The 61,004-nt window shown below is 39.4% G+C and overlaps 2 protein-coding genes across 2 annotated transcripts; one reads left to right on the forward strand and one right to left on the reverse strand.

The window, feature by feature from the left end:
- Positions 1–6,872: 6,872 nt before the first annotated feature.
- On the reverse strand, positions 6,873–22,109 carry lsm7 (LSM7 homolog, U6 small nuclear RNA and mRNA degradation associated). Its single transcript, XM_060940498.1, has 4 exons — positions 22,069–22,109; positions 12,297–12,387; positions 11,941–12,012; positions 6,873–7,296 (listed from the first exon to the last, which is right to left on the reverse strand). Exons 1-4 carry the CDS (start codon positions 22,072–22,074, stop codon positions 7,154–7,156), a joined length of 312 nt encoding a protein of 103 aa, XP_060796481.1. The 5' UTR covers positions 22,075–22,109; the 3' UTR covers positions 6,873–7,153.
- Positions 22,110–23,823: 1,714 nt separating this feature from the next.
- On the forward strand, positions 23,824–58,853 carry sass6 (SAS-6 centriolar assembly protein). Its single transcript, XM_060941203.1, has 17 exons — positions 23,824–24,014; positions 29,414–29,474; positions 29,699–29,778; positions 29,931–30,035; positions 30,144–30,315; positions 31,862–31,939; positions 32,027–32,146; positions 38,685–38,876; positions 42,815–43,009; positions 43,423–43,512; positions 46,178–46,357; positions 47,479–47,560; positions 49,054–49,175; positions 50,362–50,505; positions 51,743–51,837; positions 57,849–57,943; positions 58,035–58,853. Exons 1-17 carry the CDS (start codon positions 23,950–23,952, stop codon positions 58,103–58,105), a joined length of 1,947 nt encoding a protein of 648 aa, XP_060797186.1. The 5' UTR covers positions 23,824–23,949; the 3' UTR covers positions 58,106–58,853.
- The last annotated feature ends 2,151 nt before the right edge of the window (positions 58,854–61,004 follow it).

Below are 61,004 nucleotides of genomic sequence, written 5' to 3' on the forward strand. Positions count from 1 at the left end.
CAGTCGTTCCCTCACCAGCTTCTTTTTTAAAATCTCTTTTTAAGTTAATAAGACAAAAAAAGCACAGATCATAATATTACCAAGAAACCACAAAGCGTAAACTCCTCTGTCTTGAAGATGTCAGAAAACTTGTTACAGCTTTATCTCTGACTGTATTGACACTGGAGGCTCCTTCCATTCCATCCATCCATTATCTGTAACCACTTATCCTGTGCAGGGTCGCGGGCAAGCTGGAGCCTATCCCAGCTGACTACGGGCGAGAGGCGGGGTACACCCTGGACAAGTCGCCAGGTCATCACAGGGCTGACACATAGACACAGACAACCATTCACACTCACATTCACACCTACGGTCAATTTAGAGTCACCAGTTAACCTAACCTGCATGTCTTTGGACTGTGGGGGAAACCGGAGCACCCGGAGGAAACCCACGCGGACAAGGGGAGAACATGCAAACTCCGCACAGAAAGGCCCCCATCGGGCTCAAACTCAGAACCTTCTTGCTGTGGGGCAACAGTGCTAACCACTACACCATCGTGCCGCCCCGGCTCCTTCCATAAATGTTAAACAAATTTCTCCTTACAGAAAACAGCACCATATCAAATGATTATATACCATTTTAAATCCATTTGTTTCACATCTGCTGTGCAAGTCCCTGTGAATGAGCTCTTACTATAGAAAAGATACCATATTAGAATGAGCACATTAATGTAATTAATCACACCTTCTGACTAATCAGAATTCAACAGCAGTACAATTGTATCTGACTCAAAAATACAAACCCAAATTTCTTCATAAAAAATTTATAACGAACCATCGTTATTATTCACAGTGAACAACAATATTTAGATGTTCAAGTTTTCATCTTCATCATTTCCAACTTTACACTACAATTCCACCTTCAGTCTTGTAGGGGGTGAAATGATATTAAATTGTGCCAAGAAAAAAAGTGATTCGGTTGTTCGAGATGGCTGCTCTTAAAAAACAATCCAGCGTTTAGCTACACTGAAGTTTAGCTCATATTTATAGATTACAGGAAGTTTCACTGTGTCCTAAATCACATCAGTAAGCCTGTGGGTCATCACTGAAATACTGGATGCAGGTCTGAGATGGAGGATATGTATTAACCAGTTGCATCCTCCAGCAAAAGCCATGGTTCGCAGAGAGCTTACAAAGTATCACAGGGATCTCATTGTTAAAAGGTATACAGTGGTGCTTGAAAGCTTGTGAACCCTTTAGAATTTTCTATATTTCTACATAAATATGATCTAAAACATCATCAGATTTTCACACAAGTCTTAAAAGTAGATAAAGAGAACCCAGTTAAACAAATGAGACAAAAATATTATACTTGGTCATTTATTTATTGAGGAAAATGATCCAATATTACATATCTGTGAGTGGCAAAAGTATGTGAACCTTTGCTTTCAGTATCTGGTGTGCCCCCCTTGTGCAGCAATAACTGCAACTAAACATTTCTGGTAACTGTTGATCAGTCCTGCACACTGGCTTGGAGGAATTTTAGCCCATTCCTCCGTACAGAACAACTTCAACTCTGGGATGTTGGTGGGTTTCCACACATGAACTGCTCGCTTCAGGTCCTTCCACAACATTTCAATTGGATTAAGGTCAGGACTTTGACTTGGCCATTCCAAAACATTCACTTTATTCTTCTTTAACCATTCTTTGGTAGAACGACTTGTGTGCTTAGGGTCGTTGTCTTGCTGCATGACCCACCTTCTTTTGAGATTCAGTTCATGGACAGATGTCCTGATATTTTCCTTTAGAATTCGCTGGTATAATTCAGAATTCATTGTTCCATCAATGATGGCAAGCCGTCCTGGCCCAGATGCAGCAAAACAGGCCCAAACCATGATATTACCACCACTATGTTTCACAGATGGGATAAGGTTCTCATGCTGGAATGCAGTGTTTTCCTTTCTCCAAACATAACGCTTCTCATTTAAACCAGAAAGTTCTAGTTTGGTCTCATCCATCCACAAAACATTTTTCTAATAGCCTTCTGGCTTGTCCACGTGATCTTTAGGAAACTGCAGACAAGCAGCAATGTTCTTTTTGGAGAGCAGTGGCTTTCTCCTTGCAACCCTGCCACGCACACCATTGTTGTTCAGTGTTCTCCTGATGGTGGACTCATGAACATTAACACTAGCCAATGTGAGAGAGGCCTTCAGTTGCTTAGAAGTTACCCTGGGGTCCTTTGTGACCTCACCGACTATTACATGCCTTGCTCTTGGAGTGATCTTTGTTGGTCGACCACTCCCGGGGAGGGTAACAATGATCTTGAATTTCCTCCATTTGTACACAATCTGTCTGACTGTGGATTGGTGGAGTTCAAACTCTTTAGAGATGGTTTTGTAACCTTTTCCAGCCTGATGAGCATCAACAACGCTTATTCTGAGGTCCTCAGAAATCTCCTTTGTTTGTGCCATGATACACTTCCACAAACGTGTTGTGAAGATCAGACTTTGATAGATCCCTGTTCTTTAAATAAAACAGGGTGCCCACTCACACCTGATTGTCATCCCATTGATTGAAAACACCTGACTCTAATTTCACCTTCAAATTAACTGCTAATCCTTGAGGTTCACATACTTTTGCCACTCACAGATATGTAATATTGGATCATTTTCCTCAATAAATAAATGACCAAGTATAATATTTTTGTCTCATTTGTTTAACTGGGTTCTCTTTATCTACTTTTAGGACTTGTGTGAAAATCCGATGTTGTTTTAGATCATATTTATACAGAAATATCGAAAATTCTAAAGGGTTCACAAACTTTCAAGCACCACTGTACATCAAAATCAACAAAAGAATGGCTTCACCAGAAGAAAATTAAAGTTTTGGAATGGCCCAGCCAGAGCCCAGACCTAAATCCAATTGAAAATCTGTGGGGTGACCTGAAGAGGGCTGTGCACAAGAGATGCCCTCGCAATCTGACAGATTTGGAGCGCTTTTGCAAGGAAGAGTGGGCAAATATTGCCAAGTCTAGATGTGGCAGGCTGATAGACTCTGACCCAAAAAGACTGAATGCTGTAATTAAATCAAAAGGTGCTTCAACAAAGTATTAGTTTAAGGGTGTGCACACTTATGCAACCAGCCTACTGTACATTTTTTATGTTTCTCCCTGAAAAGCTTTGTTTGTTTTTCGATTGAATTGTACAGGTTATCGGTCACATTAAAGGTGGGAAAAGTTTTTAAATTATTTGTTGTCTCATTTTTTTCAACATCAGAAAAACCTATCATTTTAATGGGGTGTGTACACTTTTTATATCCTCTGTACATTCATAACCTGTTATAATGACTTCATAAGGCATTTTATACATTATTATAAATATTTCTGAAAAGAAATTACAGTTCACAGCAGTATTTATAATGCACAATTAGTCTTAGATGATATGGATAATAAACTTTCCATTTGGAAAGGAAAAATCAAGACAGGTCTTGTAATGTTCTGTACAAAGTTGCTTGATTTCTTAGTTATTGGTGTTATAATGAACACTGCTCGTATTGTGTTTACATTCCATACTACACAGTAATGATATCATGCTATGTGTTCATAATTCATGATAACTACAGCCTTCGAAGAAAGCATGACCAATTTTTTTTTTGCTACTTTGTTTGATTATAAACCAGCACTTTTGCAAAAAAAAAAGTATTTTCATTTATTTGCTGATAGATGCTCAAGGTTAACTGTACCAAGAGCTTTTGTTATCCGGTCTCTACATCAATCTTTGTTTGAATTTGTGTGCATCATCAAAAATAATATCAAACACCACATATTTGAAATTGTAGCATTTTTATTGACTTAACTTGAGGCATTAAAAACAGGGGAAAAATGTGTTTAGAGTCTTAGTTTAATATTGTTATTCCTCTTAAAGCATTATTTATTAAGCTCAGTGTAACTAAATGTAAATGTATTGTTAGAAAAGAGAGGAATGTGTTTAAATTCAGTTGTTTATAGCTTGGGACATGTGCATTGTTGTCCTAAGAATATCCGTATCATCAGATGAGCGGGCCATTTTGGAGAATTAAGGACACTGCAAAAATGGCACCTTAGCACGTGAAAATCTCTTGAATAGTCAAATACATATAGTATTTTTTTTTTTAATTATAAGACTACAATTAACCAAATAAAGATTAAAACTATTAAACCCATTTCTTGACTATTCAAGTTTGATTCTAATTTAAGCATTTATTCCTGGAAATTAGTTTCAAATTCTAGAATATAAGAAATTATCTTATATTTGGATTTTTGTAATAGTAATAATCTGGTAAAAGGAAATACCAGATAAATTCAACAATTCAAAATGTTTTGCTTTACTGTCATATTTTGCAGTGTAGAAACACCGTAGGATAAGTGTAGAAATGTTTCTATATTAAAATCATATAATCACTGAGATGTAACATGACAAACGTAAAGGATCTTTCTTTTTTAATTTTAGGTTACATCAAAAGTGAAGATATGGAAATACTTCCAACAGAGGTGAAATTGATTTTAAAAAAAAATTTAGAGACCTTCAGAGAAATCATCATTACTCACCATTGGCTCGCGCTTGAGAGTGAAGTCGATAACTCTTACTAAAAAAGTGGTGAAACTCTCAAACAGCTCCTTTAGGTTCAGCCCCTCTTTTGGGTGTGTAACTGAGTAAAACAATCAAGACTATCAGATATCCGGCATCCTCCTCCCTGCAGTCTGAGCTCCTACAGTCACCTGTTCAGCTCATCTGAAGCTCAACTAAAGCAACAGGAGCATCTTACAGCTTTAAACAAGACACACCGACTAATATTAGTCCCGTCTTTGTGAAGACCTTAACATTACAACATTAATTCTATGCCTAGCCCTGAATCTAAACTTAAGCTTAACTTTGGTAACCAGAAAGAAATATTCCAGCTCTTTTTAGTTTTGCAAATAAAAACTATTTTTAAAAATGTATTTTGTATGCACTGGGGTTGTAACTATCAAGATCTCAATCTCTTTATCCTGGAACAGGATCATGTTTTTGGGATGTGGTAGGAAACCAGAGGACCCAGAGAAAACCCATACAGTCAAACATGCAAAACTCCATACAAACAGTAACCTGAGCTCAGGTTCGAACCTGGAGCTGTGAAGCAGCAACACAACTGCTTTAAATCTCCATAGTCAGATTGATGCTGCAATCCTCCTTCTTCTTTCAGCTGCTCCCATATGTTCAGGGTTGCCATAGTGGATCTGTTTTGCATATTTGATTTGGCATAGGTTTTACACCAGATGCCCTTTCTGACGCAACCCTCCCTGGTCTATCCACGGTCCTGTGCAAACCCAGTGCTTGAGTATTTTACCTAAGCTGCATGTCTTTGAACTGTGGGGGAAACTGGAGCACCCGGAGGAAACCCACACAGACACGAGGAGAACATGCCCCCATTAGCTGTGAGATTCGAACCCAGAACCTTCTTGTCGTGAGGCGACAGTGCTAACCACTACACCACCATGCCGCGCTTAGATTTATGCTGCAATCCATTGCACGCCAAACTTGAAAAAACCCCGACCCTCAGCATGGAAGAGTCGATGGAAGGGTCATTCAACTCACAATTGAGTCGGGAACTTCTGTAACATCCACCGTACACAAGTTGCCTGACAAATGCACCTGATGGTACAACAATATGGTGGTGCACCATTAACACCAAACAGAATTCCATCCATCCATTATCTGTAGCCGCTTATCCTGTCCTACCGGGTTGCAGGGAAGCTGGAGCCTATCCCAGCTGACTATGGGCGAAAGGTGGGGTACACCCTGGACAAGTCACTCACCAGCCCCTGGGCTCGAACCCAGACCTTCTTGCTGTGAGGCGACAGTGCTAACCACTACACCACCGTGACGCCCAAATAGAATTCCGTTTTACTTATTTTCTGCTTGACAAAACTTGATTTTAGATCTGTAGCTTTTGGTTTGTAAAACATCTTAACTTTAACTTAGCGTTGTAGTTCCATTCATTTCAATGGAATGCAATAAGACCAAAAATTAACAAGTTAATTGTCCCGTCTTTCTTGATAAGACATTGATCAAACATTATCATCACTAATCACACAGGAAGAAATTGATTTAAATCTTATGTTTATCAAATTCAGTGACTAGACATACAAGTCTAGTCTTGCTCTGGACATCTTTTTCTGAGTCAAAGTCCTGGAATGTGTTTCGATCAGAATTTGGGAAATGGACTTGGAATATTCCGCTTACAATAATCTCCAGTATTAATCCTCAAGTGATCCAAAACTTACTTTCTAAGGGGCCATTAAATACAAACACTGACCCTTATCTGTTCATTTCAAAATACTACCTTGGCATTACGAGGATGTTTACTCCTTTCTGGTCGTCACATATAGAAAATTCATGTACATATACTGTATACACACAAGGGTGGAGTGGATTTACACAAGTGCTCAGAAAGTTCATTAATACCTCAGCTATTTTAATGCCTCTGTTTTTTTTTAAAGCTTTTAAGAGCTTAGCACTCATGCAGGCTACGTCTCTAAACATCAAAATGACAAGCATCCTTTTTTTTTTAATTTAAATCATTAAGTGCTGCCTTAATGAACTTCAGTAACATCAACATGTTGAATTTTATTCACCAAATATCTGGAACACACCTCCTCTTAATTCGACACACCCTGTCTATCCCTTATGGAAAAATCACCTCCATTTCACTTGTGAGATGTGTGTAATATGTGAAAACGTGTGAAAGGATATGAAGGTGCCAAGATTAAACCATGTTATATCCTTGCAAAACCCCTTATAGTAGTTTTATTTCATCTGGGGGGGGAAAAAAAAAAAAAAAAGTGTGACCAAAATGAGAAAAGATTAACTCCAGAAATCTTATCAACGTCCAATTTAATTATAATATTAAAATAATGAGTAAAAATAAAGTTAGCACTATATGCAGTCATACGTAAAGAGATTGCATGCCTTGATACAGTTTAATTCAAACCCATATTTAGAAAAACAAACTAAAAGATCTCCTGAGTGAAGTTACGACCAGGAACAAAACTCACTATGTTACACCTGATGACTTCTGACATCCACAAATTTGGACGCAACACAAACATTTGCTCAACTGAATCTTCTTGTAGAAGACGGACACAGTCCCTGTGTGTGTTAGCCATCCTGCTGCTGTATGAAGGGGTTGGGAATGGCCTCCATGCCGTCTTGAGGACAGATGAGGACGACAGCCGTCCCTCGACACACGACGAGGCCGAGCTGCCTAGTATCCTCCGTCAGCTTATACTGATCATCTGGGTCTGCACAGGGAGGAAACACACACACACACACACAAAATGATGCCAACAGATTTATTCTGTTGTTTTGTTCCCCCCCCCAATATTTTTAAAACAAACACTCACTGAAGAGGAAAATCCTTTCTAAATTATTCTATGAGTGCAGCTCAAAGTACATTTCCATAATGAGTGATATTATCTACATCAGTGATATCCGATATATACAGTATATATTAGTGCTGTCAAAAATGTCGCGTTATTAACGCGTTAACTTGACTCAATTTTAACAGCGATAATTTTTTTTATCGCGAGATTAACGCTCTGTGACATGATGTAGGTTTTTCATAAGCTTTTGAAACTGCCAGGAACTTGGAACAGAGACTTTGCTTAGAAAACCGATAGCAGCTAGACTGTAATGCCACGCCCCACACAGCCAGAGTCCTCTGCCCCCCCCAAAGAACCAGCGCGGGCAGGGCGCGCTAGTAGAGATGGGATTTATGGCTCTTTGATGGGATCCGCATCTTTGTGATCCGTTCTTTGAAAAGAGCCGTTCAAAAGACTGGCTAATTTGGCTCTTTTTAAATATTTATTCAGTTTTAAGAAGACAGCGTCTAAAGAAGCCAGATCCCTCTGAACTGTAAACTCAATGCTATCCCAGAAATCCTTCCTGTAATATGCAAATTTGGCCGCCTCCGATTGGACAGCACGAAGCATCAACAGGCAGAAAGTGTAAAAGTACAAAATGTGTTAAGTGAGCTGAAACAGTAAAGATCAGATTCAATGCAATATTTATCAACGAACAACTTAAACTTAATATAATAGTGTACTTTATATTATAATCAAGCATGTCAAGCCTACCGTCACTGTGTAACCTGTCTCTCTGATTAGAGTTGTAGACTAACTCAAACAGTAGATCATTTCACTCATGGTTCTCTTGCTAGCCCGGCGCCGGTGCTCGGCTTAGGTTTCACTTTGCAGTGGCTGTGTCAAGACGTGTTATGCTTTGCAATAAAAAAAAAAAAAAAAAAAAAAAAAACATTGGTACAAAGCAAGCCCATTCACTTTATGCTGATAAGAGAATTACAATGGTTTTTTATGTGACAAAAATGTGCGATTAATCGCGAGTTAACTATGACTGTTGTGACATTAATCGCGATTAAATATTTTAATCGCTTGACAGCACTAATATATATATATATATATCATCAATCTGCCCTACAACTGCTACAAAGGCATTTGTAGCTAGTGAGTTTTCTACGGTGGCCTGTAAGCACTAGGGCGGCAAGGTGGTGTAAGTGGTTAGCACGGTCGCCTCACAGCGAGAAGGTTCTGGGTTCGCGGCTGGCGTGGGCCTTTCTGTGTGGAGTTTGCATGTTCTCAAACAACAAAGTTGTTCTTTCTTTCAATCAAATGTTTGTTGCCAGAGTGTATGACAGTGAGTGATGTCTTTTGTCCTGTCTATAAGGTGTTGTCGTCTCTGGCATTGTTTGTGGTTGCTCACGTGTGTGTGTGTGTGTTCACTGCTTCAGACGGGTTAAATGCAGAGAGGAATTTCACAAGTGTGTGATGAATAAAGTTGTGCTTTCTTTCTTTCTTAGGGTTGCCAATCATCCTGTTAAATATGGAATTATCCCATAATTGGAAACTAAAAGACGCATTCCGTATTGACATGTTTTGTTCTGTATTTTTGAGATGCACATCTATGGGAAATAAATATTACAGGTTAGACTATTAAGACAGGGTGATATGCATCTCCTTCAGCCTACACACATAGAAAGCACTTTTCGTTGGTTGTTAAAGTGGGCCATCATTGCTACGATACACCTGACGACAGCACAAAATTTACACGGAGAAGGTTTTCTCCTCAAAGAAAAATAAATGGACAGACGTGCGGGAAAAAAAGTGCTTTGTTGCACTAACGAAGAGTGAGCTGATGGTCACTGAGTTTCCAGAGTGCAGCTCTGGAGGATAAATGGCTACTTACTGCTGCAAAAGTACAAGTGGAACAAATAAGCTTCGACCAAATTCAGAGCTCTCTGTGCTTCTTATGTCTACTAGTTCATAGTTCAGCGTTTATTAAATACATACTTTTGAATAATTAACTTTTCTTTTGTTTTGACGATTTCATCTGAAATCGAAAAGATGTTTGAAACTGAGATTCTTCAAAGAATGACTGAAATTCTTTCATGGTACCAGGTCTGTTTTATTCTGAACAATGATCTGTAAACTCTCGATTGTGTTCATTATGTCTTATATTAGATATGGTTAGTTTTTTCTTTTTTATCAGACATCTAGTTTTAGGTTTGTTTACCTGACATGTTTCGACGTACGTAACTGTCGTCTTCCTCAGAGTGTCCGGTGACTCTCTGAGGAAGACGACAGTTACGTACGTCGAAACATGTCAGGTAAACAAACCTAAAACTAGATGTCTGATAAAAAAGAAAAAAACTAACCAATGATCTGTAAAATGACTGTTTTGCACTGTTAAAAGGAAATGCTTGAATGAGTACTGTACGTGCCAATGTGAGGATGAACTACATCAAAATATTGTTTACACTACTGAAAAAATTGGTACATTTTATACAGATATTGTTTTTCTTAAAAATACTATTATGCTTTGTTCTAAAAAAGACCAAACAAAAAAACAACAAATCAGAAAACACGTTAAACACTTGTTTTGCACAGCACAATAAAATTCTTGAATTATAACCTGTTACACGTGTATTCCTACATCTGTTTGGCGTATCACTGCAGTGACGTGGCCGCTCTGACAGCTCCAGCCATCAAAGTTTCTAGGGAAGAATTACAGTAGTGGTTTCCTGTTGCCTTCTACTGGATTATTATAAAGGTTTACTCCTCTTGTACATTCACACCCATGGGCAATTTAGAGCAGCCAGTTAACCTAACTGGGCGGTGTGGTAGTGCAGGGGTTCACACGATTACCTCACAGCAAGAAGGTTCCGGGTTCGAACCTCACGGCTGATGGGGGCCTTTCTATATGGAGTCTGCATGTTCTCCCCGTGTCTGTGTGGGTTGCCTCCCGGTGCTCCGGTTTTTCCAAAGAAGGCTAACTGGCTACTCTAAATGCTTAAAGTGCATATTCTGGACCAATTTCGTGTTTTTTTATATGAAAGTATGTCCCTTTACACACTCATCCAGAAGGATAATTTTGCACAAGGCCATCTGTCTACAGCAGAAAAAATAAAATAAAATGTGTCTGGAAAAATCCCAAGGGAGTCTGGAGCCAGATTCATGACGTCACCTGCGGAAACGCCAGCAGGCTGCGAGAGCTTCGCAGGGTTTCAGTGCACAGCCTGTGTAGACCAAGCGCTCCCATTTCTCTCTCATTGTCCGGTCTTTTGGAAAACGATGAGTACTAATCCCATCAAGATTGGTGTTGCTACACCCTCCTACGATACATCTGTTAACCATTTTAATAATTACGTGATAACGTTGAAGACATTTGCAGAAAACCACCAGGTCATTTTCTCATAAACAAACCAGCGCTGACGTAGGATTCAGAAGGAGGCGTCCCACATGTGACGTCACGAAAATCAATGTTTGCCGGGAAATCCAAATGCCAAGTTTTTTCAGAGGCGGCCCAATTCGCCTCAAATGGCTTGATTTCAACTGAATTTTTCTGGTATTGCGCAAGGTAAAAAAAATTGCACAAAATGCAGAATGTGACAGATATTTGACCAAAGTTTAATATAAAATAGGAGAATTACATTGATCTTGCTCCTGAATTTACCCGTGATATGCACTTTAAATGCCAAAGACACACCAACGATGAAATGTTAAAATGTCATCATTACGGCCCTTGCTGGCTATGGGATGAAGAAGAGTTAACCTAATTGCATGCCTTTGAGGAAACCCATACGGACACAGGGAGAACGTGCAAACTCTGTATAGAAAGGCGTCCATTGGCCACGAGGTTTGAACCTGGAACCTTTTTGCTGTGAGGCGACAGTGCGAACCACGACACCATCAAAAATACTAAACTGGGGTGGCTTTCCCAAAGGCCTCTTAGCGCCAAGGGCATCTTAACTAGGAGAAAAGAGTGCTCATTGTGCTGCTCACGCTCCCATTTAACGATGATCTTTGTGCTGTGATGCTTTTAGGAAACTCAGGCCTGTTCAAATTCAGGTTTGTGTGTTTATTTGTCTTAACACATGGGCCTATAGATACACGTCGCGTAAATGGTTGAAACCGTTGCAGTTTCCTTGTTGTGACAGTGTGTGGTATGGACAGGACATCTCACAATCAACTGTACGTGGGCATTTTTATGTTTCATCTTTAGATAAGTCGACTACAAATTTAAGGTTAAGATGCAAGACCTGTTGTTTTGAACAATATGAGTATTATACAATAAGCAAATATTTATTATAGGTTGGAGCTCCTCAGTCCAACACAACTCCCCGGCACACTGTTTTCTTTAAGCTAACTAAATAACAGACTGAAAAGGTGCCATTTTCCCCCTTGTCTCAGCAATGAGCATGTGATGTTCAATAAGGACAACGCTTCCTGTTTAAAGTAAATGTGATGCGTTTCTGAATTTGCTTGTGTATTTAGGGTTTGTTAATACGCTGTGCACTTACAGGTCACTGTAGTTTCTTTAAGCTAATACAGTAATGCTATCTGAGAGCCTGGATGCTTTTAAGTACTTACCACGCATGTACTCGATTGTACCGTCTAACACCAGGTTGAGTAAAGGATCAAACCCTTTCAGGACACCACTCGCTGTGCAGCAAAAGAGGATTTGAATTAAAAAGTTTGTAATAAAACAATAGGAAACTGAGTAAGCAACACTTGTTGCACAGTTTTGGTCCTTTTAAAACAATTAGGTTTTAGAAAATAAATAGTTTTGTACGTCAGCCAATACACACTCTTGTACATATGTAAAAGAAATGAATGCTGATAAATAATACATAAAAAAAATATACACTTTTGACTGGTTCGTCACATAAGAAACCATGATCCAGAAAAGAAAAAAGTGGATATAACAGCTAACATTAGTCATGTACCTTCACGTCCACCTTGGAATTTTACTCTGATGGTTTTGTCGATGTACTTTGACAAGTCAAAGATACTCTCCTTCTTCTTCTTCTCTTTATCCTGTAACAGCACCGGAGCAGAAGTTTCATCAGGTGCTCAACTCAACAAAAGGTTACTGTAATCTTAGGGTCGTATTGATACAATAGTGGTACCTCAGTGTCATTTATTTTCTCATACTTTTATATTTATTAAAAAAAAAAAAAAGCACTGACACTGCCATATAATACTATGTGATACAACATGACATAACCATCACACTACTGACCAGACAACATGTAATGACTGATCTGGACACGTTTCATTATTAATATGACTGCAATCGAAGCAGAGTACAAACTGTACTCTGCGAAAATATAAATTCAATTCAAATGGCTTCATGTTGCACATGGACACAGAAAATGAAGTCGCTGTTGCATCAGCAGCACAAAGCCTGGCACAACTATCACTGATGGGCTGCATGAATCTACAGTCTGGGGAGGAAGAAGAAAAGAAAGGGGAGAAAAAAAAAATATCAGCCCTAACCTTGTTTCTCACTCCTTCACACCATGCTGTGCGTTTATTAGGATTACTAGGGGTCACGATGAGGTTCCACAAAGACATTTAACAACAAAATCACGTGATGTGGAGCCAAAACTATAACTACAGTATATCAGGGCTCGAAATTCGTGGTGATCCGGTCGTCCGAGGCGACTTAATTTGTCATTTGGCGGGTAATTCCTGTCACTAGGCAGCCCGGCTAGCTAGTTGAAAATAAAAAAAATATATGAAGCGAAGATTCAGACTAGGGCTGTGCGATATATCGAATATACTCGATATATCTCCGAAAATTCTGTGTGAGATACATATAATTATTATATCATAACTATCGAGTATTTTATGGTCATCTGCCGACTTGTGTTTGTTTCGTGTTTGTTGCGTTTGTTTAAAACCTTTTCCGGTGGTTTTCTCCCTGTCCCTCAGGCAGTAACGTAAGAGGCTGCCTAAGGGTAAAAAAAAAAAAAAAAAAGTCACGCACTCGCCAACCAATCCCGGGCGACATCTCGGTGCTGAAAGGAACTTGCGGGAAGATTTCCTAGTTCCGGTTTACAGCACTGACTCAGTTCGTGTAATCGCTGGTGTTGCATAGGCTACCGTGTAAGCTCTGTCAATTTCGGCGACAAATTAAAAATGGAAGCGGACGAATTGATTCCTAAAAGAACTAGTAAGGGGTCAGTCATCTGGTATTTTTTTTGGATATCGCAAGGAGGACATAGAACAGCAAATGCCAATTTGTAAACTGCTTCCTGTACTTATCAAAATGATCTTAACTCCCTGTGTGTTTGCACATGCGCATTGTTACTTCCGGAAATAAAGGTAACGGAGAAACGCGCTGTTGTTTCGGTTAAATCTGACGTAATCTGGTGGTAAAACACTACAACTGGCAACGAGGATGGACGTCAAAGCTTTGCCAACGTTCGACTGTGCAGATACGGACAATACGAGGGAAAGTCAAAAAGTTCTAAGACAGATGTTATCATTTCAAAAGGAATTCAAAAGAATTCAAAAAAAGGAATACAGAGAAGGAATTCTCTGATGGAAGCATCGCTTGCAGAAGTGTTTAGACTTAAATGGAGGATATGTAGAGAAATAGCTGTTATTTTCATTAAGATTTTTTTCATTTGTCTTAGAACTTTTTGACTTACCCTCGTATTTCTGCTCGATGGAAGCGATGGCTCTGTGCATTTGACTTATATGTAAAAGGGAAAAGGTGTGACCGATGTCGAACAAAAGGCGACATTGTTGCTTCACACAGCTGGAATGGAAACACAGGATATATTCTTTACGCTACCAGAGATAGAGGGAGACAAAGACATGTATGAGAAAGCGAAGAAAGCTCTGTCAGAGTATTCTACGCCGAAGTCAAACGTTCCGTACGAGAGACGCAGCTTTAGGAGCATGGCACAGATGCAATCGGAAATTGTTGATCAATTTGTGACACGGCTGAAAGCGAAAGCCGAGACATGTGACTTTGGAGATACAGACAAGAACGAGGAACAAATAAGGGATCAAGTAACAGAGAAGTGTTTATCTCATCGGCTTAGGAGGAAGTTGTTAGAAAGAGGTGGTGATTTAACGCTAAAACACCTGACAGACATTGCCAGGATTCACGAGAATAGTGAGAGACAAGCAAGCAGTATTGAAGGACTTAGCACCAGTGTAAACAAGATAACCGTGAGTAAAAGGCCTTCTCAATCAAAGCACCGGAAAGACAGTTACTCGTCATCCGTGGTAGAAAGTTTTAGCTGTGGTCGCACAGGTCACATGGTGAAAGATCCTAAATGCCCAGCTAAAGACAAAAAGTGAAGGTGCTGTCACATGATGGGACGCTTTGAAAAGCAGCGTAAAACCAAATTGAGTTGAATCAAGCGTTCAAAGGAAGGCAAAAGATCATCTGTAAGACAGGTACATGAACAGCCATTAGGGGCCACAGGTGGTGGTGATGAATATGCGTTCAGTGTCGGGTACCCAAGCGACAACAGGAAAGTTCCTGTCAATGTAAGTGGTGTGGAAATATCCATGCTGATTGACTCGGGTGCTACCTGCAACACTGTGGACTGCGATACATAGGAATACCTGAAAGACAGAAAGATTGCATGTACTTCAAGCAAGTCTACGAAGAACATTTTTGCATATGGGAGTGACCAACCCTTAAATGCGGCTGGCAGTTTCTACACAGTGGTCCAAAATACTAGCCTGAACAATGTACACTACTGTTCAAAAGTTTGGGGTCACTTTGAAATTTCCTTATTTTTGAAAGAAAAGCACTGTTCTTTTCAATGACAATCACTTTAAACTAATCAGAAATACACTCTATGGAGCACTTGCATGTGACGTCACAGCCGATCCAGATTGTGACAGACGCCATCTTGTCAGTCAAACGCCATATTTCCGCCTTCTACTTCTGATTTTACTTCTACCTTTTCTTCTGGAAAACCCTACTATATACAATTCTACTACAACGGCTGTGGCTACAAGCTCTCCCTACCTGTGCACGTTTATGTTTTTTGTGTGTATTTTTGCGTGTTGTTCGTCTGTACCGGACTTCAATATCCACTACAACTGTATGGACTTACTGGGCATTGGTTTCCAGCAGAAAATGACGGTTTGTAGCGATTTCCATCGCATGCACGACATTCCGGACGAGATAGCGAGACCAGCGGGGTCTCCGTGGATTGTTATCGGAAACAAAGCGAAGGAGGTGGCGCCGGGAGCGGAAGCAAAAGCGAGGCTGCAGAGCCGGCCTGTTGACTAAGCTCAGAAAATAGCCACTCAAATCTCCACTGCTAAGCCTCTACCTCTCCAACGCCAGATCCATGGTAAACAAGACGGACGATTTGGAATTACAACTGGAATTACCTTATTCTATTCTATAATCGGCTGGTCAGTGCTATACTCAATACTTAAGTGACTTACCCGTCCAATGAGTTATTATTTTCTTGTTTACAAGATGCCACATCTGAGTCGCTGACAAATCCTGAATTTCTGTAAAGATAACTGTCCAGAGATTTATAAGCACGCAGTGCTTCACCACTGAACAGCGAGGGAAAGTTGATGAGGTAATTATACACGTCTGGGTATTCCACCTCTGGCAGTTCAAAATCCACCGACACGGTCGTGAAAACTCCGTCCGGTAAGCCATAAGGGTCACTAACCTGTAGATCGTTTATTTTAGACATATATCTAGTTATCTGTTCATTAGAAAAATGAGCCGTGTAGTCCGTCGGTTGAAATTGATCCATTCTGTACACGAGTGCAGCAGTATTCAGCGGTGTTTTTTACCGACAAGATGGCGGCTGTGTACTTTCCGGTCACGTGACTGCAAGATCTCTATACATTGCTAATGTGGTAAATGACTATTCTAGCTGCAAATGTCTGGTTTTTGGTGCAATATCTCCATAGGTGTATAGAGGCCCATTTCCAGCAACTCTCACTCCAGTGTTCTAATGGTACAATGTGTTTGCTCGTTGCCTCAGAAGGCTAATGGATGATTAGAAAACCCTTGTACAATCATGTTAGCACAGCTGAAAACAGTTGAGCTCTTTAGAGAAGCTATAAAACTGACCTTCCTTTGAGCAGATTGAGTTTCTGGAGCATCACATTTGTGGGGTCGATTAAATGCTCAAAATGGCCAGAAAAATGTCTTGACTATATTTTCTATTCATTTTACAACTTATGGTGGTAAATAAAAGTGTGACTTTTCATGGAAAACACAAAATTGTCTGGGTGACCCCAAACTTTTGAACGGTAGTGTAGTGTTCCTTGTTTTTGAAGAGAAAGGACAATCCTTGCTTGGAAGAGAGACTGCTATTGCTCTGGGCGTAGTGCATTTTGGACCTGAAGCATCCATCAACACTGAATGCTGACACAAGCAGCTATAAACAGAAATTTCCCAAATTAATTGTTGGGAAATACAAAGACTTCCAGTTACATATTTCAATCAACAAGGACGTTCCACCTGTTGCACGGCCAGTGAGACGTGTTCCGTATCATCTGAGAGCCAAGCTGGATGAACTTGAGTGTACCGGAATCATCAAGAAGTGTGAGGGACCAAGTGGTTGGGTGTCACCGTTAGTGTGTGTTCCAAAAGCAAACTGAGAGGAGGTCCGAGTGTGTGTGGACATGAGACAGGCTAATGAAGCTGTGATTCGTGAGTGACATCCTATTCCCAGTGGATGCAAGATCTGAACAAAAGTAGTGTTTTCAGTAAGCTTGATCTGGATTGGGGTTATCATCAGGCAGAACTGGACAATGAAGCAAGGGAGATAACCACCTTTCGTACACACAAAGGTTTATGCTGCTATAAACGGTTAATGTTTAGTATTAGTTGTGCACCAGAGATGTACCAAAAGGTTATTCAGCAACTGTTAAGTACAACCCTGATTCCAAAAAAGTTGGGACAAAGTACAAATTGTAAATAAAAACGGGATGCAATGATGTGAAAGTTTCAAAATTCCATATTTTATTCAGAATAGAACATAGATGACATATCAAACGTTTAAACTGAGAAAATGTATCATTTAAAGAGAAAAATTAGGTGATTTTAAATTTCATGACGACAACACATCTCAAAAAAGTTGGGACAAGGCCATGTTTCCCACTGTGAGACATCCCCTTTTCTCTTTACAACAGTCTGTAAACGTCTGGGGACTGAGGAGACAAGTTGCTCAAGTTTAGGGATAGGAATGTTAACCCGTTCTTGTCTAATGTAGGATTCTAGTTGCTCAACTGTCTTAGGTCTTTTGTGTCGCATCTTCCATTTTATGATGCTCCAAATGTTTTCTACGGGTGAAAGATCTGGACTGCAGGCTGGCCAGTTCAGTACCCGGACCCTTCTTCTACACAGCCATGATGCTGTAATTGATGCAGTATGTGGTTTGGCATTGTCATGTTGGAAAATGCAAGGTCTTCCCTGAAAGAGACGTCGTCTGGATGGGAGCATATGTTGCTCTAGAACCTTTTCAGCATTGATGGTGTCTTTCCAGATGTGTAAGCTGCTCATGTCACACGCACTAATGCAACCCCACACCAGAGATGCAGGCTTCTGAACTGAGCGCTGATAACAACTTGGGTCGTCCTTCTCCTCTTTAGTCCGAACAACATGGCGTCCCTGATTTCCATAAAGAACTTCACATTTTGATTCGTCTGACCACAGAACAGTTTTCCACTTTGCCACAGTCCATTTTAAATGAGCCTTGGCCCAGAGAAGACGTCTGAGCTTCTGGATCATGTTTAGATACGGCTTCTTCTTTGAACTATAGAGTTTTAGCTGGCAACGGCGGATGGCACGGTGAATTGTGTTCACAGATAATGTTCTCTGGAAATATTCCTGAGCCCATTTTGTGATTTCCAATACAGAAGCATGCCTGTATGTGATGCAGTGCCGTCTAAGGGCCCGAAGATCACGGGCACCCAGTATGGTTTTCCAGCCTTGACCCTTTCGCACAGAGATTCTTCCAGATTCTCTGAATCTTTTGATGATATTATGCACTGTAGATGATGATATGTTCAAACTCTTTGCAATTTTACACTGTCGAACTCCTTTCTGATATTGCTCCACTATTTGTCGGCGCAGAATTAGGGGGATTGGTGATCCTCTTCCCATCTTTACTTCTGAGAGCCGCTGCCACTCCAAGATGCTCTTTTTATACCCAGTCATGTTAATGACCTATTGCCAGTTGACCTAATGAGTTGCAATTTGGTCCTCCAGCTGTTCCTTTTTTGTACCTTTAACTTTTCCAGCCTCTTATCGCCCCTGTCCCAACTTTTTTGAGATGTGTTGCTGTCATGAAATTTCAAATGAGCCAATATTTGGCATGAAATTTCAAAATGTCTCACTTTCGACATTTGATATGTTGTCTATGTTCTATTGTGAATACAATATCAGTTTTTGAGATTTGTAAATTATTGCATTCCGTTTTTATTTACAATTTGTACTATGTCCCAACTTTTTTGGAATCGGGGTTGTAGTTGCGTAGGTGTTCACAATATTCAAGATGACATAACTGTACATGGTGCTAGTGTAGAAGAGCACAATGAGAGGTTAAACAATGTGTTAAAAGTCTTGAAGGACAATGGTTTAACCTTAAATAAAGACAAATGCCAGTTTGGGGTCAACAAATTGGTCTTTATGGGACACCTCTTGTCTGATCGTGGAGGAGGGCCGTCCGAAAGCAAAAAGTCACTGCAGTCTTGAATGCTCGTGAAATGGAAAACGCGACCGAGGTTAAAAGTTTCTTAGGTCTAGTTACCTACAGTTCTCGGTTCATTCCCGTTTTTGTTACCATCTCAGCACCTTTACGGGAGCTGACAAAGAAAAACGTTCCATTTATTTGGGGGAATGAGCAGCAAAAGTCATTTGATCAGCTGAAGAAACTTGTCTTCTGCTGAAGTACTTGATTACTATGATATTGAAGCAGAAACCAAGGTCATTGCCGATGCAAGTCCTGTAGGGTTAGGCGCAGTATTGGTTCAGAAAAAAAGAAGCGTTCTGTATTATTTGCTACGTGAGTAAATCTTTGAGTGACATTGAACGTAGGTACTTGCAAACTGAAAAGGAGGCGTTAGCTCTAGTTTGGGCATGTGAGCGGTTTCACTCATTTGTATGGCACAAAATTTGAATTACTTACAGATCACAAGCCATTAGAGTTTATATACTCTCCAAGATCAAAATCTAGTGTGCGAATTGAGCGATGGGTACTCAGGCTGTAACCTTACGATTACAAGGTTCACCATATTCCCGGCAAACAGAACACCGCTGACACTTTGTCTAGGCTGTTGAGCACATCTGTAAACAAGTCGCGTGAAGAGAATGTGGCCAAAGAGTACATTAGGTTTGTTGCAAAAGTAGCTACTCCAGTTGCAATGTCTACAAAAGAGCTTGAGCGTGCGTCAGAAAATGATCCTGAGCTAGACACGATAAGGAAATGTCTTCTGACTGGAACTTGGCACAAGTTAGAATATAAAGAGCATCTTCCAATGTGTACAGAGTTAAGCGCAATAGGCAAACTTGTACCGCGTGGAACAAGACTTGTACCGCATTCTGTTCACGAATGTGTTTTGCAACTTGCACACGAAGGACATCCTGGTAATGTCAGCATGAAAAGACGGTTACGTGTCAAAATTTGGTGGCCAGGAATAGATAAGCAAATTGATATGTTCTGTAAAAGCTGGCATGGCTGTCAGCTAGTCTCACAAGAAACTAAACCTGAGCCTAAGATGAGAACAGACTTACCATTGGGTCCTTGGCAAGACTTAGCCACTGATCTTTTAGGGCCTTTGCCGTCAGGAGAATTTCATTTTGGTTATAGTTGACTATTACAGTCGATTCTTTGAAATTACAAAGTCTACCACTACAAACAAAATGAGTTCTTGCTTGACAAAGATTTTTGCAACACATGGGTTACCTTTGAATCTACTAACTGATAATGGTCCTCAGTTTGTAAGCAAAGAATTTGAAAATTATCTTGCAGAAAACGGTATTATGCACAAGAAAACAACACCTTCATGGCCGCAGGCCAATGGTGAAGTTGAACGGCAGAATCGTTCCATCGTGAAACACATTCGTATTGCTCAAAGTCAGAAACCTGACTGGAGGGCCGACCTTCAGAACTATTTGATAAATGTACCATAGTACACCACACAGCACAACTGGAATCAGTCCGGCTGAGCTGCTGTACAATAGGCCACTTAGGACAAAATTGCCACGGTTAAATGACATTGTTGCTGATAATCTCGAAGTCAGAGACCGTGACTCAGATACAAGAAAAGTATTGTACAAGTTGTGTTCTGATGGAGGCGAAAATGTGGAAGGAGGGACACAGCTGGGGGAAAGCTAGAAAAGATGGGCCAAAATCACAGACGATGGAGGCTTGTAGTCGATGGCCTATGCTCGGTGAGTGAGCGAGAAGGCGATAAGTAAGTTGTGTTCTGTTTAAGGACTAGTCATTTGTTATACTATTAGGGTTCACTAATGGTGCCGCCCTATATCATACTAATGGTATAGGGTGGCACGGTGGTTAGCACGGTCGCCTCAGAGCAAGAAGGTTCTGGGTTCGAACCCAGCGGTCGCCTTTCTGTGTGGAGTTTGCATGTTCTCTGCGTGGGTTTCCTCCGGGTGCTTCGGTTTCCCCCACAGTCCAAAGACATGCAGTTAGGTTAACATGGGGCGGCCTTGGGCTGAAGTGCCCTTGAGCAAGGTACCGAACCCCTGACTGCTCTCCGGGCGCTCTAATATGGCTGCCCACTGCTCTGGGTGTGTGTTCACTGCTTCAGATGGGTTAAATGCAGAGGATGAATTTCACTGTGCATGTGACAAAGGCTTCTTCTTCACTATGTAAAATCTTAATCATCATGTTTAGCCTAAACATGATGATTAAGGTTTTACATAATGAAGAAGAAGCCTTTATTTGTTCAAATGATCTTTTTTCTTTGTTTTGAACATAAAGGTATGCCTAAACAGTTTAGGCATACCTTTATATTCAAAACAAAGAAAAAAGATCATTTGAATTTTTTTTATATTTGCTGTAGATACAATTTTATAAAAGAAGGAAGGGATGTAGTGTCTGTAACACCATGTCGTAAATAATAACTGCTCCCTGTACTTATCTTAACTCCCTGTGTGTTTGCACATGCGCATTGTTACTTCTGGAAATAAAAGTAATGGAAAAACGCGCTGTTTCGGTTAAATCCGATGTAATCTGGTGGTAAAACACTTCCTACCTTTAAAAGCCCTGCTGGCAGCCGCCCATGCTCAGAGTCCTGACAACTCTGCTTTCTTTCTTTCATTAACTTATAAGAAACGTCATAAATAAAATAAAGTCCCTGATACATCCCGGGCATCGTCTGCAAATCCTGACTGACTGACTGCAGGTCTTATTAATTGTTATTTTAAATACAGCATTTAACATTCTCAAAACTAATAAGCATTTAAAGACTAAACTGATTCACATTTTATGAATATACAGAGTACAAAAATGTGATTTAATAAAAATATCATCATCGTTAAACACAATACATTGTTAGCTAGCTTGCTAAACATGCACCCCGTTAACGTGGTTAAAGTTATGAAACGGTAAGCATAACGTTAGATATAAAAAACAAACAAACAAACTTGGGTTGATATAGCTATTATCACAGCCTTTGTTTGTAAATACAGAGAGCTTAGACATGTGAACAGCAATGAAAAGCGAACAGACTACTCACCGCCATGTTCAAACTTCTTCCTGTGCCGCCTCTATGTGCTTCAACTTTGACCCCTGACGTTGCACCAATCACAGTATGATTTGTTTAACTCCTTCTTCCGGGGATTTATTATTAATCCCAGGAATAATAATAATAATAATAATAATAAACTTTATTTGCCAGGTATGTGAACACACACGAGGAATTTGACTCCGGTTTCACTTCGCTCTCTTAGTACAAACAGATAAAAAGCGTAGACAAAAACAAAAAGCTATGCACATGTAGAAGGGTAAATATATGTATAGACAGCATAGTGTTTGTTTGTTTGTTTGTTTGTTTATTTGACCATAAACGTACAATAAAAAACGGTACAGGTGTGGCAGGGATGACACAAAAAAGCGTAAAAACTTGTTTCCATTGTGGTCCCTTATCACTGACAAAAAATAGCTACACACAATTAAAAAATAACAAAATAAAAAAATTTGACAATATTGTATAACTGAATATCATGGGGAAGCATAGCAAAAATGTGAAAACTAATACCATAACAAATAATACTGAACAATATTGATAATGTTAATAATAATAGAAAAACAAGAAAAGCAAGAGAAAAAAACCCCACATAATATAATAATAATAATAATAATAATAATAATTAAAATAATAATAAATAAAGAATGAAATTAAAAAAATATAGAAACTAAAAATACACATAATCTGCTGCTTCCTCATCAAATAGAATGTTGAAAAAGTACTGTTTTACCTTCTTGATGTGCAAGGATGAATTAGTAAATATAAATGTATAGTGTGCACAGAATGACGGTATGAGTGTGCAGATATTTCACAGTTGATGTTAAATATAATTAATGATTAATCCCAGGAATAATAATAATCATCATCATCATCTCATTATCTCTAGCCGCTTTATCCTGTTCTACAGGGTCGCAGGCAAGCTGGAGCCTATCCCAGCTGACTACGGGCGAAAGGCGGGGTACACCCTGGACAAGTCGCCAGGTCATCACAGGGCTGACACATAGACACAGACAACCATTCACACTCACATTCACACCTACGCTCAATTTAGAGTCACCAGTTAACCTAACCTGCATGTCTTTGGACTGTGGGGGAAACCGGAGCACCCGGAGGAAACCCACGCGGACACGGGGAGAACATGCAGACTCCACACAGAAAGGCCCTCGCCGGCCACGGGACTCGAACCCAGGACCTTCTTGCTGTGAGGCGACAGCACTAACCACTACACCACCGTATAATAATAGTAATAATTTATGATTAATCCCAGGAATAATAATAATTTATTATTAATCTCAGGATTATTATTATTATTATTATTATTATTATTATTATTATTATTAATCATCATCATCATAATAATGATGTATGAACTGAGAAATTACTTGAGCCTGTATGTGTAGATAAACGGAGTGTGTGTGTTTTAATTGTCGAGCTTTTATATATTCGTAGATAAAGCTCGAGTTGTGCTCTAATTAGCCACTAGTTAGAATAGCCTGGTTAATAAAGCTGATTTAAAAATTACAAAATGTTGACAATTTTTTTTTCCAACGTCACAACGTCCATCCAACATTCTCCCGCACAAATAACACCTGCATTTCTGCTCACTAGTCTAAACATGTGGCTCAAATCTATTCATACTCTGATTGATTGGCAGAGCGAAGTGCTCTAGGTAGGACAGTAGAAAGCGAATTGGAACACCTCCATGTTCGTGTTGATGGTGTCGTCACTTCCGGCTGTAGCGGCCATTAGCGGGAGGCGAAGCGCCAAACTCGAAATCTGCCGTTGATGTATAAAATTATTGCCTAAAGTTGAATTAGAAATACGGTGACACATTATTTGTTGTTTTTTAGTTTTTAATGTAAAACAGAAATGACGGAATTGCTTTTTAACAAGACGTTGCAATTGTACGTGAAGTGTAAAGACTGTGATGACAGGTAAACAAATCTTTTTTTTTTTCTTGCTGCCATGTTGATGCTAATGCTAATGCTAAGTGTCGCTAACAACGAGCTGAACCTCCCTCAGTCACACAGCTGCTCGCTTTCACCGAGTTCAGTTGGTTTAGTAAAGATAACCGGGAGATCCAGATTAAAATAATTAAAGTTAAATGTTTATTTCTTTAAGGCCACATCTAAAACGATTATTTATTTTTTCTTGTACTATAATTGTTTAAAAATGAAGTATTTAACTAGAGCGGTGGCTACAATTATCGACACCTTATCGGTCTTTTGGCCATTGCAAAAGTAGAAAAGACTTTCAATACGTGAATTGTGCATGAATAATTACTCAAACTTCCACTGGGAAAAAAAAGAGTTGATTCCCGATTACTTAGCTTATCGGGTCACGTGACACCGTTCCACAATTATTGACACCTTTGTCCACAGTTATCGACATCCAGATGATTTATTTATATAAAAAAATCAGCATGTGATATTAAGTTAACAAAACAGTTTTAATTTAAAATTTGTTTGACATATTTTGTACTAAATATATTGATGTCGGTGTTTACGTAAATGAAGTCATTCTAATGTTTGTAAACAAATTAACTGTCAGAAAATCTTTTTGTTCCACTTTCTAAGTGTTTCGTAAATCACATTTTGTTAATCATTTGTATTAATTTGTAGTTTTGTAGTTTACCAGTAAATGCCAGCAGGCAATGGACATTGTAACCACATGAAAATCCAGGTCAAAGGTCGCCTGTCATTCATCGAACCAAAATATAAAATGTCTACTGATTATTGTAATGTGTGGTGGATACTTACAACAAACTGCAAAAAAAAAATTCTGAATGGAATAGGAAAATCCGAATATTTCGTGCATGTAACTTTTTTTTTTTTTTTTATATATATATAAGTGATTCCACGCTTATGGGTACTGAAATGGGGACATGAACTTATTCACCTAAAACCATTTCTTTTTTTACCATCAGGTCACAAAACATGTAATCTTTAATGAATGATATGTTAAAAGATAACTTTAATTTTCTGAGATGTAATAAAAACATATTTATATGCCAAAGTCAAGCCTATGAGTTCCAAAATGATGTCTGTTACATTACTTCTGTTACGATTGTCCATCTCGCGTCTGTTACAAATTAATTACAATCTAGCTATATACCATGTTAATCTTATTGAAAGAATGTGTATGTTTATTCTACTACACATGTTTATTAATTATATTTGCTAAAACATCACCTTCCTATGTTTCAAAAAGTAATTCTACATTGTTAAAATTGAGAATATATATGTCCACAACACTTCTGTTACGTTCTGACTTTGGCATATAAATATGTTTTATTACGTCTCAGAAAATTAAAGTTATCTTTTAACATATCATTCATTAAAGATTACATGTTTTGTGACTGGATGGTAAAAAAAAGAAATGGTTTTAGGTGAATTTTTAAAAATAAGTTCATGTCCCCATTTCAGTACCCATAAGCGTGGAATCACTCATGTGCTAGGAATTTAATTCTGGTCTAATTCTATTTATTGCAGTAGGTTTCCAAATACTCTATAAACATTCCATTCTGTTATCAATCAGAAAAAGATATTATAAATCACAGCACTTTAAAAAAAAATTTTTTTTAAAGTACTTCATCTACTTCAACAATGTTACACAAAGATCGATCCATAACAGTTGTACTAAATGTCACTTAATTCCACAGGGTGTCGATAATGGTGGACGCCGGTGAAAGTGGTCACTATTATCGACACCTCACGTGACTTCTCAAATGCATGTTTAGATACAAAACGCCGACTGTCAAATGAAAGCGTAAGAAATAAAGTAGGTTTCAACAAGATCATGAAATATCGGTGAATTTGAGAAGTAAAAACATGTCCATGATCTTTCCACCATGCTTACCTGCGATGATAACGTCCGGGTTTTCCTCAAATTGCTGATCGTGGTTAAAAAAAAAAAATTCCATCTCAGGTAACGAGCTGTGTCATTAGATGACGAGATCAAAGGGTGAGGAGGGTCTTCCAGTTGATTTAATTAACCAATAATAAGTGTTGTAACTGAAACTCACCTTTGTAAAATAGTTTTTTATTGGTAAATCTGAAAAGGTGTCGATAATTATGGACTGTCTAACTGTAGCCACTGCTCTATTTGCATGCATATATATATATATATATATATATATATATATATATATATATATATATATATATATATAATGTGTGTTATTTACCAGCTGGGAGGTCCGTATCGTGAAATACCGTGACCGAGGCCTTGAAAGTATTCAAGGCTGAGGTCACGGCATTTCATCATACGGACCGACCTTGAGCTGGTAAATAATATATTTATTTTTTTCTTTACCAAATTCTAACAAAAAATGAGAGCGCCCGAAAGGGAAAAACGAGCCGAGGCGCCATTTTAAATCCTCATTCACGGCTGTAATGCAAATTGCTTCCTCCTCGGTATACAAGTGCACTTCCATGGCAGGAAAAAAAAACTACATTTTGCCACCTGTGTAGTCCCCTATTTATACAAATAGGAGTCATTCAGGATTCAGCCATGTTTTTGCTTGGTGTTAGCAAGTTAGAGGTTTTTAGCTTTCTCATGAAATGTTTTATTTTGTCTTCCTCAGGGTAGTAAAACTCGCTTTCGCTGTGAACACTGTCATTATCACTATCCATGCTGTAAAATTAATGCTATTTTGAATCCTCATTCACGGCTGTAATGCAAATGGCTTCCTTCTTGGTATACAAGTGCACTTCCATGGCAGGGAAAAAAAAAACTACATTTTGCCGCCTATGTAGTCCCCTATTTATATAAATAGGAGTCATTCAGGATTCAGCCATGTTTTTGCTCGGCGTCAGCGACAGTTAGAGGTTTTTAGCTTTCTCCTGAAATGTTTTATTTTATTTCTTCTTCATCAGGGTAGTAAAACTCGCTTTCGCTGTGAACACTGTCGTTATCACTATCCATAATGTAAAATTAATGCTATTTTCCTGAGAAATGCTGGCAAAATTTATAAGACTTTTGATAATCTTATAAATAAATCTTATAAAAAAAATTAACGCTGACAAAAAATGCTACTATTTGTTGTTGTGAACGAGTGAGTCGCCAGAGGTCTGTAACTGGGGTCCATAACGTAGGATACGGACCCTCCCACCAGCCAATCAGAGCGCAGAATTTGATGGAAACCGCACCGTGAAAAAAATATTTAAAGGACCCATGGCATGGTGGTTTGTTGATGCTTTAAACGGGCTCGTGGAGGTTTCCGGATGTTATATCCGCAGCCTTTCTCGAAATGAACCCTCGGCACGTAGATATAGCCTCCTTGGAGAAAGCCCCATTTCAGCGCTTTTCCCAGTGCGTCGTTTTGCTAATGAGAAGCAGGAGGCGGGGAAGGGTAGAGGGTGGGGGCGGGTCTTATTATTAATATTCATGACATGTAAACGTGTTACCTCTGATTGGCTAACAGCACTGTGACGCTACCTCCAGTGGGTCAGAACAAGCGGATGTGGGTGTCTTACTATGGCGAGAGAGAAGGAACAAACCGCGAAGGGAAAAATACCGTGCGCTGACGTCATTAAGGTGCGACGCGAGGAAATAAATTCAACAAATGTTTGGGTTTTTACTGAACAAACAAACAAATAAAATGAACGAGTGACTTAAAAAAAAGAATGTGGGTGTCTTTTTGTAAAAACTGTTTTGATTGGCTATTATAACAGAGCATGCTGCATGCTTTTTGGTTTTGTAGCGCAGAGTACCTGGCTAACTGCAGGAAGCGGTTAGCTGCACAGCTAATGTAGCCACTGCAAGGCTAACGTGGCACCGATTTTAAAACAGGGCAAAACATAAGCTCATAAGTTAGTCAATTTCCAGACTAAACTCAGTTTAACAGAGCATGCTGCATGCTTTTTGGTTTTGTAGCGCAGAGTACCTGGCTAACTGCAGGAAGCGGTTAGCTGCACAGCTAATGTAGCCATTGCAAGGCTAACGTGGCACCGATTTTAAAACACGGCAAAGCGACTTAACAGTTATACACTTACTTGTTCGGTGTTTGTTGCTGATGCGGCAGGGATGCTTGGTACGGACCCAGGCTTCAGTGACAGTTGATGTGCAAAACCTGCCCTGTACTGTCCCAAGTTGTGGAAACATTCCTCAGGAAAATGCTTCCGACAAACATACACCGTCTTAGGTAGACTCGACGGCATATTATTGGAGTAAATAAAATTAAGCCACTGCGTCTTCAGGGGCTCTCCCGTCGGCAGTAAAAACAGACTCTTTTCTGTGTTGTCACATCCATGTACAGCGCAATTTCCATGTTTCGCTCGCTTAGGTGATGCCATGTTGTGTCCTCTATGGTCTCCTCACTACAACTGGGCGGGCAATCCATACGGTGGGTGGGAATCCAGAGGGGGGGGGGTGGGGATCATCTCCCTTGCTGACGTAGTAAAGGGAAGAGTTTATCAACGCGCCGTTTTGACGCGCCATTCTCAAATGTTGGGCATAGTTTGGTTTACACATTATGAAATTTCTAGCCACTGGGGTGACTTAAGAAGGTCAGAGGAACTCATTTTAACGTTAAAAAACCTCAGAAAGTGAAAATTTCATGCCATGGAACCTTTAATGTTTAATATTTAGTTAAAATGTAATATTTAATTGTACTTAAAGTCTAATGTTTATTTAATATTTTCACATCACAAAACCAAGATTATTCCATTAAATTTTTTTTTATAATAATATTTGGTTGACTTTTACATAAGTTTGTTTATTTGTTTAAACGTTTAAATAATTCACATGTATAATGCATATTTTACATAATTATGCATACATTTATGCATATTATTGTGAGACTGTTTGAGACTAATTATAATTGGATAAATTTGTTATTTTACATTCTGTAAATAGTTAAATGTAGTGAATGTCATTAATTGAACCAACAAAATCCTGGAAACGCACGTCATTACATCATCTATGGAGAGACATGGACATCTATAACATTATGGTTAAGGGACGAAGATTTCCAGTGCTATAAGTATTCAGTATAGAGAGATGTGAAAACTTGTCGAACCTCAGGGAAAAATATACAGTACATATAACAAAAGGATGTGTATTTATGTATAAATTGTGATAAATGTGTTAAAGTATTTTGTTTTAATGCATCATTTGTTATTAGATGATGCATAAATAAAGCATATCTGTTATAAAAATTAAATAATGGAATTTATTTCCTTAATGTTGTAAAAATGTTTGGAAGTTCTCAATGGAAAATGTTCATCAGTTTCAGGCCCTGAACCTCAATAGTGGGAATTTCTGTCCTCTTCTTTTTCCTTCATGAAACTTGGGCATTTGTGTTGTTAATCATTTTAATTACTTCTTGTAGGCGAGCAGTTATCCGAGTCAGTATTGAACTGCAGCTCATTTCTAACCCCATCCACAGAAGGGTAAGTGTTTCTAAATCAAATTGCATACTGTAGGATCGTATATAAGTAAGAAATAAAACATCACTGGCAATAAAAAATTATGTTGTGATAAAAATGAATCATTCCTTTTATACCATGGAAATTTTACAATGATTAAAATTTCTTATTAAAGAACACGTCAGTTCAATTCATACATTTTCCTTCACTCTTGGTTAAAACAACAACCTTATCGTCTTTTTTAATAGGATCTAGTTGTGAGGCTGACTGATGATGCTGATCTCTACTTCCTGTATAACCTTGTCATATCGGAGGAAGATTTTCAAAGGTACAGCGATTTGTCCAATAAATACTTTTACGCTGTTTTGAATTTGTGTGAATTTTTCAAAGAATAGTCTGAATTGCAGCTGCACAACTTTGTATTGACTCAGTGTGATGAGAATCTCTCAAACCTGCTTTTTTTAAAAATAATTTAAACAGCCTAAAAGTCCAGCAAAATCTCCTGATAGACTTCACCGCTTTCCCTCAGAAGTTCATCGACCTGTTAGAGCAGTGCCTCTCCGAGCAGAGTAAAGAAAATCCAAGGTGGCTGAAAATTTCTCAAAATGATGTCAGTTTAGTTTCTCCAGTTTCTACCTGAGACAAAAGTTTTCTAAAAACAGTGGGTGGGTGTTTTTTTTTTTTTTAATAAAGGTTCTTGCTGCAGCTTTCCTCCCCGTCGTCTGCACTAAACCACGGCTCTGCTAATCTGAACATCGTGGAGACCAACGCCTTCAAACACCTCACACACCTGTCTCTAAAACTGCTCCCTGGTTCAGATGTGGAAATAAAGAAATATCTGGCTACCTGTTTGGCCATCGTGAAGGTACAGGAGATGATGAAATGCTAGAAAGTCTGATGGACATTGTCTTCTTTCATTGTGTCCTGAACTGTTGTCTCACATGTCGACAAAAGTTTATTTATAATTCTTAGAGTAAAGTTGTTTTGGAGACCAAACTGATGTAAAATTTTACTCTAAATTTAGAAGCGTTGATTTTCTTCATACCTTAAAAATGAACGAGGCTTGTGTAGCAGTGTGAATTGAGGGCTGTAACAGAAGTTGAAGAGAACAGACAGCGTTGTTGTTTTTATGTCGCTGTATTAAAGAATCTAGAAAAAGAATCTGCTGGAAGATTAGCATCAGAGTGAGTAATGACAAAATAATAAACTACTGAACATTTTTTTTAGTGTCTTCCCTATTCTTAATAAAACAAAAGGAAAGGACAAGCTCTTCGCTTTCTCCCCATCAAAACAAACATAATTCCTAAAAGAAATGGCACCCCATACAGTGTCCAGGCATGTACAGTACCAAAATTTAGACATACCTTTTAATTCAATGTTTATTTTTTATTTTTATGAAATTAAGACACTTCATGTCTTAAAGTAATGATGGATGTCGTTTCTTGTTACTTAATTGAGCGGTTCTTGACATACGGATTACTACAGTTGTGGAATAGGGCTATTTACTGTGTTTTTTATTATTTACTATTTGATCTCAAACTCATAAAGAAGGCAAGAAATCCCACTAATTAACTTTTGATGAGGCACACCTGTTAACTGAAAAGCATTCCAGATGTTCTATATGTTATTTCATAGTTTTGATGTCTTCAGTATTGTTCTAAAATGTAAGAAATAGTCAAAATACAGAAAAACCTATGAATGAGTAGGGGTGTCCAAACTTTTGACTGGTACTGTATAATGGTACAGAGTGCAACCTGATATCAGATATGTATAGATAAAATGTTAAACATGTTGAGATGAGAATGTAGCTTGTAGAGGAAGAGAGAGAAACACACAAAGCTAAAACGCATCATGTGTGTATGTTGATAAACGCAAATCAGCATGGTTGAATTACATTTAGCCACGCCCACAAAACTCAGTCAAAGCTAACGTTCTGGAAAAGCTTGAAACATTTGACTATTTTAAAGATTCAAAATGTATTTGGGAAGTTTGTAACATATTAAAGAACCAAAAAAGGGGGCGTTGTGGCTCGGGTGGATGGGGCGCCATACCGTGGGTCCGGGGACCCGGGTTCGATTCCGGCCCAGGGTCGTTTCCCGATCCCTCCCCGTCTCTCTCCCGCTCATTTCCTGTCTCTGCGCTGTCCTGTCCAATGGAGGTGGAAAAAGCCCAAAAAAACAATCTTTAAAAAAAAAAAAGAACCAAAAAAACGAAATGTATTGTGAAGAGAGTATTGTGACAATGTATTACAATATTAATATTATATCATATTGTCCAGTGCTTGGTGTTAATGCCATGTAATGTCAGACCTAAATTCCCTAATCTTGGTGTCTGGCCTTTGGTGTTGAGCTACAGCACTGTAAACTCTCCGAGGAAGTGAAGGGTTAATGAATAATTATTCTTGTTCTCAGGAGGAAAAGGGGCAACTCCAACAAAAACTAAAGAAGACTGAAGAGGATCTGACGAGGCAGCTAAATTATGCGCAGCAGGTACAGTTGGCTGTATATAGCTGGGAATTTAAAAAAGAACCATCACTGCGATTCAGCTTCCTAAACAGAGCTTTGTTTTTGTTTTAGACGTTGTCTGAGAAGAGCCGGGAGCTTGATAAACTGCGCTCTGACTGGACTTCACAAACGACGTCTCTGTCCAGCAAACACACGCAAGACCTCACAACAGAGCGTGAAAAAGCTCTGGAGGTAAAAATTCTAAACCCAAGCTTTAACGTCATGCTGAGATTGAGTTTAGGATTGTCTCAGGAAAATTGACGTTTTTACACTTTAAGCTATTAATTGGACTTTTAAAACACAAACTGATAAAAACGAACAGAAAAACGTTTACATAAATCTCATCTCATTATCTGTAGCCGCTTTATCCTGTTCTACAGGGTCGCAGGCAAGCTGGAGCCTATCCCAGCTGACTATGGGCGAAAGGCGGGGTACACCCTGGACAAGTCGCCAGGTCATCACAGGGCTGACGCATAGACACAGACAACCATTCACACCTACGGTCAATTTAGAGCCACCAGTTAACCTAACCTGCATGTCTTTGTACTGTGGGGGAAACCGGAGCACCCGGAGGAAACCCACGCGGACACGGGGAGAACATACAAACTCCGCACAGAAAGGCCCTCGCCGGCCACAGGGATCGAACCCGGACTTTCTTGCTGTGAGGCGACAGCGCTAACCACTACACCACCATGCCGCCGTTTACATAAATATTTGTACAAAAGTTTCTTTGCACAGCCGTGTGTGTGGGAGAGAGAGAAATATCACAAAATCCAAAAGGAAACAAATTGCTTTTCCATAAAATCTCTTACACAGGGCCTCACTTGTCGATCTTTTATTAAAGTTGTGTGTAAGCGTTGCGTGAGCCAAACCAAACTAAAAAATTTCAGAAACAGTGATTATCTTCATACTTGCATGTTTATGTTGCTGAATGCCAATCATCCGTAAAATACCAAACACTTACACGGCACCACTGATTTGCATGTAGCGACGCCCACAAAGCTCCATAAAAGTTCAAATGCAGAGAGAGCTGTGAGCACCAACCATCGATCAGAGTAAAGTCTGAAAAACACCAGTGGAAATTATTTTGACTCACTACTATGCCAGTAAAATTTAGTGATTGTTTTATTATTGTTTATTATTACATTTAATTTACAGTGGTGTGAAAGTGTTTGCCCCCTTCCTGATTTCTTATTTTTTTGCATGTTTGTCACACTTAAATGTTTCAGATCATCAAACAAATTTAAATATTAAAGATAACACAAACACAAAATGCAGTTTTTAAATGAAGGTTTTATTATTAAAGGGGAAAAAAAAATCCAAACCTACATGACCCTGTGTGAAAAAGTGATTGCCCCCTAAACCTAATAACTGGTTGGGCCACCCTTAGCAGCAATAACTGCAATCAAGCGTTTGTGATAACTGGCAGTGAGTCTTTTACAGCGCTGTGGAGGAATTTTGGCCGACTCATCTTTGCAGAATTGCTGTAATTCAGTCATATTGGAGGGTTTTCGAGCATAAACCGCCTTTTTAAGATCATGCCACAGCATCTCAATCGGATTCAGGTCCGGACTTTGACTAGGCCACTCCAAAGTCTTCATTTTGTTTTTCTTAAGCCATTCAGAGGTGGACTTGCTGGTGTGTTTTGGATCATTGTCCTCCTGCAGAACCCAAGTGCGCTTCAGCTTGAGATTACGAACAGATGGCCGGTCATTCTCCTTCAGGATTTTTTGGTAGACAGCAGAATTCATGGTTCCATTTACCACAGCAAGTCTTCCAGGTCCTGAAGCAGGAAAACAGCCCCAGACCATCACACTACCACCACCACCACCATATTTTACTGTTGGTATGATGTTCCTTTTCTGAAATGCTGTGTTACTTTTATGCCAGATGTAATGGGACATACACCTTCCAAAAAGTTCAACTTTTGTCTCGTCAGTCCACAGAGTGTTTTCCCAAAAGTTTTGGGGATCATCAAGATGTTTTCTGGCAAAACTGAGATGAGCCTTTATGTTCTTTTTGCTCAGCAGTGGTTTTCATCTTGGAACTCTGCCATGTAGGCCATTTTTGCCCAGTCTCTTTCTTATGGTGGAGTCATGAACACTGACCTTAACTGAGGCAAGTGAGGCTTGCAGTTCTTTGGACGTTGTTGTGGGGTCTTTTGTGACCTCTTGGATGAGTCGTCGCTGCACTGGAGGTAATTTTGGTCGGCCGGCCACTCCTGGGAAGGTTCACCACTGTTCCATGTCGTCGCCATTTGTGGATAATGGCTCTCACTGTGGTTCGCTGGAGTTCCAAAGCTTTAGAAATGGTTTTGGGCTGAACGATTTTGGAAAATAATCTAATTGCGATTTTTGTCCTATATATTGCGATTTAATACGTGATTATTTTTTCAAGGTCCTCTTCTCATGTCTTTTTCAACGAACACAAGCAATAAATCAATCTGTTCCATAATAAACAATATCAGATTTATTTAAAGGGCAGATTACAACAATAAAACAAACCAATCTGTGGCTTAACATCTTTAACATGTCTAACTTTTCACGTTTCATGAAACATGATATGAAACACTTGGACTGCACTTCTTAAACACTGTCTGAAGTTAACAGGACGGTCTATAAAAAACATGTACAGATTTAAAAAAAAAAAAAGCTTACTGATCTCCAGTCAGTAACATCACACATACTAAAGTGCCGGAAAAGTAAGGAGAACAAATATCTGCTTTAACCAATTGGACATTTTTTTTTTTTTTTTTAGGTAAATCAAACTTCCAATGAACACAAAATAAACTAGTGTATTTTCTGTGTATTAAATCTTAATAAGGAAAAAAAAAACTTTTTGAACACCAGTGGAAATATTATATTCACTCAGTAACAGCAGCACACAACATACTAAAGTGCAAAATGAGTATGGCACGGTCAGCCAGAAAGATTCTTCTGTATAGTTCAGGAGCTCACAGATTTTTTGCAAGGAAAACTAGCATGCCAACTTTTGCTGGTTTTAAAGACAAGCGAGTGCAAGTCACTATATTCCCTCCTGCACTGAAAAGACGCTCTGAAGGAGCACTTGTGGCAGGGACACAGAGATACTTGCGGGCCATATTGCACAGTCGTGGAAAGTTGATCTTGTGATGTACTGGGTTTTGAACCTGGGGTCCAGGAAGGATGCAACATCCAAAAGCTCCTGGATACTGGGGTCATTGTATTTATCATTGAGGTATACCTTGGTTTTGATTGACCTAGTCAGGTCAGTGTCCTCTTGGTCTTCAGCCAGGACTGATGTGGCCAGAAGGTGAAGAACTGGTTTGAGGTAGGAGATGCTCACATACTCTTCTCCAGAGACAGCATCTGTAAAGTCCAGGAGAGGATGCAGTGCCTTGTGAACAGACTCCAACACCTCAATATCCTGCCAGGTTGGGATGCGGGAGCGTGCATATCGGTCACCTGACAATACCTGGGAAATGGCTTTGAGCTGCTCTAGCACCCTGGCAATCATCATTTCTTTGGATCCCCATCTTGTTGGGCATTCAGTGATGAGGCTGTGCTCAGGAAGTTTGAGCTCCCTCTGTGCTTCAGTCATTGTTGCCTTCTTCTTCCAACTGTGGGAGAAGTGCCCCACCACCTTCTTGCACAGCCCTATTGCTCTTGACACTCTGTCATCTTTGAGTGCATGTCCTGTAATACAAAATAATAAAGAACAGTGTAATTTATACAATTTGAAGCGTGATACAAGGTTATCAACTTTGGAATAAATACACACATTCACATTCTCTCCCTCCACCTCTTGCATTCTCTCTCTATCTCACTCACACATACAGTCTCTCTCTCTGCTCACGCACACATGCCGACATATACATCATGATAGTAATTTACGTACTGATGGCAAGATGTAATCGGTGCCCAAAACACTGCAGTCTGGTCCATTCATTTAGCCGCGCGGCCATCACCATATTCAATACGTTGTCTGTCGTTATGCAGATGTGGTTTTCTTCCTGTAGATCCCAGCTGGCAAGCCCCTCTCTTAGGCCGGCTGCAATGTTTTCCCCTGTGTGGTCGTCTGGGAAGTAGGATGCTTGAAGGCAGCGAGCTTTGAGATTTAAGTCTTCGTCAATGTAATGCACCGTTAGACTCTGGTATGGCTCCGTTGTACGGCTTGACCACAGATCAGTTGTTGTTGCAAAAAACTCCACCGTTTTCAGCTCCGCTGCAACTCTGTTTGCATTTTTTTGTATAGCTCAGATATGGCAACCTGGCTAAAATGTGTGTGTGAGGGCATTCTGTACCGCTTATCCATTGTGCTTACCAAAGCTGTAAACCCAGGCTTGGTCACTATACTAATTGGCATCATGTCTTTCACTATGAACTCAGTTATTGCCTGAGTTATTTCCGTGTGCCTTTTTGAATTACCGGTATGTTCATAAGGAGTAATACTTTCAAAAAGTTCGTTCAGTGATCCCTGTTGGCTGGTACTTTGCTTACTTGAAGTTGAAGCACTGGTCATTGGCATTCCAGCCATGCAACTATATCATACGTGGCTTTGTGGTGGTTTTTTTTTTTAAGTGTTGAAAAAGGTTCGTTGTGGTAGCAACAGTAGCAAGGCAGGTTCTGCACAAAACCTGACATTGCGCAGCAGCATCATCTTTTTTATAGCCAAAATATTTCCACACAACTGACGTGCTGCCCCTCTTTGGTACCAAACTTTCAGCTGTGTCAGCTTCTGTCGAGCCTGAGGCCATAGTGCAACAGGTTAGGGCGCAGCGTTGACTTCTCTCCCTGCCTGCTCTGCTCGGCTCATTCGCAAGTCACATGACCAGATCACGGGACCAATCAAAGCGCAGCCTTTGCGGTTAGAAAATAGTTTTATCATATCGCGATATTATCTCAGATGCAATTAATCGTTCAGCCCTACTTTATAACCTTTTCCAGACTGATAGATTTCAATTACTTTTGTTTCTCATTTGTTCCTGAATTTCTTTGGATCGCAGCATGATGTCTAGCTTTTGAGGATCTTTTGGTCTACTTCACTTTGTCAGGCAGGTCCTATTTAAGTGATTTCTTGATTGAGAACAGGTGTGGCAGTAATCAGGTCTGGGTGTGGCTAGAGAAATTGAACTCAGCTTTCCAAAGATGTGATAAACCACAGTTAATTTATGTTTTAACGGGGGGGGCAATCACTTTTTCACACAGGGTCATGTAGGTTTGGATTTTTTTTCCCCTTAATAATAAAAACCTTAATTTTGTGTTTACTTGTGTTATCTTTTGTCTAATATTTACATTTGTTTGATGATCTGAAACATTTAAGTGTGACAAACATGCAAAAAAAAAAGAAAATCAGGAAGGGGGCAAACACTTTCACACCACTGTATATAGTGCCTTTCTCACACCCAAGATTGCTTTACAATTACAAGACAGACAGGAGGAATTTTTTTTATTATTATTATCATCATCCATCCATCATTATCTGTAGCCGCTTTATCCTGTTCTACAGGGTCGCAGGCAAGCTGGAGCCTATCCCAGCTGACTACGGGCGAAAGGCGGGGTACACCCTGGACAAGTCGCCAGGTCATCACAGGGCTGACACATAGACACAGACAACCATTCACACTCACATTCACACCTACGGTCAATTTAGAGTCACCAGTTAACCTAACCTGCATGTCTTTGGACTGTGGGGGAAACCGGAGCACCCGGAGGAAACCCACGCGGACACGGGGAGAACATGCAAACTCCACACAGAAAGGCCCTCGCCGGCCACGGAGCTCGAACCCAGAACCTTCTTGCTGTGAGGCGACAGTGCTAACCACTACACCACCGTGCCGCCTATTATTATTATTATTATTATTATTATAATATAAGCAAGCCCTTAATATCCCATCATCTGAAGAATTTGTTTAGAGTTTCCGGCTAAGCACGGACAGATCAGCCCCTCCATTATTACAGCAGTGTTTCTTTTGTCATAATTGAACGATTATTTTCATTTGCCTTAAGTTTTGGGTTTGTGTTGGCTTACTTTATTTTTTTATATTCTTTAATTACTGCCATAATTAAAAAGGGCTGGTTTATACTAAATGTTCTCTCGATGGTCCTCGTAGTCCCTGACCGAGTGCACTAACATGAGGCTGTGTTTGTTATGAAGACTCTAAAGCACATAACAGTAAGAGATGTTGATAAATGCTTTTTGATAAACATCATTTTAAAAAAGCAAGCTAAACTCAACAATATATTCCAGGTATAAAAGTGCAAGTTATATGATTTGAAGTTGATCAGTAGAGGTTTAAATTAGTCGTCTTATGTGTAAATTTTGATTTTCATTAATACCTCATTTCTGGTGTAAATGTTCATACAAGGATTTATGCATAAATCTGTTTGTATCCAGCTTGATGAATAAGGCCCACAGTTAGTGTTTGAATTTTAAAAATCTCTGTCACCTTGAAACCTCCTGAAAGATCTGTTGTCTTCTGGATTTTCTAGATTACTAAATACTTCAGAATGTATGCTGCTTCTGCACACACATGGAAAGTCACACAGTATAAACTGGCCTTAAGCTGAAGGAGAGCGCGGCTGTGAGGAACGTTTGGTGTGCCGAGCTAAAAAATAAAAATCTGGAATCGGATGAAAAAATAGATGGAAAATGCATTTTAATCTGTTTTTGGAAAAAGACTTCAGTGAGGTAATGGAATTAATGCAGCGGCAGAAACGCCTATAATCTCAGTGTATTTGTACATGTACAGATCCAGACGAGGCTGCAGCAGCAGAATGAACAGCTGAGGCGCGAGCTGGAGGCGACCCATCAGCGCAGCACGCAACAGCTTCAAACCCGAGTCTCTGAACTGGAGACCTCCAACAGGGAGCTCACGGAGAAAAAGTACAAAAGCGACTCCACCATCCGAGACCTGAAGGCCAAGCTGCTCGGCCTTGAGGAGGTGAGATTTGATCTATTCATTCATACCACAGTGCTGTTGAAGGTGTTGATTAATTTTCTTTACCAGTAGTGCATCTGCAAATCACCGGTTTATGTCAATGCACTCATTCTAATATGGTATTGTTTTTACAGGGACGTGTACAGCAGACGCTGCACATAAACTGATTAAAATCTGTGTGTAGTAGTTGATATGGTGAAGTTTTCTGTGAGGAGAAATGTGTTTATTTAACAGTTTCCAGTGTCAGCTCTTTGTAACAGTCAGAGGTAAAGCTGTTTTCTGACATGGGGAGGAATTTGTGTTTTGGTTTCTCGGTAACATGATGTTTTGTTTAATTTTTTTTGCGTGTGGGTTAACTGGTGAGCAACAGTTGTTTTATAGCTGCAAAAATGTACAACCCCGATTCCAAAAAAGTTGGGACAAAGTACAAATTGTAAATAAAAACGGAATGCAATGATGTGGAAGTTTCAAAATTCCATATTTTATTCAGAATAGAACATAGATGACACATCAAATGTTTAAACTGAGAAAATGTATCATTTAAAGAGAAAAATTAGGTGATTTTAAATTTCATGACGACAACACATCTCAAAAAAGTTGGGACAAGGCCATGTTTACCACTGTGAGACATCCCCTTTTCTCTTTACAACAGTCTGTAAACGTCTGGGGACTGAGGAGACAAGTTGCTCAAGTTTAGGGATAGGAATGTTAACCCATTCTTGTCTAATGTAGGATTCTAGTTGCTCAACTGTCTTAGGTCTTTTTTGTCGTATATTCCGTTTTGTGATGCGCCAAATGTTTTCTGTGGGTGAAAGATCTGGACTGCAGGCTGGCCAGTTCAGTACCCGGACCCTTCTTCTGCGCAGCCATGATGCTGTAATTGATGCAGTATGTGGTTTGGCATTGTCATGTTGGAAAATGCAAGGTCTTCCCTGAAAGAGACGTCGTCTGGATGGGAGCATATGTTGCTCTAGAACCTGGATATACCTTTCAGCACTGATGGTGTCTTTCCAGATGCGTAAGCTGCCCATGCCACACGCACTAATGCAACCCCATACCATCAGAGATGCAGGCTTCTGAACTGAGCGCTGATAACAACTTGGGTCATCCTTCTCCTCTTTAGTCCAAATGACACGGCATCCCTGATTTCCATAAAGAACTTCAAATTTTGATTCGTCTGACCACAGAACAGTTTTCCACTTTGCCACAGTCCATTTTAAATGAGCCTTGGCCCAGAGAAGACGTCTGCGCTTCTGGATCGTATTTAGATACGGCTTCTTCTTTGAACTATAGAGTTTTAGCTGGCAACGGCGGATGGCACGGTGAATTGTGTTCACAGATAATGTTCTCTGGGAATATTCCTGAGCCCATTTTGTGATTTCCAATACGGAAGCATGCCTGTATGTGATGCAGTGCCGTCTAAGGGCCCGAAGATCACGGGCACCCAGTATGGTTTTCTGGCCTTGACCCTTACGCACAGAGATTCTTCCAGATTCTCTGAATCTTTTGATGATATTATGCACTGTAGATGATGATATGTTCAAACTCTTTGCAATTTTACACTGTCAGACTCCTTTCGGATATTGCTCCACTATTTGTCGGCGCAGAATTAGGGGGATTGGTGATCCTCTTCCCATCTTTACTTCTGAGAGCCGCTGCCACTCCAAGATGCTCTTTTTATACCCAGTCATGTTAATGACCTATTGCCAATTGACCTATTGAGTTGCAATTTGGTCCTCCAGCTGTTCCTTTTTTGTACCTTTAACTTTTCCAGCCTCTTATTGCCCCTGTCCCAACTTTTTTGAGATGTGTTGCTGTCATGAAATTTCAAATGAGCCAATATTTGGCATGAAATTTCAAAATGTCTCACTTTCGACATTTGATATGTTGTCTATGTTCTATTGTGAATACAATATCAGTTTTTGAGATTTGTAAGTTATTGCATTCCGTTTTTATTTACAATTTGTACTTTGTCCCAACTCTTTTGGAATCGGGGTTATAAGTGAGAACAGGAACTAACTTGTTTCGTGGATGTTCCACAGCACTGATGTAACTATAAATGGATAAAAAGTATGTCATCATTAATAGTTGGCAAATTGCTTTTATATACAGTGCCTTGAAAAAGTATTCATACCCCTTGAACTTTTTCACATTTTTCCACCTTACAACCACGAACTTAAAAGTTTTTTATTGAGATTTTATGTGATAGACCAACACAGAGTAGCACATAATTGTGAAGTGAAATGAAAATGGTAAATGGTCTTCAAAATTTTAAACAAATAAAAATCTGAAAAATGTGTTGTGCATTAGTATTCAGCCCCCCTGCGTCAATACTTTGTAGAGCCACCTTTTGCTGCAATTACAGCTGCAAGTCTTTTGTGGTATGTCTCTACCAGCTTTGCACATCTAGACACTGAAATTTTTGCCCATTCTTCTTTGCAAAATAGCTCAAGCTCAGCCAGATTGGATGGAGAGCGTCTGTGAACAGCAATTTTCAAGTCTTGCCACAGATGCTCAATGGGATTTAGGTCTGGACTTCGACTGGGCCATTCTAACACATGAATATTCTTTGATCTAAACCATTCCATTGTAGCTCTGGCTGTATGTTTAGGGTCATTGTCTTGCTGGAAGGTGAATCTCCTTCCCAGTCTCAAGTCTTTTGCAGCCTCCAACAGGTTTTCTTCCAGGATTGCCCTGTATTTAGCTCCATCCATCTTCCCATCAACTCTGACCAGCTTCCCTGTCCCTGCTGAAGAAAAGCATCCCCATAGCATGATGCTGCCACCACCATGTTTCACAGTGAGGATGGTGTGTGCAGGGTGATGAGCAGTGTTAGTTTTCCGCCACACACAGCACTTTGCATTTAGGCCAAAAAGTTCAACTTTGGTCTCATCTGACCAAAGCACCTTCTTCCACATGTTTGCTGTGTCCCCTACATGGCTTCTTATGCCTGTCTTTCAACAATGGCTTTCTTCTTGCCACTCTTCCAAAAAGGCCAGATTTGTGGAGTGTACGACTTATAGTTGTCCTGTGCACAGATTCTCCCACCTGAGCTGTGGATTTCTGCAGCTCCTCCAGAGTGATCATGGGCCTCTTGGCTGCTTCTCTGACCAGTGCTCTCCTTGCTCGCTCTGTCAGTTTAGGTGGACGGCCATGTCTTGGTGGGTTTGCAGTCGTGCCATACTTTTTCCAGTTTTGAATGATGGATTGAACAGTGCTTCTTGAGATGTTCAGAGCTTGGGATATTTTTTTTATAACCTAACCCTGCTTTAAACTTCTCCAGAACTTTATCCCTGACCTGTCTGGTGAGTTCTTTGGTCTTCATGATGCTGTTTGTTCTTCAGTGTTCTCTAACAAACCACTGAGGCCTTCACAGAACAAGTGTATTTATGCTGAGAGTAAATTACACACAGTAGGACTCTATTAACTAATTAGATGACTTCTGAAGGCAATTGATTGCGCTGGATTGTATTTAGAGGTATCAGAGTACAGGGGGCTGAATACTAATGCACACAACATTTTTTTCAGATTTTTATTTGTTTAAAATTTTGAAGACCATTTTATCATTTTCGTTTCACTTCACAATTATGTGCTACTCTGTGTTGGTCTATCACATAAAATCTCAATAAACTTTTAAGTTCGTGGTTGTAAGGTGGAAAAATGTGAAAAAGTTCAAGGGGTATGAATACTTTTTCAAGGCACTGTAAGTGGAGTCATAAAAAAAAAGCTTCAGAATATTTTTTTATATTATATATATATATATATATAATATAAAATTTTTTTTTTTTTTTATATAAAAAAATAATCAACTTCAGGGTGGTAACAGTAACTCCACTTCATCACACCACCCTGCCATTGATTATTTTTCTGTCACAGCACGGAGTGTGCTTCTCTGCCCTGCAATGTCTGATTGTTTGTTTTTTGTTTTGTTGTCTCTGCAGGAATCTCAGAGGGCGAAACAGCAAGTGGCATCTCTCCGGAGGGAAAACGGCACCCTCGATACAGAATGTCATGAAAAAGAGCGAATAGTTAATCAGCTGCAAACTCGAGTAGCCGTGCTGGAGCAGGAGATTAAAGACAAAGATCAGCTCGTACTCCGAACCAAAGAGGTGCTCGAGGCCACGCAGCAGCAAAAGGTAACATGATTCCTTTTTTTTCCATTTAATAATGTTATTAAATTCATATTGATATAGATTTTTTTTTTTTAAATAAATGTATCGCCCTCAAACACTCCTGGCACCTTTTATAAATGATTGTGCACAATTTAATATTCTATTTCACAGTCACTTGTGCTTCCTTCACATAATCTTAGGTTTATTAAGTACAGAATAAAAAATTTAAAAAAAGTCAGCGTATTCTATTAAAATTATCAACAATGAGGTGGCGTGATGAGTTATTCCACAGCTTCAGGTTGGTAACGTCTACAAAACAGGTTCTCACTTGTTATAGCAGGTACAAACAGTCAACCAAAGCGTAAACTCCTCTGTCCTAAAATATCTGTGGCATAATAAATATATATTTATCACTTTTTTTTTTTTGTCCTGGTTAGAACTCTGTTGAAGAAACTGCTGAGAATAAACAGCTACAGATTGGAAAGTTGGAGTCAACGGTGAAATCTTTATCGGAGGAGCTCATAAAGGTTTGTCAGAAATGTATAAAGTGATCTCGGGTTTATGTTCAACAGGATTTAACTGGCCGGCAAGTGATAGTTACATATACAGTAACTTTTTATTAGTGTGGTTAGTTAGGGGCACATAACCATTGACAAATTGTCTACATATATTAATCGAGCAGATATATATTCATAAACATACATAAATTTAATGGGTCTGAGTCAAGATTTGAGTTTGGACTGAATGATAAATACACACTTCATATTCCCCTTGTCAGAACTTCCTTATCCCAATCAAGTGGACGATACAAATACATCAAAGTCTAGAACAATCTTACCCTTTTCCATCAGAGTTTCTGCTTCTCTACCTGGGTTTAAAAGTGCCCTCAGAAATTACCTTTGATCTTATTCTAGTAACTTTTGACCAGTCTAATCTTTTTAAAATTATCTCCGATAGCCTTGACATGCCCCCACCCCACAGTTCATTTTTACTGATATTGTACATTAACTATCTTTTTATACATTTTGAATCTTAGTTATTAGATTACTTTTTTATTTTTATATATATATATATATATATATATATATATATATATATATATATATATATATATATATATATATATATATATATATAAATAAAATAACTATAACACAGTGGGGCAAAAAAAGTATTTAGTCAGCCACCAATTGTGCAAGTTCTCCCACTTAAGATGAGAGAGGCCTGTAATTTTCATCATAGGTACACCTCAACTATGAGAGACAGAATGGGGGGAAGAATCCAGGAAATCACATTGTAGGATTTTTAATGAATTAATTGGTAAATTCCTCGGTAAAATAAGTATTTGGTCACCTACAAACAAGCAAGATTTCTGGCTCTCACAGACCTGTAACAACTTCTTTAAGAGGCTCCTCTGTCCTCCACTCGTTACCTGTATTAATGGCACCTGTTTGAACTCGTTATCAGTATAAAAGACACCTGTCCACAACCTCAAACAGTCACACTCCAAACTCCACTATGGCCAAGACCAAAGAGCTGTCAAAGGACACCAGAAACAAAATTGTAGACCTGCACCAGGCTGGGAAGACTGAATCTGCAATAGGTAAGCAGCTTGGTGTGAAGAAATCAACTGTGGGAGCAATTATTAGAAAATGGAAGACATACAAGATCACTGATAATCTCCCTCGATCTGGGGCTCCACGCAAGATCTCACCCCGTGGGGTCAAAATGATCACAAGAACGGTGAGCAAAAATCCCAGAACCACACGGGGGGACCTAGTGAATGACCTGCAGAGAGCTGGGACCAAAGTAACAAAGGCTACCATCAGTAACACACTACGCCGCTAGGGACTCAAATCCTGCAGTGCCAGACGTGTCCCCCTGCTTAAGCCAGTACATGTCCAGGCCCGTCTGAGGATTGGGAGAATGTCATATGGTCAGATGAAACCAAAATAGAACTTTTTGGTAAAAATGCAACTTGTGTTTGGAGGAGAAAGAATGCTGAGTTGCATCCAAAGAACACCATACCTACTGTGAAGCATGGGGGTGGAAACATCATGCTTTGGGGCTGTTTTTCTGCAAAGGGACCAGGACGACTGATCCGTGTAAAGGAAAGAATGAATGGGGCCATGTATCGTGAGATTTTGAGTGAAAACCTCCTTCCATCAGCAAGGGCACTGAAGATGAAACGTGGCTGGGTCTTTCAGCATGACAATGATCCCAAACACACCGCCCGGGCAACGAAGGAGTGGCTTCGTAAGAAGCATTTCAAGGTCCTGGAGTGGCCTAGCCAGTCTCCAGATCTCAACCCCATAGAAAATCTTTGGAGGGAGTTGAAAGTCCGTGTTGCCCAGCGACAGCCCCAAAACATCACTGCTCTAGAGGAGATCTGCATGGAGGAATGGGCCAAAAAACCAGCAACAGTGTGTGAAAACCTTGTGAAGACTTACAGAAAACGTTTGACCTCTGTCATTGCCAACAAAGGGTATATAACAAAGTATTGAGATGAACTTTTTTGTTATTGACCAAATACTTATTTTCCACCATAATTTGCAAATAAATTCTTTAAAAATCAGACAATGTGATTTTTCTGGATTTTTTTTTTCTCATTTTGTCTCTCATAGTTGAAGTGTACCTATGATGAAAATTACAGGCCTCTTTCATCTTTTTAAGTGGGAGAACTTGCACAATTGGTGACTGACTAAATACTTTTTTGCCCCACTGTATATATGATATTTTATAGTATTGATAAACATGTTTAATACTATAAAATGTTTTTAGACTTATGGTATGTTAGATGAGGGAGGATCCAGTATAAGCCTAATAGGTTTCCTTCCTCCCTGAGTACATAGTCTCTTATTGCTGTCATTTATTTTTGTCTTTATGTGCAAAATAAAATTATATAAATCAAATAACTTCAACATTAGCGTTTACCTTCTATCCTTTATCAAAACGATTTAGATGAATGGTTTGTGAGTTTGAAAGAAAACTTAATGTCCTCTTCAGGTTTCTGAATTATCTGGTTTGACACGATCGGCATGTTCAGTAAATCCGGGTGACATCATTTCATTTTGGAATTCTTAAGCAATGTATGAAGAACAGGCCCCGGTCATGGATTTCTCTGAGCTGACTGTTCAGCTTTATAACAGAAATGCTTGAAGTACTGACCTGAGCTGTGGGTGTGTCTGTCAGGCAAACGGCATCATTAAGAAGCTCCAGGGCGATCTGAAGGCTCTGGTGGGGAAGATTAAGGTGAAGAACACTGTGACTGTGTCTCAGGAGAAGGTGCTGCAGGAGACGACGGAAAGACTGCAGAGGGAGCAGAGGGAGCTGCAGGACACGCAGCACAGGCTGAGGTTCAAAGAGGACGAGGTGACCAACTTTCTATCAATAATCTGAATAGAAAAGATGGAGCAGACTCTGCATTTTGTGCCGGAGGCCTGCATCCTAACATCGGCGTACACTGCTAAGAATTCTCACTCAAAAACAACAGATGAGTCAAAGTTTGCACGGGTGTTTTGAACTGGTCAGTATGAACTGACCCTGTGGTGGAAGCCCCTCCCCTTTCTCTATCTCACATTAGTAAGGGTAGTATCTCTCTGGGCTGCGACAGCCCACGACTAGTTGGAGAGACAACAATTGCGATTAAAATATGCGATTTGGCGACAATCTTCACTTGGAATCACACCGAATTGATATTCGCATATTTTACCGCAATTGTTGTGTCTCTAACTAGTCACAGGCTGTCGCAGCCCGGCTTTCCCTCAGCAGGCAGGCCTCATGGAACCTGACTTGAGAAGGGTTCATGATGGCTTTGTGACACCAGCAACGCATTTGAGGCTATTTTGAGAGAAATTTTGTCCCACTAATTTTTTGAACATGTTCAAAATTTCAGCGACAAAGGAGCGACACTTTGCGACTCCTGCGAGGAAATTGAGAAGCCCCGCGAATGTTTCAAGACACTTTTGAAACTCCCTCACAAATGGCGTCGCAAGCTGTCGCAGCCCAGTGAGATACCGGTTTAAGGTTTTAGCCAGTGCTTTCATCTTTACTTGATTTTCTGCTTTCCGTCACAGTGAATGCAGAATGTTTTTTTGACTTTTCACCTGAATTAAATATCTATCAATGTACGTTTAACGTTGTATACTGTGTTGCATTTATTTTTGGCTCAGGATTTAAGCATCTGCAATACAGATGTGCAGTAATTGTTATTCACAAACTAGAAACTTTGAGCTGCCATGTTCTGCTACAGTGATGTAAGAATGCAATAAATATAGGTTATTCCTTCTGAGTGAGAATCATGCAGTTTTATACTATAACTTTTTTTTTTTTTTTTTTTTTTTTAATATTAAGGATGCATTTTGTACCCTAGAGGAGATTTTGCAGTACTTGGATACACTTTTTTTGAAAAATACTTATCGCAGTGCATTGTGGGATTTCATTAGAGCATTTGATTTCACAACTGACTGCTTTATATGTCTCTGTTCTTATAGGTATCGAAGTTAAAGGAGCAGTTGGAGACCACAGTTAAAAAACTGGATGAGAGCAGAGAGCTGCTGCAAACTAATGAAAACGGTGTGTGTGTGTGGGGGGGGGTTGCTCTTTGCTTTATTAGTGATGCTGGAACTTAAGTTATTTTTGGTAATCAATCTAACAATTAGTTATTTAAAATGTTTTTTTTCAGCGTTTGTCAGCTAGCACTACTACAGCACTCTTAACTAGTCTTGATTAAAAACAGCTCATTATAACATTGCTGACCTTCATCCAGTCATTTGCAATGACATGAAAATATTATCAGACGTTTATACTGACCCTATCAGAAGGTCATGGTATTTGGCACATTTTAAAATTTTTACTGATTCTGCACACTTCTTGCAACTATTCATTAGCGTGACCAAGGGACCAATCACCTGAATCGCTGTGAGGGAGTCTTCTCTAATTTGTTGAATTCTCAGGAGTCAAATTAAAAATGAGGGCAGGATGTTGCCAAATGAAACACTCGGATGTTCAATTCAATTAATTTCACTGCTTGCATGATGCAGATAGTTTTTGGTATGTCATCAACTTCAAGTCTTAGTCTTCAGTGCCTAATAGACTCTTTTTGGGATCGACTCCCAACACTTTTGGGAACTGAAAGCAAGACTGATGTCTCGATACAGAATATACAGTAGCAGTCAAATGTTTGTACACATTCATAGGTTCTGCTGTGTTTTGACCATTTTCTACACTGTAGAACAATACTGAAGACATCAAAACCATGAAATGGCATCCAGAACACACATGGAATTATATGGTAAATAAATGTGTTTAAAAAAAGGTTTGATATTTTTTAGATTCTTCAAAGTAGCCACCTTGATGATGCAACCAGCTTCATGAGGGAGTCACCTGGAATGCTTTTCAATTAACAGGTGCCTCGTCAAAAATTAACTAGTGCAATTTCTTGCCTTCTTAATGAGTTTGAGATCAAATAGTAAATAATAAAAATACAGTAAATAGCCTGATTCCACAACTGTAGTAATCCATATTATGTCAGGAACTGCTCAGCTAAGTAAAGAGAAACGCCATCCATCATTACTTTAAGACATGAGGTGTCTTAATAAAAATAAAGAAAAAAAAACACAATTAGATGATGTCCAAACTTTTGACTGGTACTGTATATTTTTAAAATGTGTACAGCAAGAAAATTAAACGATGCAGTGTTTATTAATGCTCAGAAATCTAAGAATCAACCCAAAGTTTTTGGAGATGATTCCTAACACACACACACACACACACACACACACACAAAAAAAAAAAAAAAAAATAGATTCACCTTTTGCAAAGACTAAGCAGAAGGAGTTTATGAATGAAAAATTAAATTTTAGGTTGTGATTAATTTATTTTAAATTTGACTCGCTGAAATCAAATGAATCAGGGCTTGAAATGCAGGTACAACTCGAATGGATTCAAATAGGTTCATTGTGGCATAAAGTGTTCTAGTGTGTACCATGGAGTGCTTCATAAGATTTGACCTGTTTTGAAGTATTTTTATCAATTTTTTTTTCTATTTATTTTCTGTTGACCTGCAGTGATAACGTGGTTGAATAAGCAGTTGAATGAAAACCAGCTGTCGAGGAAGCAGGACACTGTTGGTGTGTTTGAAACACCGCAGCCGAGTGCTGGACTGAGACTTGCACCTGCTTCTCACATGGTAACGCGTGCGTGTGTATATACACACACTAGGGCTGTAACGATACACCCAACTCACGATTCGATTCGTATCGCGATTTTTGACCCACGATTCGATACGCCCACGATTTTTTTTTAAATGTTTTTTTTAAAGTAGTAAATTTGACTTTTACTTACTTACATTAACTATTTAATAACACATAATTCAGACCACTGCAGAGAATGAGTAATATGTATGCAAAAATGAACAAATGTATATCCAAAGATTGTTTTATTTCTTAAAATAATACTGTTGAGCCGGAAGCTCTGTTTTTTTTCGGTTCTGAAAGTCATTTTTCCAAATCGTGTAAATCCGTTAAGATTTTTTTTTTGGGGGGGGGAGGTGGCTCTCTCACTGTCTCACTCTCATAGGGCCAATGATTTTCTGTGATCGCGGAAAACAGATGGAAATTACGGAATTTTTATGGTGAAACATTGCTCGCGTGTCAAAATGTAACTGCCGCAGAAGGCTTCCGCCCAAGCAGACATGCCTTCAGTGTTGCCAGATATTGCTAACGTTTTCCACCCCAAAATATGTTCAAAACCAGCCAAAAAGCACCTAAACCTGCCCAATCTGGCAACATTGCATGCCTTTCCGGTCAAGTGATTGTGATTGGCTTGTGGCACACCTAGCCAGCCAATGAGCTGCTTGTTTACAGATTCGCTCCCCGCGTCGCAACCAGAACGGCGACCGCTTAAAAGAAATGAATGCTCTGCCAGTGGCGAGTGTGGATGTTGCGTGACTCGCAGAAGATTGTCGCAGGTCGGCGAAAAAACGACTTACTAATAGATATAAAAAAATAAAAGTAATTTAAGTAAGTTTAAAATGTAATTTAAATAAAAAGTAAAGTATTCATAAATTGAAGTTTGGAAGCGCCTCTGTTTTTGGGCTGAGGAGAAGTTTGAAAGGGTGTACCGCGATTCTGCCTTCTTGTATCGCGATACGGATCGTGGCTCTGCGTATCGCGATTTCGATACGCATATCGTTACAGCCCTAACACACACTAACACACACACACACACACACACGCGCGCGCTCACTCACACTGATTTCTGTTCATCTCCTTAATTAGTTTATCATGAATGAAGTCACATGTTGCTGTGTTTAGCCAGTGGGACTTTTATGAGATTTGTGTGCTACCTAATGTATCCTTCTCTTCTTTCTCTAGTTTGATAGTAAGACTTTCTCCTCCCTGGGCCAGCCATATCCTGTAACCTCTACGTTAAACTCCAAGCACTCATTCCCTCTGTCATGTGTGAGCACCGGGCCGCGTTCTGTCCTCACTTTACACAATCCCAATCCAGGACCAAAGGCATGTTTCTCTCTCTTTTCTGTTTTCAGTCTTTCATATTCCAACGTTTGGCATGTACTTACTTTACGGGCATATAAGTATTATTTATTATACTTATTTATTGCATAGGGACCTACTGACGCAAGGGCATGTACATGCACTTGCGTCAGTAGGTCCCTATGCAATAAATAATGTGAGGAATAAAACACGTCATGCTGTTACTGAAAAATAGTCAGTCACAGTATAGTGTGTTTTTATAAAGATTATTTTTCTGTAACCTCCTGAAGTAGTTTATGCTTCTCAGACCACAGTAATTTATAAGTGATTTTACAATTATCAGTTTATTAAGAATTATTTTCATAATTTTTAATCCTTTTTATAGTTAAATTTACTGCTGTGGAACATCTGTGAGACAAGTTGGATCCTGAACAGGGTGAAAAAGAGAGAGGCTGGTGATGGAATGACCATTGACAATATTGTAGCAGGTATAAACGGCCATTCCATCACCAGCCTCTCTCTCTCTTTCACTCTTTAAAAAAAAAAGTTAATATGAGAAACACAGCTGGTCATGAGCCCGAGAAACCACAAAGTGTAAACTCTTCCTCGAGTCGATGATTGATTGATTTAAACAGGTTTTTATAATTTTATTTGAAGCGTCTCCCTTACAATGAGCACTCTCCCTGTATATGAGCTGTTACTATAGAAACGATAACGTATTAGAACAAGCACCTTAGCAGTGACACACCCCTTTTCCACAAGTTGACCGTTCCCTGAGGTCTTAATGAAATGTCTGTGACATGCTTTGGTCAAAACACCACAGCTCCCTTCTCACCCTGTCTAAACAGCCAATTTGAGTGCCTCTTCCTTTAAATGCCTGTTCCGTCTTCCACTTTCTTCATGAATATTAATTTGCAAAGGCAGCTCTCAAGCTATGAGGGGGCGGCATAATTCTAATGAGTTCCCCTTGTGACCTAGGAAAGGGAGCCAGATCTGAACAGCTTGTTAAAGTACGTTTTCTGAAATAGGCAGCCCAAATAAACTGACTGGGTCGTCTTATTTCAGAGTTTGTTGGTTGGTAGGCACTGCAGATACCCAAATGTGCACAAGCACTGAAAAAGTGAGTTTTTCCATACGTCACCTTTAATGTAAACCTGTAATTTGCAGCTGCACTACTGTCAGAGCTGCTGTTCTAGAAAATGAACACCTTCAGCACTGTGGTATAAGCTGATGCATTTGTGTGTGCGGTCCTCACCGACAGGTCCACTTTAATCCGATGAGTGTCAAAGCCAGCATGCCTCCAGTGGAAGGGAACGGAAACTCCACAGCACCACAGTCATCCTGTAATAAGGAGAAGTGAGTTGTGCGTTAGTTCCTCACGTTTACCACCAAAACTATCACTTACTAATGTGGAGTTAAACCCAACTGACCAGAACTTCAACCTTGGATTAACGATTCAGTATAATTCTAGATTGGACCGTTTGGGTTTTTTTTTTTTTCCGTCACTGTTGTCAGAATTTCTTAAGCTCAAACCTGCACAGGAGTGGGTTATTCAACGTAAACCTGACTCCAATTAAGTATTCTGTAAATACTTTGACTTACAGTGGTACTTGAAAGTTTGTGAACCCTTTAGAATTTTCTATTTCTGCATAAATATGACCTAAAACATCAGATTTTCACACAAGTCCTAAAAGTAGATAAACAGAACCCAGTTAAACAAATGAGACAAAAATATTATACTTGGTCATTTATATATTGAGGAAAATGATCCAATATTACATATCTGTGAGTGGCAAAAGTATGTGAACCTTTGCTTTCAGTATCTGGTGTGACCCCCTTGTGCAGTAATAACTACAACTAAACGTTTCCGGTAACTGTTGATCAGTCCTGCACACCGGCTTGGAGGAATTTTAGCCCATTCCTCCGTACAGAACAGCTTCAACTCTGGGATGTTGGTGGGTTTCCTCACATGAACTGCTCGCTTCAGGTCCTTCCACAACATTTCGATTGGATTAAGGTCAGGACTTTGACTTGGCCATTCCAAAACATTAACTTTATTCTTCTTTAACCATTCTTTGGTAGAACGACTTGTGTGCTTAGGGTTGTTGTCTTGCTGGAGAGCAGTGGCTTTCTTCTTGCAACCCTGCCATGCACACTATTGTTGTTCAGTGTTCTCCTGATGGTGGACTCATGAACATTAACATTAGCCAATGTGAGAGAGGCCTTCAGTTGCTTAGAAGTTACCCTGGGGTTCTTTGTGACCTTGCCGACTATTACACGCCTTGCTCTTGGAGTGATCTTTGTTGGTTGACCACTCCTGGGGAGGGTAACAATGATCTTGAATTTCCTCCATTTGTACACAATCTGTCTGACTGTGGATTGGTGGAGTCCAAACTCTTTAGAGATGGTTTTGTAACCTTTTCCAGCCTGATGAGCATCAACAACGCTTTTTCTGAGGTCCTCAGAAATCTCCTTTGTTTGTGCCATGATACACTTCCACAAACGTGTTGTGAAGATCAGACTTTGATAGATCCCTGTTCTTTAAATAAAACAGGGTGCCCACTCACACCTGATTGTCATCCCATTGATTGAAAACACCTGACTCTAATTTCACCTTCAAATTAACTGCTAATCCTAGAGGTTCACATACTTTTGCCACTCACAGATATGTAATATTGGATCATTTTCCTCAATAAATAAATGACCAAGTATCATATTTTTGTCTCATGTGTTTAACTGGGTTCTCTTTATCTACTTTTAGGACTTGTGTGAAAATCTGATGATGTTTTAGGTCATATTTATACAGAAAATTCTAAAGGGTTCACAAACTTTTTCAAGCACTGCTGTAATTGTGTGTAGAGTTTACTATACTGGATAAAAACCACCTTTAACGTCCTCAGATAACACAGTCGGGTTAAATGAATCCAGTTCTTAGAAGCAGTTGCAACACATATAGAAAGCAATTTTAGGAGAGAAAAGAAAAAGCACATTTTGAAATTTTGGGGGTGAAATACCTCTGGCATGATTAATGTAAACTCTGGAGTGCACAGAGGTGATGTGATTGGCTGAGCATACAATGTGCCAATAACATTTAATATCTCAAATGTGATTTAGTTTAAACTTTAGTTTGATCCAGGATACCAAGTTATTTTCTGTGGAATTATAATTTATTATTAATTAATTTATTTATTTTTAAATAACCATGAACATATAGTAAGATATAGTAGCAACAAGAAATGGCACTGATCTGGTACCCAGGATCGGTGCAAGCAAAAAATACTGGCTCAGATATCGAACAAAAAAAAGAACAAATTTGATTTCTTCCTGTTTCCAAATAGAAACAAGTTGAACTCGCTGCTGAAGGATCCTGATCCCAGCACCACATGACCTTGATCCTGTTTGGATTAATTCCCAAATTTAATAAGTTCATCTGCTAGTTACAGTGAGAATTCTGCATAAATCCAACAAACATTCAACCACTCGTTCTTAGAATATCGTGCTAAGAGGAATCTTGGACAGGCAGGCTGAAAACATAATGCCTCCACCACTTAGTTTAGTTGAGTTGATATATAAAATATAAAATGTGTGTATGTATTTTTAATATATGTGTGTGTGTGTGTGTGTGTGTATTTACAGTTGTGTTCAAAATAATAGCAGTGTGTTTAAAAACATGAGTAAAGCTCAAAATCCTTATAATAGTTTTTATTTCCATGCATTGGGAACACTGAACATTATATTCTACATCAAAACATGAAGAAAAATGCATCAATATTTTAATTACTTTACAGAAAATGAAGAAAAATGAACATTGGGCTGTTCAAAAGAATAGCAGTGTCTGCATTTTTCAGTACAAACTCCAAATATTTACTGTATAAACTGAAAATCTTAAGGATTTAGTATTCCTGTGAATCACTAAACTAATATTTAGTTGTATAACCACGGTTTCTGAGAACTTCTGGCACCTGTGAACAGGTATTCCAGCCCAGGATGATTTGACAACATTCCACAATTCCTCTGCATTTCTTGGTTTTGCCTCAGAAACAGCATTTTTGATGTCACCCTACAAGTTTTCTATCGGATTAAGGTCCGGGGATTGGGCTGGCCACTCCATAACTTTCATTTTGTTGGTCTTGAACCCTGATGCTGCTCGCTTACTGGTGTGTTTGGGGTCATTGTCTTGTTGAAACACCCATTTCAAGGGCATTTCCTCTTCAGCATAAGGCAGCATGACCTCCAAGTATTTTGATATATGCAAACTGATCCATGATCCCTGGTATGCGATAAATAGGCCCGACACCATAGTAAGAGAAACATCCCCATATCATGATGCTTGCACCACCATGCTTCACTGTCTTCAGAGTGTACTGTGGCTTGAATTCAGTGTTTGGGGGTCGTCTGAAAAACTGTCTGTGGCCCTTGGACCCAGAAAGAACAATCTTACTTTCATCAGTCCACAAAATGTTTCTCCATTTCTCTTTAGGCCAGTCGATGTGTTCTTTGGCAAATTGTATCCTCTTCAGCACGTCTTTTTTTTTTTTTTTTTTAAAACAGTGGGACTTTGCGGGGGCTTCTTGCCGATAGATTAGCTTCACACAGGCATCTTCTAATTGTCACAGTACTCACAGGTAACTTCAGACCGTCTTTGATCACCCTGGAGCTGATCACTGGCTGAGTCTTTGCCACTCTGGCTATTCTTCGATCCATTCGAATGGTAGTCTTCTGTTTTCTTCCATGTCTCTCTGGCTTTGCTGTCCATTTTAAAGCACTGGAGAACATTTTAGCTGAGCAGCCCATCATTTTCTGCACTTCTTTACAGTATACGTTTTACCTCTCCAATCAATGTTTTAATCAACGCACGCTGTTCTTCTGAACAATGTCTGGAACGACCCATGTTTCTCAGGTTTTCAGAGAGAAATGCGTGTACAACATGTGCTGGCTTCATCCTTAAATTCGGGCCACCTGATTGATGCCTGTTTTTTCACAGAATGAATGACCTCACTAATTGAGCTCCACACTGTTATTATTTTGAACACGCCCCTTTCACTTAATTATTCAGTTACACAGACTCAGGAGCATGCATATCATGAATGTTGGGTCTGTTGGTTTTCTATGACTCGACTACACCTACTGGTAAATTATCTGCCATGTAGTAATATAATTTCCACCAAAAACAGTGATTGATCTGGTTAGTCGTGTTGGACTGCTATTATTTTGAACGTGTGTGTGTGTGTGTGTGTGTGTGTGTGTGTGTGTGTGTGTGTTTATTTTGTATAGGTAATCATATGGGGCTGAGTAAAATTAAGGATTAATTTCATGAGTGATTTTAGAAGTTTTGAAATCGCGAGTGAAATTGATCCTTAATTTTACGAGGAACCATGTGATTACTTGTTTATAATATATAGGGCCAAATTCATACTTCAGAAGCCATTCAAGTTCACAACATTTGTCATTCACGTTTTCTTTTCTCACTTCTGCATAAAACTGCGATAGCACCTTGTCTAACTCACAGCATTTCATATGCCACTTAGGGCTGGGCGATATGAGAAATTATATCACGATATATTTTTTCAAAATTTTCGATAACAATATATATCACGATATAAATCAAATCACCATTTTTGTATTTTCTTTAATTTTCTGCTCAAAATATGAACATTACAAATTAGTAGTTCCTTCCTAATTAACAAAAATAGCTTAACAAGCCTTCAAGTTTCACAGAACCAAAACAAACTGGATGCACATTCTTTTGTTCTTTTTGTTCAAATGAATAAACTGAAACTGAAAAATAAAAACTATATACCATTGTTAATCATTTGTGCAAATTCTAGCAGCTTTCAAATAAACATAAAAGACATATTGACGTGTAAACCTTATGCTGCAAGGAGAAAAAAAGTGCAATCCTGTACGTCAGTGTGTTTAAGGTTTTGTGTAACACTTTGTTGTATGTCCGATTTTAAATATCCAAAATACCTCCACACAACCGAAGATCTCTGGCCCTTCTTTTCAACGATGTCCTCCAGGGCAGTGCTCTGACTTTCCTGTTCAGAACTCCGCTCAGTCGGCTTCTCGCTCATTTTTATAATCGCTTTGTTTCACGCTTTGTTGGAGAAATGCCGCGCTCCTGCAAACTTCACCACAGCCATGCTGTGCGTTGCTGCTACACGTGTGTGTTTGTGTGTGCACGCAACCTAACTTGACGTGGCTCTCTTCCAACTGATTGGTTACGTGCGGTACTGTTTAGTTATGATTGGCTATTCGCGTGTCTGTCAAAACTTCGGATGAAGTAATTTTATTGAAGGCGTAGGCTTATCGTACGTGTCTAATTTCTAATCGTAGAGATTTTATATCGTGAATAACATCGTAATCGTAAAATCGCCCAGCCCTAATGCCACTAGTGTTGTTTGTCTTTCTGCGGCCCATTTCTTAAACACGGAAAGCCAAAAATTCGTACTTTTTTTGATATTTTAATTTTCGCTTGCAGCTTTCAGTTGATCATTTCTTCGTCAAATATAGCGAAATGCGGCATTGCCGAGTCAGCCATTTTGTTGACACAATTTGGTCATTTTTGTAACCATAACCAAGCAACCAGCCAATAGCATTTCAAAAATATGGCCCCGTGTTAAGGAAAAAAGCCCTCCTTGATTGACCAGTCAGAATTGAGTAATTTGGCCCTATGTATTATAAACCGAATTATTGATTCATTATTGTGTTCGAAAAATCATTTAAAGCTTAATAGATTTGAAACATAAAAAAATTGGATGGATATAGATATTGGCTGATATCAAAAAAGAAAAACTGGTATCTTTGCCACCTCCTAGTAGCAAAAAAAAAAAAAATTAGGACCAGAATGTTAGAAAGGTGATCTCAGACCTCTTTTACTCAGCTGGGTGGTGTGTAACATTTTGCGTTCTTCTTACTAACCCCATTTCCAGAAAAGTTGGAAGATTTTCCAAAATGCAATAAAAAAAAAATCTGTGATTTTGTTAATTCATGTGAACCTTTTATTTAATTGACCAAAGTACAAAGAAAAGATTTTCAATAGTTTTATTGACCAAATTAATTGTATTTCTTAAATATAAACAAAGTTAGACTTTAATGGGGAAATGGGTTTAGTATTTACAATCCAGTGATTCACAGCAGTCAACAGACCCATTGTTTAGCTTTGTGAACGGTGCAAAAATCGATTGTCACTTTATTCACACAACAGTGTTGCTGTTTTTGTCAGTTAACACTCATCTTAATATGCCTTATTGTTTGAAGTCAGTAACATTCTGACCAAAAACAGCATTAGTGTTTGAATAAATATGGCCAGACTTTAATGTGGCCAGACTGCACGTGCTTTAACGCAGCGTTTCCTTGTCTGATAGCGGGGAGCCGCTCGGGTTGGACTCTAAATACTTTGAGAGACGAGAAGAGAGCATCCCTCTGCGTGGCCTTTTACCCAGCATGCACCTCAACAAAGGTGAATAAAATATCAGACAAAAGCCTGAACACTGTTTTTTGACTGAATAAGCAAACTGTAAACTCTTAACCTGCTCTGTATCTGTTTACAGAAATCACTAAACCCTCCTCAAACATGGCTGGTACAAAACCCACAGCTCCATCAGCGTATTTTCCCAGATGATGTCCTCTTTTTTTTTTTTCCCCCCCCCCCTCGTTGATGTGAAAAGCACCAACACTCAGGAGTTTGTACACATCTGCGTGCCATGTGTTAAGTGTATTATGCTTCTCAATTTATTTATTAAACATACTTTTTTTTTTTTTAAACCACTGATGGATTGCTTTGCAGCTGAGTGGTTGTGCACACAGGAATGTTTTGTTTGAATGAAAAACCTTTACAGATGCTGAATTATCTCTGGTGCTAAAGTATGTCTGAGTGCATAAACATAACTGACCTGTTGTGACTGAACAGACAGGTGAAAGACCGTCCAGATCACAATGATAAATGTGTTTGTATAATGCATTTCCAGTAGGCATGTGCCAATTATCATATTTAGTGCTATTGTTAACACTTTTCACTACTCTACACAGGCTGTCTAGGAAATGTTTTGTGTCCGTCTCTCTCTCACGGCCCTTTTAAGCAGCAAATGTGAAGTACGTATTCCATCAATAGTACACTATGTACTGTTCAATACATATAGTGCGGTTGAGTGGAGGAGACGTGGCAGACAAAATGGCATTATGAAAAGTTAATATTAGCACAGGTCTCATTTCCACTGATGGGTCATGAGTTTCAGTATGAGTGTACTGTTGATTGTATATAAGTTGTATATAAAGCCTACATGCAAACCTTCATCAGTTTGTGTGCGTGCGCGCGTGCACACTTGGATCCTTGATTTAATAAATCGTTTTTCTTAAAACCACTTTAACAACTGTCTGAGGAATCTGATGTTCAGAGGAAGCATTTAAAGCAGCCAATGATTTAATGTAGCATCATTTAGAACTGTCTTGGGGGAATAGGCCATGCCTCCTTCACTGAGGCCACATCTCTTTCAACTGCTGTGAGGGTGATTGCTAGTTCCAGAAAAAGACCACACCACCTTCACATGGAGTAACTCTGACGGAGGCCCCACCTTCCCTGGGGACTAACTAAAACACCAGATCACATGTCCTTCACTGTTAGACACATAAGCCTCCTTCATTAGGAGTGTTAGCCAGCAGATAGGCCTCCTCCATTAAGAATTTCAGCCAGATACCAAGCGTCCTTTACTGGGACTGTCACAGAGGCCACACCTTCACTCAGACTGACCTGTTTGGTGGAAGGTCAGCATTAGTCATGCAAATGTTGACACTGCAAGATCTCCCAGTTGTTGCGAAATCAGATAATTTCCACTTTCTCACTATTTTGTGAGTACAACTCTTTTTTTTTTTTTTTCTTTTTTTTTTTTTAGGAAAACCATAGAATAGTTGTGAATTGCAACATAAAATGATCACACATTGAGTTGAAGTTTGGTTATTGGTTACTTGTAACAGACAATAACAATTTTATCCAAAATAGCTTTTCCTGCCTTAGTTGATTTATTTCCATTTCACATGCATGCAGCTGTTGTAAAGTTTGGTGTGTTTGTGTAGAACTCTCTCAGACTGTAGGTTCATTACTTGATAATGTAGAGATCATAAAATAGAAATCTATAACAAAGTTTGTATGAAGAAAACAATAGGGTGCCAATACTTTTGAACAGTACTGTGTTTGAGAATATTTTTTTTGTGTGTCGTCCCCCTCTAGGTTTATTAAAAAAACAAAACAACCCTGCTGCATCATGACAGACAGGATAATGTTTCGGTTTAAAAATTGTGTAGGTTGTGGGTGTTTTATACAGACCTGGCAACCTGTAACTGAATCAGTGCAGCCAGCGTGTCCTGATGCAGCGCGGTGTTTTTTTTTTTTTTTTTCATCTCATCTCATTATCTGTAGCCGCTTTATCCTGTCCTACAGGGTCACAGGCAAGCTGGAGCCTATCCCAGCTGACTACGGGTGAAAGGCGGGGTACACCCTGGACAAGTCGCCAGGTCATCACAGGGCCGACACATAGACACAGACAACCATTCACACCTACGGTCAATTTAGAGTCACCAGTTAACCTAACCTGCATGTCTTTGGACTGTGGGGGAAACCGGAGCACCCGGAGGAAACCCACGCGGACACGGGGAGAACATGCAAACTCCACACAAAGGCCCTCGCTGGCTACGGGGCTCGAACCCGGACCTTCTTGCTGTGAGGCGACAGCGCTAACCTAAATAAACCTGGAGGTGGATGATAGAACAAAAAAAAAAAAAAGATATGTTATTTGCCAGCTGGGAGGTCTGTATGGTGAAATACCGTGACTGAATTCTTGAAAGTACTGATCGAGGCCCTCTGGGCTGAGGTCAGTATTTAAGGCCGAGGTCACGGTATTTCACGATACGGACCGACCTTAAGCTGGTAAATAATATATTTATTTTTTTCTTTACCAAATTCTAACAGAAAACGAGAGCACCCGAAAGGGAAAACCGAGCCGAGCCACCATTTTGAATCCTCATTCACAGCTGTAATGCAATTTCTTCCTCCTTGGTATACAAGTGCACTTCCATGGCAGGAAAAAACTACATTTTGCCACTTATGTAGTCCCCTATTTATACAAAATTGAGTAATTCAGGATTCAGCCATGTTTTTGCTTGGCGTTAGCAAGTTAGAGGTTTTTAGCAAAGTTTTAGCAAAATTTCTCCTGATGAGTTCGAAATCTGCGCTGGTGTGCTCCAGGGGGATACCTTAGCCCCATTCCTTTTTGTGATTGTCCTGGACTATGTTCTCCGAAAGGCCATAGGGGGTAAGGAGCAGGATTTGGGTTTTATGATCACACCTAGACGCTCGCGTCGAATCCCAGGCAGAGTCATCACAGATCTGGACTTCGCGGACGACATAGCCTTACTGTCCAATGATTTCAATCAGGCACAGAGTCTTCTAGCACATGTTGAGGAAGAGTGCCTGCGTGTTGGTCTCCATCTAAATGCCAAGAAGACTAAGGTACTGTCCTGCAATGTGT

This window comes from Neoarius graeffei, chromosome 15 (genome assembly GCF_027579695.1).
Source record: "Neoarius graeffei isolate fNeoGra1 chromosome 15, fNeoGra1.pri, whole genome shotgun sequence".
Classification (NCBI taxonomy): domain Eukaryota; kingdom Metazoa; phylum Chordata; class Actinopteri; order Siluriformes; family Ariidae; genus Neoarius; species Neoarius graeffei.

What these genes read in the sequence shown, in the direction of transcription:
- lsm7 (XM_060940498.1), bottom strand. An exon ending in ATTCCAAGGTGGACGTGAAG is followed by an intron (nt 12,013 to 12,296) that starts GTACATGACTAA and finishes TTTGCTGCACAG; the next exon opens with CGAGTGGTGTCCTGAAAGGG. An exon ending in TACAATCGAGTACATGCGTG is followed by an intron (nt 7,297 to 11,940) that starts GTAAGTACTTAA and finishes CTCCCTGTGCAG; the next exon opens with ACCCAGATGATCAGTATAAG.
- sass6 (XM_060941203.1), top strand. Translation starts at nt 23,950, where the DNA reads ATGACGGAATTGCTTTTTAACAAGACGTTGCAATTGTACGTGAAGTGT. An exon ending in AGCTAAATTATGCGCAGCAG is followed by an intron (nt 31,940 to 32,026) that starts GTACAGTTGGCT and finishes TTTTTGTTTTAG; the next exon opens with ACGTTGTCTGAGAAGAGCCG. An exon ending in AGCGTGAAAAAGCTCTGGAG is followed by an intron (nt 32,147 to 38,684) that starts GTAAAAATTCTA and finishes GTACATGTACAG; the next exon opens with ATCCAGACGAGGCTGCAGCA.